Source organism: Halichoeres trimaculatus, unplaced genomic scaffold, assembly GCF_033239565.1.
Source record: "Halichoeres trimaculatus isolate MK-OKI-2021-1 unplaced genomic scaffold, fHalTri1.1 fHalTri1_scaffold_15, whole genome shotgun sequence".
Classification (NCBI taxonomy): Eukaryota; Metazoa; Chordata; class Actinopteri; order Labriformes; family Labridae; genus Halichoeres; species Halichoeres trimaculatus.
In genome coordinates, this window is record NW_027437193.1 from 32,832,963 (window position 1) to 32,905,051 (window position 72,089).

The 72,089-nt window shown below is 42.4% G+C and overlaps 1 long non-coding RNA gene across 1 annotated transcript; it reads right to left on the reverse strand.

Moving 5' to 3' along the window:
- Positions 1-27,977: 27,977 nt before the first annotated feature.
- Positions 27,978-53,696, reverse strand: LOC141803928 (uncharacterized). The gene is made up of 3 exons (XR_012599620.1): positions 53,443-53,696; positions 28,600-28,668; positions 27,978-28,102 (listed from the first exon to the last, which is right to left on the reverse strand). It is a non-coding gene; the product is annotated as an uncharacterized LOC141803928 (long non-coding RNA).
- Between the last annotated feature and the right edge of the window lie 18,393 nt (positions 53,697-72,089).

The following is a 72,089-nucleotide window of genomic DNA, read 5'->3' on the forward strand; positions in this document are numbered from 1 at the left end:
TAGAGTGGACAGTTTTGGGAGAGAAATGAGGTGATCCATGGCTTTGTGCTGACCCATCCAGGTTATTCCAGCAAAAGCACCAAGAGTTGAGAACATCTGGTTTGTTTCAAGAAAGGAGCCAAAGCAATTTAGAAGGATCTTTACATTTTGGTGGCACTGAATGTTTATATGAGAAAGAAATTTAGTTTTGAAGCATGAATGAACAGTTCGAGGAGAGATATGAGCTTTAACAGTTGAGCTAAGGTGTTGTGCTGATCTCAGAGCTTTGAGAATGTGTTTTCTGTTTCAAGAAATGAGCCAAACCAATGGAGAAAACTAGAAGAAGAAACACAAATGTGACCCTGTAGAGGAGATCACTGCCTGAAGTACAAATAGTATATGTTAAAGAATTGGAGAAAAACAAAGACTAAGAGTCCATAAGTCGTGATTTCCTCCTTGGAATGAGATGAGGACAAAGTAATATTTTCAGCTTCATCAGGAGGGCCAAGGACTATAGGAGGAGGTTAGAGCACCATCTGGACAGTAACAACAGCAGGCAGGTGTGGCAGGGAGTCCAGCATCTCACCAACTACAGGACTACCATCAGAGCTGTTGAGGGTGACCCCTCATTGGTAGAGGAACTAAACATCTTCTTTGCCCGTTTCGAGGCGGAGCCACCCAAAGCAGCTGTGTCACACCCTGTGGTCCAGAGCAGCTTCACCCTCACAGTCTCGGAGCATGAGGTGAGCCGCACGCTGCGGGCCATCGACCCGAGGAAGGCTGTGGGCCCCGACGGCGTCACAGGACATGTACTGAAGGACTGCGCAGACCAGCTGGCTGGGGTCTTTACCAGGATTTTCAAACAGTCCCTCATCCAGTCCACTGTCCCACTCTGTCTAAAATCCTCCATCACAGCCCCTCTGCTCAAAAAACGCCACATCCCCAGTCTAAATGATTACCAGCCAGTCGCCCTCACCACAGTGGTGATAAAGTGTTATGAAAAGCTGGTCCGGGGTCATATTACATCACCCCTGCCCAGTGGCTTTGACCCCCACCAGTTTGCTTACAGGGCAAACAGATCCACAGAGGACGCCGAAGCTACAGCTCTCCACGCAGCTCTGTCCCACCTTGAGAAGACAGGGAGATATGTGAGGACGCTCTTTGTGGACTTTAGCTCTGCATTTAATACCATCTTTCCTCACAGACTGGTGGACATACTGGGGCACCTTGGGTTTCCACACAACACCTGCATGTGGATTAAGAACTTTTTGTCCTGTCGCAGCCAGAGGGTGAGAGTGGGCTGTCACACATCCACCTCCCTCAGTCTCAGCACCGGCTCTCCACAGGGCTGTGTACTGAGCCCGCTGCTGTTCACTCTCTACACACACAACTGCACCCCCGCCCACCACAGCAACACCATGGTGAAGTCTGCAGACGTCACCACAGTAGTAGGGCTCATCTCTGATGGGGACGAGTCCGCCTACAGGAATGAGGTGGTGCAGCTGACTGAGTGGTGCAGAGAGAACAACCTGCTTCTTAACACAGCGAAAACCAAGGGACTAGTCATCAACTACAGGAAGAAAGTAACAGACATTCCACCTCTGTTCATAGATGGGGACTGTGTGGAGAGGGTGGGCTCTTTTCGTTTTCTGGGAGTCCACATTGCTGAGGGCTTGACCTGAAGCGAAAACACCTCTGAGCTGCTAAAAAAGGCCTAGCAGAGGCTCTACTTCCTGAGGGTACTCAGGGGGAATAACATCACACAGAGGCTGCTGGTGTCCTTTTATCGGTGCTCCATAGAGAGCGTACTAACGTACTGCATATGTGTGTGGCACACCAGCTGTACAGTAGAAGAGAGATAAAAACTTCAGAGTCATAAATACAGAACAGAAGATCGTCTGCCCTCTCCCCTCACTGGAAGAGTTGTACAGAGCCCGCTCTTTCAACAAAACACAGAACATTCTAAAAGACACTTCCCACCCCGGCACTCCCTGTTCAAACTGTTACCGTCAGACAGACGATATGAATCTCTGAGGTCAGGGACCAAGAGATTCAGCAACAGCTTTTATCCTAATGCGGTGGTTACACTAAACGCTACTATGAGATCTATGAGATGAAATGCTGCTATGAGATCTATGAGATGAACAATGCTATGAGATCTATGAGATGAAATGCTGCTATGAGATCTATGAGATGAAATGCTGCTATGAGATCTATGAGATGAAATGCTGCTATGAGATCTATGAGATGAAATGCTGCTATGAGATCTATGAGATGAATGTTGCTATGAGATCTATGAGATGAACAATGCTATGAGATCTATGAGATGAAATGCTGCTATGAGATCTATGAGATGAACAATGCTATGAGATCTATGAGATGAAATGCTGCTATGAGATCTATGAGATGAAACGCTGCTATGAGATCTATGAGATGAACAATGCTATGAGATCTATGAGATGAAATGTTGCTATGAGATCTATGAGATGAAATGCTGCTATGAGATCTATGAGATGAAACGCTGCTATAAGATCTATGAGATGAAATGCTGCTATGAGATCTATGAGATGAAATGCTGCTATGAGATCTATGAGATGAAATGCTGCTATGCGATCTATGAGATGAAACGCTGCTATGAGATCTATGAGATGAAATGCTGCTTTCATTACCTCTGTCTTTCCAAGTATAACAACTGGAAGTACCTGATTAATTTGTGCAATATATGTAATTGCAATAGGGTCATGTGCAATGCATATTAAGTGAATTAGGGGTCTGTGCAATTAGCAAGTCTGTTTTTACATATGTATTGATTTTAGATTTTAGCTTTGACTGTCTTTTCTTCTTCTTCTTCTTCTTCTTCTTCTTCTTTTTAGCTTCATGGTTTTTTTTTTGTTTTTTTTTGAGTGACTGATGCACTGATTGGTTGGCACTTTTAATCTCGTTGTACATGTGACAATGACAAATAAAGATCTAGCTATCTAGCTCCAGCTCTGAATTTTGTGTTGTGAGTAGTTAACTGTAAGCTGACACAGAAAGTCTCTGCATATACCCAACACATTATCAGTAGTGCATACAGCTGCTGGCTACTGATTGTTATTTTGTAGACTTTCTCATCCTCAGTAATATTGTCTGTCTCTCTGATCAGATATTTCAGACTTTCCTCCAAAATAAAATGTTTAAAAAATGCTGATAAGTCAGCCCTGTGCTAGGGGAAGTATAAATGCCGTCTTGGATGCTCTGTATCAACACTTCAACTTGAAATTCTGACAGTCACCATCTGGGAGCAGGACAGAAAGGCAGACACAGAGGCAATCAGCCAGAGACACAGAAGAAGAATATCAGCTCCACATTTGATTAGTACAGAGCGGGGCTGAGCTGAGCAGCAGAATGAATGTTTCACTTGCACGGTTTTTGGGATTGAACAGGGAAGCAGCAGCTTGTAGCACAATATTTCTGCTCCCATCAGTCAGCCACTGTGTCAGGGTTTAAAATTTGACAGGGAGAGGAAGAAGTCCTCCAGCACCAAGTGCCTGTGGGCAGGTCCCTCCCTGTTATCAAGTCTATGAGAACATGAAGTCTGATACAAATATTTCTCCTGCTGTTCAGTGCCATCACTACCTCCATTACCTGACTATTTATTACAGCGTTCATTCTGGTAAATACTTGATCATCCTGTTGGCTCGCTTTCAAAAAAAATATTAAACACCAACTGCATTACAGTCACATCAAAAAGGAGGCCCTGGCCTTACTGTTGCTGCTGCGACACTTGGGGCTCTAATTTGGTAGATCAGGCGCAAGCGCAGGCGCACCTGCCCTGCGCCGGCCTTCGCCGTGCGGACAGGGCATGACTGGCGCACTTTGCAAGTTTCCTGCAGTGCCAAGAGAGGCGCAGTCAAGGCGCAGAAGAGGGCAGAGGTGCGCGTCCACGCCTCCCTCCGCGCAAATGGCAGAGAGGGAGGAGAAAAGCCTTGAGTGGGTTTAACACAGCTGAGCGCTGTTTTCACCAATCAAATGAGCGCCTCTCTTCGCCTTTAAATTCCCTGCGGCCGAGGCGCAGTGTCTGATTGGTCTGACTGATCCACAGCACTGTGGAAAAAGTGTGCTGGAAAGACCCGGTAGTGGAGACGGTCAGAGCTGCTGTCCCTGCAGCAGGAGAATGGACAGCGGGGCGCATCGGAGGACATGAAGTGCGTCACCGTGTGGGCCAGCTCCCGGGACCGATTTAATCTGTTCCTTTGTCATTAATAGGAGTACAAAATGAAGAGACAGTTACACAGCTGGTTTATTCATTCAGAATACTTTTGATCCACCTGCACTCCTGGTTTGTCATCACCAAATAGCAGAACCTTTGGTGATATACTGTATACTCCCCCGGTGTCTCCACCTCATCCTCCTTACAATAATGTACTCCATCTTTTTAGATCAGGTTAAAAATAAAGACTAAAACAGAGAAATATGGGAAATCATGGGTAAATCCTGAGTGACACACATTTATTTTGTCTCTTTTTTCTTCATCTTTTCTCTCCGTCTTTTCTTTGAATTAAATGAAATGAGAGAACCAGATATATACTCAGTATCAGATGTTAAGGCTGTTTATTGTTTAATTGTAAGATGTGCATCAAACTTCCAGCTGCCGTCAGGTTAACTTTCCATTATGACAAACGGCTTTAATCTGACATCAGATGTGACGGGACAGTTAATATAGATATAAATGTATATGCTGGTTCAGACAGTTACATTAAATAGTGATTGCTGTGATTGGTTATTGCATTAAAATGTACCTGACACTCTGGAAACCTGCCTCTGAGGCTTTGATGACATGTGCGCCTGTCACCAAATTACAGCTGTGGAGGGTGCGCTCCGCTTAGCGCCGAGGACAGACCAGGTTGGAGCTGGCGAGCTTTCAGCGCACATTTTTGGCACGAAATTGTCACTGTGCCAACATGAATCTGCTGACACCTCCCCCTGGTGCGCCGTCAACTCCCCCTGGCGCGCAGTCACACCCATCTCTGCACAGATGGTCTACCAAATTGGCAGCGCACGGGGGTGCGCAGCACGAAATTAACACTGTGCAGGGTGCGCCAGGCTTGCACCCCCTGCGCTGCGCCACGAAATTAGAGCTCTTAGTCAGCTCAGGACTGGAACTCTGATAGACTGTCTTCTTTTCTGAACACAGTCCTCTTTCATTTGTCTCAGATGCAGAGCAGAAACCAGCGCCTCATGCGTTGGTTATGTTGCAGGATTTCAAAAAAGGTTAGATGCTTTCATGGCTGATGCTCTTTCAAAATCTTTGGATAATCACGTATTTCTGAGGGAGAATTTTTCTTTTTTATTACTATCTTTTTATATGCAAAGGTGTCATGCCACTTGTGTATGTGTGTGTGCGTGTGTGTGTGTGTGTGTGTGTGTGTGTGTGTGTGTGTGTGTGTGTGTGTGCGTGTGTGTGTGTGTGTGTGTGTGTGTGTGTGTGTGTATGGCACCAGGATGAAGCCCCGCCCCCTCTGTTTCCTCTTCAGCTCAAAGAGCCACTGGTGTTGAGTTTAGGGTGACCATATTTTGATTTCCAAAAACGAGGACAACGGCACTGGCCTCAAGGCACAAATTCAGACAGGCTTCTTATATTCTTAATATTTTCACTGCCCCGTGGTTACTCCCGTCTGTGGAAACACCACAGTACTGGATTTTTTTGAGTGCTTCATGAGTGACTTCAACAGAATGGGGGGCTATTACACCTAGAGATGGGTACCGAATCAGGTACTTCAAAAGGTACCGACCGAATTCTGTCAAAAGTACCGAGTACCGATTCATGTAAAATCAAAAGGTACCACGTTTGGGTACCTGAACACATCCTTGTGACTGTGAGGAAGTGAAAGAATAGTCGATTTTCCATGATGGACATGAACACAGCATTGCAAGGGTATATACTGAAGGATATATATGTTAAATTGAAAAATATATATATTTAATATTGTTAAAGAAATTGATATTTTTTCCACATAACTACAAAAAAGTACCGAAAATTTGTACCGTTGAGTACCGTTACCGATTGCCAGCTACCGGGCATTGGTGCCAGCACTACTAAACTTTTTAGCAACGTCAGAGTCAGGAAATGTCTTTTTTTAGCAAGGCACTGGTGCAATCCATGGACCTGTAGCTGTTGTGGTGTTTTACAGTATGAAATGCCATTGTCATGTCATGTTTTTCGGTGTCCATGTGAGCTTTGAGATCTCCAGCACCTTTATTGGACACTGAGACATATGCGCCAGCTTTGCACACGGTTCACTCCGCCTCCCACTTGTCCCGATCGAGACGGTATGTCGGAAATTTTTTTTTTTGCAGTTCATCTGTGAAGCTGCACTTACGCTTAGGCATCTTCTGTGCAATACAGCTCCGCTGTTTTAACAGCCCCGTCTTCTCCGCTCTCCGTCAATGTCTCTCTCTCTCGCCTTCTCTCTGATCTTCTCACTCTCTATGCGTGTGTGTGCACGTGCAGAGCAGACCTGCTCACAAGGCAGCCTCTCGGTAAGTGATGCGCATGATAGTATTGTTTGCAAGCCCCGGTCAATTTACGGACGCGCGTAATGGTCCTTTGAAAATTAGTGAACACCGGACATTTTCGTAAATGTATTAAACCCGCCTGGACACCCCGGACAGGACGTAAAAAGTGGACATGTCCGGGCAAAAGAGGACGCTTGGTCACCCTAGTTGAGTTGGTACAATCAGGGATACAGGATTTATGTTAACTATTTCAGGCCTTGCTCTCATTTGATTAAAACAAACTGCTTGGTTTTTGGGTAAACTCTGTTTCGCTGGCCTTTGTTGGGAGTGAGAGAGTGGAGAGGGCCCAGCATGTCCTCCGACACACACGTTCAAAATAGTGCAGTGAACAATAGGAGCAAGTGTCTGACTGAACTCATCTGCCACTGAGGAATGAAAAAAGGGTATTTTTCAATTTGACAATTGTTCCCGTGGTGACAGACATATCTGATCATTTAGAGTTGATGAAATCTGTCAGTAATCTTACTAAATATACTCCAATATCCCCAGACCAGAAAAACACGAGCAGAGAGCAGACAACAGCGAGCAGAGAGGAGCAGCAGAGCATAGTGAAAAACAAATATCAATGTGACATCACCTCCAGATGTGGTTGTGTCTTTTTCACAGATGTCCAGGTATTTCATCAACACAGTCAAGTGCTCACCAATGAGGAGAACTTAATGGACTAGCTAGGACTACATAAAGCTTGTGTTCCCCCAGAATAAAGACTCTTTTTCCCATGAGTGCCATCGTCCACTGTCATGAGTACATGACGTGTGTTAGTGAAGTGTTACTGATTACTGGTCTCTTTAACTGGATCATTTAAAGTTTGGAGAGCTCATCAGGTCTACCAACACTCTGCTCCCTGAGTGGCTGGAGTTTCTTCTGGACCTGACACTTTCTGAGTCAGGGTGTTGCAGAGCTGCAGTAATACCAAACTAACTCTGGCATCATGGCTTTCCATACTGCTCTAAATGAGGTGTCGTGTTTGTTTCCTCCGTCAGGGAGTTCAGACTTTCTGTCCCAACTCTGGCCTCTTGTGGCAGTGACGTTTCCCAAGGTGACAACCCATCAATCCAAACCCTGTCAACACTGAAGTGATGCAACTTTCACATTATGTGTGTGTGTGTGTGTGTGTGTGTGTGTGTGTGTGTGTGTGTGTGTGTGTGTGTGTGAGAGAGAGAGAGGTGGAAGGAGCAGGAGAAAGGAGGAGTCTCCACTGAGGCCATGGGGCCACTTCTTCAAAAGCTTCTGGGAAGTCCATGAGACAAAGACTCCTCACACCATCCCCTCTCTTTCTTTTCTCTCTCTCTCTTTCTCTCTCACTCTCCCTCTCTCTCACACACACAGACACAACATGCTGTGTATGAAAAAAAAAAGCACATTACTAAGAAGGGAGGTTTAAAGTCTTGGGTTGTTCCTGAACATAAAATCCCTGTCTGAGCCTCAGGGGTTCACTCCTGAACACAAAGACCCGTTCCTACATCCTCCTCTCCTCTTTAACTTCCTGTGGGTTTGAACTCCTGTCCTGGCTTAAGAGATCACTCCTTGTGTCTTGGTCAACTTTGATCCTGAGTCTCTGTTTAACCTCACTAAAGAGGGGGATTAGATCTAGCTCTGGGATGAATGTCTTCAGTCTTGCTGCTTCCTGACCTCTGCTTGCATCATTGGACCTGGAGGCGTGAGTAAAACTACCCTGAGTCACAGAGAATATCAGCACACAGGGGCCATGCTGTATAACAGTAAAGTTTTAGACCCAGACCACACTGCTGGAGTGTGGATAACTGTCATGACCGTTTCTAAACTAACCCAGCAAGCTTGTTCTCTTTCTGCATTGTTCCAATAAACAATGCTGAGTTTCTTTTTCTTTGATAACTTCTGGAATCCCTGAAAGTGTTGCTTTGACTTTAAATCATTTCTTTGAGCACTGTCCATGTGCTGCTTTACTCATCTTTATTCAAACTTCTTCTCTTGTCCTCATGTTGGATCTCTGTTGACAAAATAACACTTCATTATAGTAAACCTGATAATCAATCAATCAATCAATCAGTCAATCAATCACGTGTATTTATATAGCACATTTAAAAACAACCAAGGTTGACCAAAGTGCTGCACAGTCTTAGAACACAATCAAATAAAAGCAATTCAAAAAAATAAATAAATAAAAATAAGAATAAAAATAAAATGTGTTAAAAGAGAATAAAAACAGTAAAAACAACAAATAGACAATACACAACAAAAGAGGACCCCGTAATAAATAGAAAAAAAGGTTTAAAAAAATCATGGATGTCTTGATCAACTTGTAATTAAAGCCAGTGCAAAGAGTTGTGTTTTTAACAAGGACTTGAAGCTCTCAAGGGTCTGAGCTGTCCTGATATATAGAAGCAGACTGTTCCAGAGAGTAGGGGCAGCCACCGCAAAAGCTCTGTCCCCTCTTGTTTTACGCCTCACTCTTGGTACCTGGAGAAGGACCTGGTGTGTGGAGCTGAGTGCTCTGGCTGGAGCAGGTTTAGACAGTCACTTAGGTATGGGGGTGCCAACCCATAAAGACTAAAGAAAACCAATAGTGCAACTTTATACTGGATCCTAAAGCTGACAGGGAGCCAGTGAAGGGAGGCCAGAACAGGTGTTATGTGGTCACGTGGTCTCCCCTCGGTCAGCAAGTGTGCAGCTGCATTTTGAACCTGCTGGAGGGGCCGGAGGGATGACTGGTCAACACCAACATACAAAGAGTTACTGTAGTCCAGCCTAGACTGTTATGAGCATATGTATAACTCTTTCGACATCGTGAGGAGGTAGGTATGCCTTTACCTTACTCAGGAGTCTAAGCTAAAAGAAGCTTGTCTTTACAACAGAACTAATCTGTTTGTCAAATTTGAAAGAGGTGTCAAAGATAACACCAAGGTTCCTAACTGAGGAACAGCAGTGAGAGCCCAGATTACTGAAAACACTGTCGACACCCTCCAGCAGATCATGTGAACCAAAAACAATAATCTCCGTTTTCTTGTCATTCACACTTAAGAAGTTGAACGCCATCCATAATTTGACTTCTAGACAGGACAATAATGCATCCAAAGAATCATTGGTTTTAAATGACAGATAGATTTTCAAGTCATCTGCATAGCAATGAAAAGAGACACCATGTTTTCTAAAGATGGATCCCAATGGGAGCATATATAAAGAAAAAAAGTAAAGGGCCAAGAATAGAGCCTTTGGGGACCCCACAGACTGGGGGGCCTCTGATGAAGCATGTTGACCGAGGTGAACAGAGAAGGTCCTCTCCGGCAATTAGGATTTGAACCATTTCAGGACATCACCTTTAATGCCCACACATAGCTCGAGGCAAAATAAAAGAAACTGGTGGCCAACCGTGTCGAACGCAGCAGTCAGGTCTAAAAGCAGCAGCACAGCAGGGTTCCCTGCATCAACAGTTAAGAAAAGATCATTAAGAACTCTTAAAAGTGCTGTTTCAGTGCTGTGGAGGTGTTTAAATCCGGACTTAAATTTCTCAGAAATGCCATTTAAGTCTAGGTATGACTGTAGCTGGTTAAGGACCACTCTCTCTAAAACATTACACAGAAAGGGAAGCTTTGAGACTGGCCTGAAGTTCAAGAGAACAGAAGGATCTAGGCTAGACTTTTTGATAAGGGGTTGCACAGCAGCATGTTTAAAATCAGTAGGGACACAACCGAATGAAAGTGAGGTATTTACCAGACTGAGAATGTAAGGCCCTACAGTATTAAAAACGTCCTTAAGTAGTCTGGAAGGAATACTGATAATGATTTTATAAAGGCTTTTAAGATCATGTTTGTTAAGATTTGGTGCTATTTAAATAAAGACTGATTGAAAAGGCAGCCATTGTTTAAAAATGCCTGCCATCATCATTGGAGATCCTACGTGCAACTATAGTCATATTGTTAACACATACGTTTTCACCTGTTAGCAGCCTGTAGCATGTCCATGCCAACCCATGCTAGGCCTGATATTCTCAATGAGCTGAGAAGGAGGTGAGAAAGACGTGCTGGTGCTGCAGTGTGAGCTAGGAAGAGACAACATTGACCTGGCCTTCCATCCATCGTTAACGTAAGATCTATCTCCAATAAGATTGTCAAGTTAGCCGTGCTAACCCAGCAACAGAGGGAATACCAGAGGGCAGAGTAGCATCATGCTACTCACAGACATGGCTAACAGAGCTAACACCAGACACCAACACCTTATTTAAAGGATGGTGAGAGACTGAACAGACTGCTAAAGAAGTCCAGCTCAGTCCTGGACCCTGTGGAGCTGAAGGCTGGAGAATGATGGACAAGTTGTCATCGCTGGTGGACATTTTTTTTCTAGTTTACCCTTATTATATAATTTTGTTTATAATTTCTTGAATGTTTTGCGCGATACACTTTATTGTGTTGCTGCTGTGACCCTAATTTTCCCTTTGGAGATAAAGTACATTGTATTGTATTCTATTCTATTCTATTCTATTCTATTCTATTCTATTCTATTCTATTCTAAAGCCCTGAGTGTGTAACATCATTTTTCTTCTTTTAAAGAGTTGTCCTTAGAGAGTATTTGTGCCAAATGTTATGTTTGAATCATCATTTGAGTGATTCTCTTGCAGTTATGCAGTTATCTGCTGCACTAAACATGCTCTCTGTACAATCTGCCTGTTTACAAATTTTCAAATGACTTGCAAAGGAGTATCAAATAAAAGTGGGATGCCAGCTCAGCAAAAACCTTTAAAGGTTGGGTCTGCAGGAGTTGTTGTTACTTGTTAGTAAACACAACATTCAAACTGAGCTCCTCCTCCCTGGCTCAGTGCGAGCAGCAGCACACACTGTCAGCCTCAGACTGTGACTATGTGATCACACTCACTAGCCCAGCAACCACCTGCAGCAAAGTGCTTCTATGTGGGAGAGACTCTAGAGCAGTGCACCTGACTTGGGATGTTGGCAAATACTAATCATGGGTATCTGACACATACCTGGTTAGCAGAAAGCTAACTAGTGTCGCTCTTCATCCCGTGCTGCTCTCTAAGTTCCTGAAAGTGAGTGAAAAAGCTAAGCTTCAGACTTGTTAAGCGAAAAGCTTCATCCGTTTGTGGTTTTGTTTCAGTTTGGTTGTTTTTTTTCTTCTGCCGTGCTACATTCACTATCATATCTGCTTAGATTAGCTTCTTCCAGTCACTATCATCAACATGCAAAGTCACTTGCTTACTGGCTGCGTTGTGATTAGATGATGTAACCACGCTTACTCTCCGCCCAGAAACGTCCCGACACAACCAAAGCATCAGCATACAGGCAGAGGAAGGGGTTGAGGCAGACACTGACATGTATAAAGGCCCAGAGGAGACTGAACAGGATTATTCCTGTAAAAATTGATGTTTCAATTTTTAGGAAAAACTTGCAGACTCTACCTTTTAACTACATGAGGTTTACATTAACAGGGTGAATGTGTTTCTACAGAACAACTCAGAATAGTCTTTTGTTATGAAATAGCATCTTTGTTTAACAGCTAAGGAATGAAATGTGACTGTTTTAATTTTACAGCTCATACTACCAAAGTCATAAGGACTTGACTTCATTACCATGGGAATATCCCTTCAATCAGACCTTTGCACCCATGAATTTTAACCTATGCTTTCATAGCCAGCAGCATAAAGACCAAAAAACACTTACAGTGGGGGAAAAAAGTACTGAACTCGTCAACTCTTTTCTCATTACACTTATTTCCAAAGCTGCAATTCGAACAAAATTTCTACAAGACATTGGAATTAACTCAAATAATCCACACATGAAAAGAAATCGCAAAGTTCAGGTCCATAAATAATGATTATGCGGAATTAAGTACGATAATACAGGAAAAAAGTATTGAACACGCCATGGAAAGGCTGTATACTTTGGCAAGGAAATGCACCATATCACCTGAAATCTGTCAGTAATTATTACTTGATCTTCAAATTAGTGCAAACCAACATCAGCTGGGCTAGAGCAAATTGATGGTCCTATAAAAAAGGTTGTTTTTTCACAAAGTAGTTAAATACGACACACCTCATGATGGGTAAAGGCAAAGAGCTCTCTGAAGACATTCACAACCTGATTGTTGCTCAGCATCAGAATGGAACTGGTTACAGACTTATATCAAAGCACTTGAGTATTCCAGTAACCACCGTTGGGGCCATTATTCACAAGTGGAAGAAGCACCACCTTACCATCAACAGGCCACTCACAGGAGCTTCTTGCAAGTTTTCTGACCAGTGAGTCAGAAAGATAGTCAGAAGAGCACTCAACAAGCCAAGGACCACCCTGAAAGTGCTCCAGAAAGACTTGGAGGCAGCAGGTACAATTGTTACAGAGAAAATAATAGGCAATGCACTCCACCGCCATGGCCTCTATGGACGCTCAGTCCGCAAGACTCCATTCCTCAAGAAAAGGCATGTTGAAGCTGGTTTAAATTTTGCTAAACAGTATCTTGACAAGCCTGTAGAATACTGGCAGAATGTTGTCTGGTCAGATGAGACCAAAATGGAACTTTTGGGCTGTCATACTACAGACCATGTCTAGAGGAGAAATCGCTCTGCACTTCACCCCCAAAAAACACGATACAAACAGTGAAGTTTGAAGGTGGAAGCATCATGGCATCGGGTTGTTTCTCATCTCATGGTATTGGTAAACAAAACAAAGATTCAAAGACAATCTGTGCAGAGGAATGGGCCAAAATCACACCTGAGCAGTGTGGGCCATTAGTTAAAACATACAAGAAGCTTCTGGAAGCTGTCATTGCAAACAAAGGCTGTTCCACTAAGTATTAAAGTCTCAGTTAGCGTGTTCAATACTTTTTTCCTGTGTCATCGTACTTAATTCCATATAATCATTATTTATGGACCTGAACGGTGTGATTTCTTTTCATGTGCTGATTATCTGAGTTAATACCAATGTCTAGTAGAAATTTTGTTTGAATTGCAGCTTTGGAAATAAATGTGATGAGAAAAAAGTTGACGTGTTCAACACTTGTTTCCCCTACTGTATGCTCATTCAGAGTCTGAGTGTGACAAGAGTTTAAAGAGCTTAAAAGAAAACCAATCACATCACCCTGCTTCTGTAAACTGCTCTGGCTCCTTTTTTCTCTTTTGGAATATGTTTTAAAGTGTTTTATTTATTTTAGAAAGCTCTACATGACCTTGCTGCTCCATACATTGCAGAACTTCTTTCATTTTACATTTCAGTCAGATCCTTGAGGTCCTCCACTGCTTTTCCCTTTTTAATGTTCTACATGTGAACCACAAAAGCACCTGAGAGAGAGAGAGTGCTCTGTTTTTACAGCCCTGAACCCTTTTGAAGGTCAAAACAGCCCAAAGCTACCTCTGTGTTTGTAAAAGTAAACTTAAAATCCACCTCTTCAATCTGGCTTTTGAGCTGTCAAAATACATTGACCACCAAAAGCACCATGGAGGATAAGTGAAAGTGTAAAGATGGCAAAGGGAATCTGAGAGCTGAGTGAAAGTGGAGGAAAAACAAGCTAACTTTAAGGTCTATAAAACTACATTTTACTGTTATAAAAAAAAATAAATGGAATCTGTGAGACAGTCCTACAACTCTTGTTTTTATTAACAGTGATCAAAGTCATCAGCCATTTGTTCTCTTCAGTTGACAAATTGATCAAATCTGTCCCTTCTGAGCTCTTTTCTCAGGCCAAATGTGAGGAATTTGCTGTGTTCTTTCAAGAAAAATTGTCCAACCTTGGGGATTATTTTTTTCATTCCCCTCAGAAACTAGTCTGATCTAAATCTAAAGAGAAAAAGGTCCACCCTGAGGTTCCACAAGGATCCATCCTTGGACCTTTGCTTTTTAATCTATACATGCTCCTGATTAGTTTAACCATTATTGGAATATATAGCTTATGTATGCATGTTTTCCTAACAATTTCCTGCACCTATCTATGCATGCTTTACTAACAATTTCCTGCACCAATAGTCGCTGTAGCATTAAAGAACAGTTGAAGGGAAATTGGAGATAAGAAGTGATTACGGCCTTGAATAATTATTAACTAAAGTTACCATTGTAGCCCCAAGAACTCAATAACTATTAACTAACGCAAGGTTCACACAGGACGTGCCAGGCGCGGAACGGAAGTGCCGCGCACAGCAGTTTTGGATCAGCACCGGGGTTAACAGATGTAATTGTTCACACAGCATCCCGCGCGGAACGGCTCGCGCTTTGGAGCGCCTCCGCTCCCCTTCTCTCTATTTTTTCCGCGAGCCGCGCACGCCCCAAGCGCCAGTTCTGAAGTTTGAACGGAGCAGATGGAAACATCCGATCACTGCCAAGCTGAGTTGATGTCTGATCACACACACACACAGCGCAGCAGAAAACGCTGCATGTGTGAACAGCCAAGCGCCATGTACGCAGCACTGCGCTCGCGGCGCCTCCGTTCTGTGCGCAGCGCTTCCTGTGCGAACTTAGCGTAAGGTTACGTGTGTAGCCTCAAGAACAAATGAATAATTACTTTTTAGAGTCAGAGTGAAGGAGGTAAATGGTCAGAGGAGGAAGAGAGAAGTGTGTCCCCCAACAGTTCCTCCTACAGATAAGGAAGAGCCATCTCGCTCAGGAATGGGGCTTTCGGTTTGCAGAAGACCAAGGATGGCTGCCAGCCAATGAGAGGAGAGGCAACACCCGAAGATGACTCAACCTACATTTCCTTAGTACTGTTTGTTAGGTATATAAGGGTTCAAGGGACAGGAGAGAGGGTTCAGTTTTTGGAACTGACCCCGCTCTAGTTTGTAGTAGTGAGGGCTGTGTAAATCTGAACCCAGAGATCTCTGTGAATCTATATTTTTGACGTATTGTTAATAAATCAGTGTTCAATTGAGAACCTGGACGTCTCCTGATCCTTCCCCATTAACGAACTGCGTGGAAAGAGGTGAGAGGAGATTGGAATCAGATTAATAATTTTAGGTATAATGGTCAGAGGTAGCTTCGTATTTCCAACAAGAAGTAATTGAAGCATTTGGGAAATTCAATACTTAGACAGTATGTTGGGTGACAAACTATATCTGTGAAGTACCCTGTCTCTGGTCAGCAGTGTGGGAAACTGACTGAACGCACAGTTAAAGGTACCCTGCAAGGCAGTGTGGGAAAACAGTAGAATTGACACTCAGATGTATGTCATACACCTCGCCTCATTTCAACACCATAAAGAAACAAAACACGTCAAATCATTCAAATGCTGATAACACACAGTATATATTCCTCTGTCACATGATGACCTGAGCCCCCTTCATGAGCTCATGGACTGTATAAAAGGCATCATTTCCAGAATGTTTAAAAACTTTCTAAAACTCAACACAGACAGACTGAATCACTCTTTTTTTGGTCCAGTTACTGAGACAACACATCCATTCTCACCTCACATCAAAGTCCATAAATACAGTGAGCAGATATCTGTTCTCTCAAGCCTAAAAATAATAATACACTGTGTGTTTGTGGGTATGAGTAAGTGTCTTTGGTTTTCTTACTTTTTTATTCTTTGTTTGTGGTTGTTTTTCTTACATTTACAATTGAATCATACTTGAATACTTGAAATGGACAGAGTGATACAATGGGACAAAAATCTCCTTTTCCCATGTTCAGAGTCTTCACATCTCTATTTTAAAATACATTTGTTTTTAAGACAGGGAAATGAAAAAGAATCCAGACTGGTTTTAGTTTCTCGACAGTTCATTTTGATTGATTGGACTAAAAAGTCGATTTGTAGAGTTATCTTTACCAGAGTCTTCATTTAAGAATCAATACAAGAGTAAAACATCAAACGCTGATTCCTCCAGAGAGAAAACTCTGTGATAAAACGTACTTTTATAACTCATCAGTGCAAAGACAACTAAACAAAAGGTTGAAACTGAACATTTTAATTGCTTTGTGTAAAAGTGTGTTTATTTAAAGTATGTGTTCTCATCAGAGGACTGTCTTTTTTGCCAAATTAGAGAATAAAAAGGTTTGTGTTTAAAAAATAAAAATGGATGCTTAAATCCAGACGTTTAACAAAAGTCCAGAGTTGTTTAGTCTGTTTGTGTTAATGAGGACAGAGTTCAGGTTAAGAAATGAAAAACACAATAATGATGAATGTTTTCTCTTAATGCAGCTCTGTTTGGGGAAGTAATATATATATATATATATATATATATATATATATATATATATATATATATATATATATATATATATATATATATATATACATACATATTAGTGCTGGCCAAGTTAACGCATTAATTTTGCGTTAACTCATCAATCTATTAACGCCGTTAAATATTTTATTGCACATTAGTGCATGTTGCTCACATGCTTTTATTTTGTAAATGTCTGTCGCTGACCGGAAGTGAAATTGGCGGAAAAACACGATGAGTAACCAAAACCAGCATGGAGAAGAGGGGCATTTTGGCTATATTTTTTCATCCATTGCCAGTGTTATCATAAAGTCAGCTCGTCTACCGTCTTCAGACTACAACTTCGAGTTTGACAGTTGTCCTTACCGGTTTGAGCCTGAGTACACGGACGAGGAGCTCCATGAAAGAAGGATGCAGAGGGAGAGAGACGAAGAGCTGGCTCGAGAACAACAAACAGGAGCATGTCCACGACTCAATGCAAACTGGTGGTGCGTTTGTGGACAGTGTTCGCCTATGGCAACAGAAGAAGAGTGTGTTTGTGATAACGATGGATAGCGATGGATGAAAAAATACAGCAGAAATGAGCGATTTTGCGGAGATTATGTCCCACGCTGAAGCACCCTTGCATTGGGCCCCGCTAAGTGCGGCTAAAATCAGCTGGATCTAAATAACCTCTGAAGGACTCCAAGCTGCACGATGTTTGTCTGAGTGAGTATATGAGCATGCACACACCTACAAATAAGGTCCAGGTGTCAAAAAACCGGAGTTGCCTTTTAAAAGCGCCCGCCGCTTAGTGTATCAGTCCATGTGCACGGCGTGCCAGATATAAACAAACGCCGGTAGTCTGCCAGGACAAAGAGACACGATGAGAACTAGAGCCTTATTTAGCGGTGTTTTTGTGTGAAAGTAACGCGCTGAAAATTCTCTAAATAAAGCGTGAATGCAGACAGGTATCAGAGTTTTTCGGTGGGACTCCGTTTATTTCTGTTTTTGGTCAAGTTAAATATGGCCCCGTTTGAGTGCATAGGAAAGCGGCAGAGGAGCAGGGAGGGGGTGTTTGGTGTGAGTGCTCTGGGCTTCTGCTGCACAAAAACACTGCTGTAGGGGTAATGTCTGCCCTAAACCTTGTGATAGGACCCAACTTGTTCCATCCTGGAGTATCACTTTAAAGCCCTGACAGGGGCAATAAGCTTTAATTTTGTATTTACATTTTGTAAATTTGATTTGCACTAAATATGTGATTTAACTATTACTGTATAACAAGTACTGATTTAGTGTTTGCATGACAGATGTTATGGCACTTTCACAATGCGATTAATTATGATTAATCAGGGAAATCATGCGATAATTACAATTAAAAATATTAATCGTTGCCCAGCTCTAATATATATATATATATATATATATATATATATATATATATATATATATATATATATATATATATATATATATTCATACACACACACACACACACACACACACGTATTTATATATATATATATATATATATATATATATATATATATATATATATATATATATATATATATATATATATACCTACCTACCTAATTCGGAACCCATCCCTACTGGAGAGTGTATAGTGTAAAGTGCTTTAGCCAAAAGAGAGTCCTGTCCTGATGAAACCCAGTCTGTTTCACTGAATCCAGATTCATGTCTGAATGAATAAGGGAGATTCAGCCTCTTCTCCTGGAGTGACCCAAACACGTCCTGATAAAAGCAAACGTTTGAATCTGCCTCCTTTCAACACAGAGGGAAGAAAGCTGCTGCCTGATCCTTTCAACACCACTGATGCTACACAAAGATGGAGCAAACCTTGTTTTGCTGCTCTCTGTTCATGTCATTCACAGGATGTCAGTCAATGAAAGGATGCTGTCAACACCGACATCAAGGGAGAGCACATTGATTGACATTTGCCTTCTTTCTCTGCAGAGTGTACACGCCTTTTTACTGACAGTCCACAGATTTCTGTGGATCCAGCTCTGCTTTTGGTGGAGTTTGGAGGATTTGTCAGTGATAACACACAGACAACATCACATCAGATGAAAGCTGCTTTAAAAACACAGTAACTACATTCATACAGGCAGTGACAGAAAGGAAAGCAAGCATTTCATGTGTTTTCTGGGAGATGAGGAGTGACAGGCAGCACAGCAAAGGCTGCAGGAGATGTCAGCAACCAGAGAAAGTTCAACAGAGTTCAACTTCATGCAAATACAGCGACACAGTGAGTGATGAGCTCAAGGCTACATGTGTTCGTCTGACACAGCTCCTCTGCTGCCTTAGATTTTCACTTATTATGTCCATGTGAAAAACCCTGATCCACGCACTGTCCTTGCCTTCCTAAAATCTGTGGGTTGAAGATGAACTCCATACAGGAAAAACAGTTTGGAAAGTCAGTGTCATCTTGTATTTTCTCTCACAAAGAAGCTTTCAGGTAACCTGAGTGCTTTTACAACTGTTCTGTCCTGTTCTGATTCAGATGATAGAATACAGTGGCTTGCAAAATATTCATACCCCTTGAACTTTTTCACATTTTGTCACATTATAAGCACAAACATGAATAGAAATTAATGGAGTTTTATTTGAAAGATCAGTACAAAGTGGCACACAGTTGTGATGTGGAAAAAATATGCATGATTTATTTTATTATATATATATATATATATATATATATATATATATATATATATATATATATATATATATATATATATATATATATATTTACAAATAAAAAACTGAAAAGTTTGGTGTGCAAAAGTATTCAGCCCCCCTGAGTCAATACTTTGTGGAACTACCTTTTGCTGCAATTACAGCTACAAGTCTTTTGGGGTAAATCTCGGCTAGAGACTAGAGACTGAAATTTTTGCCAATTCTTCTTTGCAAAACTACTCAAGTTCAGCCAGATTACATCGACAGTGTTAGTGAGCAACAGTTTTTAGATGTTGCCACAGATACTCAATTTGATTTAGGTCTGGATTTTGACATGGTCTTTTTAACACGTTCCATCACGTTGATTTGCATTTAAGAAAACAAGGGCATCCACATTAGCAGGGTATAAACTCGCTCTCTGATGGGTTATAGTGTTCCTAGCCAGGGAGAAAACTCTCTCACTTGGGGTGCTGGTAGCGGGAATAGCCAGGTAGATGTTGGCCGGCTTTGACAGATGGGGAAACTGCTTCTCCTTGCATGCCCACCACTCCAGGGGGTTGCTTGTGGTGGAGAAGCAGGGCAGAAGGAAATATTTCTCTACCTCTACTGGACAGAAGCTGAACACCTTTGTTTTTTTTTTTTTTACGCTATTATGGTCGGTTATTATGCGTTTTGCCTATAACATTATCAATAAGGGCAAATGTATTACACTCTTGGCTGGTTATTACATTATCGGCTCAGTTATTACATTTTCAAAGTTTTATTTGCATCAGGCCCATAACGTAAAAACCAGCCAATAACATAATAAGTTATTGCGTTACTGGTCAAAAGTTATTACGTTTTAGGTTCAGGACTTTTATTATATTATGGGTCATTATTACATTATGGGCTTCTACACACATCTATCACAGCACTAAATCAGAGTAGAATCTGCTTACACTGTTGGCAACATTTTTTTCATTTTTGCCAATTCCTCTTCTTTGCCGAGTTTGGTGACAATTTCATGCCAGGAGTTCTTCATCACACGGTCGTCATGGTAATCTTTGTGCAATAAATCACATAAATGCCATTATACCATGGTCAGTGAGAATTCCAATGTCAACTGGCGTCCCTTAGATTGGTCTAATGCACGCCAGTTGAAAGTTAGTTCGGCAAGTTAAATCACCATTGTATCACTCCGCTGTGCGCGTTACCATAGCAACATGTCACACACATTTCAATGCATGCGAGAGCAGCTTGCGCTCCTACTGGGCCCCGTCTCTATAAAGCCTGGCTCACACAACAGAATTCTCGCCCAATTTAACCAAGATTCGGTCCTCCCGACAATCTGGTTAGAAATTTGGTCGGGGACTAAAATCGGCCCCGACGTTCTGGCAAGATTGTCTTCTAGTGTGAGCGGTTGAGGGATGAATCTTTAGCCCCAAGATCGTCTCACAGACTCGTCGGAGCCGCCCGGATAATTTTCAAACATGTTTGATATTAATCTGGATGATTACAACATTCATTCTCACTGAGGATGACAACAGACAACAACAACAATTAGAAAGAGCCACAGAGACCTAACAAGTGAAACTGAAAGGCTCCGGTTCAGCTGACTGCGCGCTCCACTGGCCCACTCGAGCCAGTTCAATAATGCCTTTAAAAATAACACATAACCACGCCATTTTCATACAGTAGCAAACTGTTGTTTAATCAGTGATGGGTGTGAGATCATGCCATTATTGGCTGATACAGCAACAGTTTCACCTCTGTCCCTCTGCGTGCGCGTAATGGATGAAAGGCACCACTGCAGACAGCTCCGCTTCTCTCTCCTCCTGTCCCACCAGTGCGCTAAAAACCTCAGATCAAACAACTGAGCACATGTGGTCCATCACGCATTATTTATTCATTATTTCTTTTGAAGTTTACAGTTTGTGGGACCATGGTATAAGCGGATTAAACAACGAGGGAGCGTGCATTAGACCGTTCTAAGGCACTCCGCTGCGCGTCGTGGTGTTCCCACTCCACGTCGTGCCTTACAACGGTCTAATGCATGCTCCCTCGTTGTTTAATCCTTACTTACTTTTGTACCTTTGACACCAGGAGCCCCTGTTAGTCTGCACATCTCCGTGTAGAAGTTTGACATTTTTGGAGGTGTGCAATGCAGAAATTTTCTACTTGACAACAATTGTGCGAGGGGACAAGGCTGCTGGAATGACATCATTTGTCTGCACAAACCTGCACCAACATTGTGGACACGTCAAGCATAAATAGTAAAGGGTATTGACAATAGTTTTATCAAGATCAATGCCCTTGTTTTGCTTATTGATCCGATCCCCTATCAACTCCTCCTGTGAATTTTGTCTGTACAAATAAGTCGCTTTACAGGTTCCCTGTGTCAGCAACATTTTATTGAGTTAATAATTTAACAAATATGAAAGTGGTCACTGGATCTGGATATCTCTGGATGTAAATAAAAAAAGAGTGAACATTTGCAGATCATGTGACATGATGTTCTGTTTTGTGAAAATTTTCTTTGGTGAAAGTTGACATTTTATGTTTAAACCAAAGTGATACCTAGGTATGCTACCCACTAGCATATCAATGCAATTGTTCTGTATATGTTAGCATAAAACTAGTGATACTGTTTCTGGAATTGTTTTTGGTACATTAGATGTGCACCACGTTGAATGTATTGAATAGGAATCTGATGGTAGAAAGTAAAGGACATTTCTGTGTGAATTCAGTTCTTCAGTAAAACTTTAAGCTGAAAATCCTGAATCAGAGTTTTATTGAAAAACTATTATCATCTGCTAAGCTTAGCTAGCTTGGCTGGGTAGCTGACGGAGGTCCAGCAGCTCTGGTGTAATGTAAAGAATTGATAAGGAAAGTGTTATGCACAGAGGCTAATGATACCTATGGACTGAACTCATTCTGATTAATTCTGAACAAGAACTGGTTTTTGATACCCACCCATAAGGATAAACAAAGCGTAAACTACAGCTCAACAGGTAGATAACATCACAGAATTGTTTTTTTTTTTTTTTTTTTTCTTTTTTTATGCCAAGGACAGACACTTCAGTGTGAGAAATCAGGGGTGTGGTGTAAGGGCTATGGTTATAACTGTGACTGGAGCTCACCACACCTGTGAAACAGTGGTCAGTTGTTGTTTTTTAAAGGTCACATTATTCCGTTTTCAGAACAAACCATCAACAGCCTCTGTAATTAAGTATTTGCTTGGAAACCATGAGTGAAACACACACACAGAGCCCAGTGCATGGGACATCGGTGCCAAGTAAAGCCTTGAAATGTCTTCATCACAAAAGTTCATAATGGAAATGTTGTTTATTGCTGCTCACAGGGATAATATGTGGAGGAGCAGAGGGGCAGCACAGAGAGGCCTGCTGGTAGCAGCTGTGAACAGGGCAGGGGGTCAGGAAACAAAATTACTATTGGAGTGATGGATGATGGATGGGCTTGACCAATGGGCATGCCCACAGCTAAGTGTTGGTATGGCTTGCTGTGCTGCCTGACAGGAAAAAGCATTTAATGTCAGCAGTCTGTCAGCCCAAGCTTTTATGATCTGAGGAAATGTGACAGAGGAAAGTTAACAGAAGAAACGTAACTTAAGGGTGAGGTAGTGTGTTAGCAGACCTGAACCGTGTGTTGTTACGGGCACATTCAAGAACAAAGACGGATGAAGTAAAGCGCCTCATAGTTCTCCAAACCCAATTGATTTTATTGTTCCTGGAATGGATTGGTCCAACACTGAACAACAGCAATACACAAACACACAGACTTTATTCTGTGGGCCAATCCATTTCAGCTGCACACATCACAAATCGCTCCCATGGATGAAAAAAAAGGCTTGTTGAAGTAGAGGCTCATAAAAGGCTGCTGTATGTTTTGTTCTGAGTGCTCTCGACCAGAGGGCCCACGGTGTTCGAGAGCTGGGACGCCAACACAAAGGCAGGGAGAGACGGATGAAAGAAGGAAGAGAAAGAATGGAGGAGAAGATTAGTGTGTGAGGAACAGGTTGATAAAAGGTTTCCGCTGGACTGGCAGCACTTGAATGCTCACAAAGCGGGCTATTGCCTACACAGCCTTAAAGCAGAGAATTCTGCTGTTTATTTTGAAACATCTTTTTGTGGCTGACTTTGACGCTGGCTGCTCTTTATCTACTAGAGAGAACAAAGACCCACTGGAGTGGGGCTTGTTCCACTGTTCCCACTTCCCTTTGCCAGCATCAGCAAATGACTCAAGTGGTGAAACACATTTTTGATGGTTCCACATACCACATCAAGGACCACAAATACCTGATGAGCACCTTTTTAAGTTGGTGGTTAGTTGGAGGACACTTTTTCCAGCTGTTTGCACTTTTTTTCAGCTGTTGTTCTCTATTCTGTCTGCTTCTGCCTTTTTCTGTAAACAGTCGATAACAGAGTGGGACAGGGAGAGGCTGGAGGATGATGGATGACGGGAATAAGGATGATGAGCAAACTGGCGTGAGATGTTTACTTGACTCTGCCTAATATCATTAACACATCAGCTGTCCATCATCTCAGGACATCAGCTTTAGGACTAAACCCTCTAAAGAAACATGTTTTTCGGGTTGTCTGCTGATTTAATGATCACTAAGGATGTGCAAACACTTCAGCCCATCAAGTGATCCGGTATGGATCAGTACAGTTTGGTACAGGTTGGTAATACTTAAAAGAACAACGACGAGTTATCATTTCCTGATGATCTTTCGGTAAGACTATGTAAAAGCACATGTCAGTGTAGCTTATTTATTTATTGTTAATAACGCTGACAGGTCTGGACACCTTCATGTTTTTGGAGAGTGTCCTGAGATAACATTTGTTATGATTTGATGCCATAAAAGCCACTTTGTATCACCCAGAATCCTCCCCACCCTGAGCAGAACATCCTGACCTGCTTTTCAGAACCAGCTCTTGAGATTCTCCCAGTTAACTGTCAGCATATTTAATTACACAGTTCTGCCATAAAGTGTTGTTGGTCATAAATTTATCTCAGCTTGGTTGTTTTTTTCCAAATTGTGAGATAAAACTGCCCCCTCCTGCTCCGGGTCAGCTCCGCTCAGTAAATATGTGTGGTGTATGCAGCCGAGTGGTGTGGGGTTTCAGTATTGATCCAATATATTCTCTTCAGGTCAGAGAGACGAGCAGGGAGTGTAACCAGAGGAGGAGGCAGAGCAGAGAGGGTGCACACATACCAGCTACAGGGAGGACTTCAAACACTAAGGAGAGATGCACAAACAAGAGTCAGAGGAGCATGGGCAGCAGAGGATTCTGGGAGATGATGTCAGAGGTGCCAGCAGGTCCCTGACATCGAATGTGTTGGAAGATGTAGGTTTTTCACACTTATTTATTTATGGATCAAATCAGTGGACTTGTTGTTTTTAACTGACAGATATGTTGGTGTTATCCCAGCAGTGGCTGATGCCTGAGTTACTGTCAGTTTACACATTGACGCAGAGAATTGAGCCTTTTTAAGAGATCTGTTGGAAATAACTGGTGAAAACTGCTTCAAATGTTTTGGTATTGATCCATTACGTTAAAGGTAGGGTAGGTCAGATTGAGCGAGCAGCAGCACTTAAGTGGATTTTCAAACATTACAACCAAAGCAACCCCACACCCTCCCTCCAGGCTTCCCCCGAAACCACGCCTCCTGAACCACATGAACGCGCAGAGGCAGACAACAGCTGGAGGATAAGTACAGGTGCGAGATTTTTTCCCTAGGATGAAATCGGGAAATCCACGCCCCCAACCCATGTGATTGGTTCCTGCAGCATCTCTTCTTCTTCTGTGTCATCCTGCTGATTTGACATTGAGTGCATTACATGCTCCACCATCGGTCTCCGAGGGAAATGAGGCGCCTCGCAGGTAGTTTACATTTACCTATCAGAATGATATATAAAATCAGAACAAGAAGAAATGCGCTAAAACTGAGCAGATTTTGAATATTTTCCTGTTGCAATGGCTAGCTTTTGTCAGCATTGCAAGCGGCCAGGAGGCGAAGACCCGAAAAGTCCGCTTTTGGAGCTTAGAAATTATGTTAAAGTAAAATATTCTGCACTCAAATTACGTTTGGTAACAGCATCATCTGTATGCTATTTTGCATCTAGTGGAAATGCGCGCCTACCTTCCAAAGCTAATGCGGTTTTTCTCTAAAACATTTCGGCTACATATGGTTCTGACTGATAGAGTGTTGGTGGTCCAATTTCAAGGAAGCCATGTAGTATCCTGAACTTAAGATCTATGCATTATTATCTAGTTATGCAATTTAGGTTAGTAGCTATGGTGGTGATAATCGTGATGATTATTTATAATAAATCTAGGCCTGTTTGTAGAACACTGTTAATGAGATGAAATGCAGCTCAAAGTGCTTCAGAGTTTAACAGAAAAAAATAAATGATTAACCAAGCTGATTTTTTTTTTTTAAATGAAAAGTAAAAGCATCAAACTAAAAAAGCGTCAAAGATTAATAACATTTTAAATTTCACACTACTGTAGAATTACCACATGTTAAATTTCAATTCAAGAACTAAACACTTTCAACACAGCGTGGTGGGAGCGGTGATGTAATTGCAGTAAAAAATTTTAAAACTATTCGAGCATTTGAGGTAGAAGCATGTGGAAGTGAGAGACTTTGCAGAAACCAATCACATGGGTTGGGGGTGTGGATTTCCCACTTTCATCCTAGGGAAAAAAACTTGTGAGTAGCAGGTACAGGTACAGGTAGCAGTGGAGAGCTAACTTGCTACATTGTTTGCGGTATTTTTTCATCAAAGAAAAAGGAAGAATGTTTAATTCTCATGTGAGTAAATTCACCTTACCACATCAGGAGTAGATGAAAATGAAGACTTTTAGTGCATGAGCGGTTATGCTAGAACGTAGGTTTGTGTTTATCTTATTGGTAGATAAGAAATGACAGATTTATTATTGCCTGGCTAACAACTCCTGCTAGCCGGAGAGCTGGAAACAGCAGTCAAAAGTAAAAAGTAATGATTAATTCGAGTGTTTCTCTGCGTTTAGCATTGTATCTCATTCTGCAAATCTCTCCTGTTTCCCTCTTTTTCTGTCAGTCTAACTTCTAGTCTTACTGTCCTGTTATAGTTACTGACCATACACCTCTCTGGGAGGATCTGAGTTTGTCTTGTAGGTTCCTGGGGATCGGTGAAGAAGACGGCCTGCTGCTGTGCTCCTGTCCGACACCAGCTACTACAGCTTTGGATTTGGCCTGCTGGTTTCACCTTAACTGTCGCCACAGCGCCAAACTTCAGACTGCGTCTGTTTCTCTCTCTCTCCCTTTCTGTGTGTGTGTGTGTGTGTGTGTCTGTGTGTGTGTGTGTGTGTGTGTGTGTGTGTGTGTGTGTGTCTGTGTGTGTGTGTGTGTGTGTGTGTGTGTGTGTGTGTGTGTCTGTGTGCGTGTGTGTGTATCCCTATCCCCCCCCCCCCCCCCCCCCTCCTCCCCCCCCCCCCCCCCCCCCATTCTCTCTCCCACTCTCTCTCCTCTATCTGTCTCTCTCTAACCCCAACACAGTCGAGACAGATGTCTGTCTAACATGAGTCTGGTTCTGTCCGAGGTTTCTGCCCGTTAAAGGGAAGTTTTTCCTTGCCATTGTAACTTGCTAAATGCTGCAAAGTCCTGTACTCATGGTGGATTAAGATAAGATAAGACTCCTTATCTTGTCTTGATGTTGGGTTTCTGCTAATAAAATTTTATTAACATTTACGGGTCTAGACCTGTAAATGTTTTTGTAAAGTGTCTTGAAATAACATTTGTTATGATTTGGCGCTATATAAATAAAGATTGATTGATTGATTGAAATCGACTAAATGACTACGGAGCATACATACGTATTTTGGTACACCGCTGTTTACAGTCGGATTTTCGCTTTGGGTTTATAACGTTTTTATTTTTTTCTTGTTAGAGCTCTTTTGATGAGAGTGCAGTTGGTTCTGGGGTTGACTGTAATTCAGGGTCAGAGAAGACAAGGCCGCGGTCGAGGGCATGCCAGAGGTAGACGTCCAAAGGGGAGAGCAGTGGCTACGGACGGAGGCAGAGACAGAAGCCGGGGACGTACCGCTGTCGGCAAAGCAGAGCAAGACTTTCAGCAAGTCCAGAATCTGCAAGCCCAAACAATTTCTGATGAATGAGTATAGCCTCAAATTACTTCTGACGATATATTTCGTCTGTTACAAATTACATTACAAACAAATTTACCTCCATTGGTAATATTTAAAGTAATGTCATATAACTAATAAACCAGTGTATACTAGTGTTTTAATTTTTGATCAAGCAAAATAAATACACTGTAAAGATGATGGTTGGTGATTCCTCTATAAATGCTGATAGTGCATGTAACATACAACAACAAAGATTTTTCATTTGTGTGTATTTTGTCATTTTAGCTGACTGTGTTATTTATATTCTTTCAATAAATATTCAAAACTTACAATGTTTTTTCTTTTTATTTCAAAAGGATCTAATCAGTTTGAAGTAGTAAATAACATTGAACATAAAGGACAACATCATTAAACTATTGTATGACATATTTTTATTAGAACAAACTTTGTTACAAAACAAAATATTCATGAAGTTCCACAATAAATTGTATTCGAACAAAAGGAGGGTAGACAGGTCTGTGAGTGGTGTCTTGTTCATTGATTAACAATCTGAGGATGGCTGACATGACTGGAGAGCAGCAGTAAGTTCCCAGAATCCTCTAGTCCTTAGGCAGGGGTTGTCCTGTAATAAGAACCACAAGAACATTTTTAACTACATGCCACATTTTGAAGACATCAAACTGACTCCAAGAGTGCCAACTGTGTTTACTTTCAGAGCAAAGCATTATTTTGCATTACCTGGACAGTGTACAACCTCTGCCTCGGATACTTATTGGCATTTACTCAATTTATCATAAGTCTTTATTTCACAGCATGTTTCTTTTGTCATTAACATTTTCTCTTTAAAAAAGAATGTCAACATCATCACTTGTTTGGAGTGTCAAAAATTGCTCCACCAGATAAATGAAAGCCAATAAAAAAAGACTATTGAAGCTGTATATTTTTCTGTCAATGCAACTATAACTCAGTCATTAGTGTCATGTGCTGACTCACCTAGCCCTCTGCTGAGTTGTGTCTGTAAAGTGTTAGTGAGTACAACTGACTAGAAAGGTTTTTTTGACAGACAAAAACAGAAAGTTATAGAAAATTATGATCTTCGCAGTTCACACATAAACTCACACTGAATTACGGATATCATTGAAGTCATCTGCATTCATGTCCTCTTCATCCAGCCCCAGTGAAGACATACTGCAAAGAAAAAAACAAACAAAAGAGTAACAAAATTAACTCAGGCATTATTTCTACTAAACTTCATCAGCTGGCATGGTGTCGTCATACAGACCCAGACCTGCTTTTACTCAATCCAGTCCTGCTCAACCCAATCAGAAGGCTGAGAAGTAGGATTTAGGAATAACCTGTAATATTGGTGCTGATAATCTTGTTTTAAAGTGTGGCTTAGGATCAGGCTAGAAGGGAGACTTTTTCAAGATTACTTTCAAACTCCTCACAGAGACTTTAAAACACTGTCTGTTTGTTAAATTCAATACATGTTATTTCATTGTAGTGGCACAAGCACTCACCAGAATTCAAAGACATAAGAATAAATCAAAATTAAAAAAGAAAATCTCCTCAGCTTCAATTAAAATGTAAAAGCCCAGCAACACACAGAAAGAAGAAAAAAAAAATCAACAAAAAAGTTGAAATGCTTGAAATTCTGACTCTTGTTTGATGTCTCTTATCAATCAGTGTTCAATGAAATAAATAAATTATTTTTTTTTGTTCCTAAATAATGAAAAGTCAGACCCCTCCACAAATTGTTTTAATTCCACAATTAGTTTTTTCTCAGTCTGAGAGAAAACAAAACAAAACCAACAAACGAACAAACAAAAAAACTTCTAGCAAAGGAAATAAAATGCATGGAGGAGGATTAGGGCCACTGGAAAAAAGTCAATTTTTTACTATTGTGATTATTGTTATTATTGTTATTACTTTTCTTTCTGAGAAATAAAGTCAAAATTCTGAAATTTAAGTCAGAATTCTGACTTTTTTCTCAGAATTCTGACTTTTTTTCAGATTACTTCCCCATTGGAGCAAAGTGGCTTGGGCATATCCTTTTGTGGAAAGAAAAGTGACAAAAAGCTGTGTTATGATGACAGAGATCATTATAAGATTATAAAGGCACAGCAGTTTCCTCTGTGGCTCTAATTAGAGGTCATCTTCAGGATGCAGCCTGTGGTCTCACCTCCTGTCACTCTGCTGAATGTGAACAACGTGCTACAGCAGATATTTAACACACTCTGTGAGGAATACTTACATTAACACCAACACAGCCTCTTTCCCAGTGCGTCAAACACTGGCACTTGGTCAGGGTGTTGATTACTAAAGCACAAAGGTCTCTGTGTGCATCTGTTTCAGAAGCACAAGACTTTCAGTTGATTCCACTGTAATCCTAGTCACAGGGATTGGAGATGCTCAGGGCGAGTGCTCCGGCTGCCCATTCTGTTCAGTATTCTACCATGGCCATGGTGGTAGCCTTGGACGCTCTCAACCAGAAGTGGACCCTTAAAATGTATCAGACCTTAGACATCAAACTATGCTCCAGTGCAATAAATAATGATCCATGTTACATGCTTATGGATGTCCTAAATTACAACCTCATTTTATAAAATGAATGGGATAGACCGTATTTTCCGCACTATAAGGCGCTTCGGAGTATAGGGCGCACCTTCAATGAATGGCCTATTTGAAAACTGTTTTCATATATAGGGCGCACCGCATTATAAGGCGCATAGAGTAGAAGCTACAGTAGTGGCTGGGATTGCGTTATGCATCCACTAGATGGAGCTGGGCTGAAGGGAATGTCAACAAAACAGTCAGATAAGTCAGTCAAACTCAGGCTACATCCACACGGAGCCGCACATTTTCCTATCCGACTATTTTCTGTGCCGTTTACAAAAAAAGTGCGCAGTAAAGACAAAGCCATTTCTGCCGTCCACAAAAGCCGTTTCCAGAGATCAGTTCACATGCCAGACCTTTGGGGGGCGCTGTATTGCTCTGACAATAAACAAGAGAAGAAGCCCGGGCCAGCCTGTGAGCTAACGTTAGCACTTAGCAGAATTCCTCTTTACCAGTTCTTACCACTGTTACTTCGGCGATGCCCCCTGACTATAGTAGCCATGATTAATTAATATTATACCATGGTCAGTGAGAATTCCAAAGTCAACTGGAGTGATTTAGATTGGTCTAATGCAAGCCAGTTGACAGTTAGTTCGGCAAGTTAAATCACCACTGTATCACTCCGCTGTGCGTGTTACCATAGCAAACCGTCACACACATTTCAACAGGTGAGGATAACACAAGAGCACTGAAATATGGATTTTAAAGTCAAATTCAACATTTTTGGACCAAACAAAACATTTGATGAATGGGAAGAAGAGGAAACAAAAATAGAACAAGCTAGGCAACGTTTCAAGCAGGTAACATCAGAAGAGCTCAACAAGATTGAAAACGAAAAAGATGAAGAGAACACAAAAAAAGTTACAATTTTAAGAGAATATTTAACGTCCAAAGGAAGAGATGCTGAGTTGAATTTGTCAGCTGCTGAACTAAATACTATTCTAAGAGAGTTTTATGCATCAGTGGAGACTCAAACTGGGAATGGTTCCTATATTTGAGCACATTTAGCAAGTTTACAGCAATTATTCATTATTTCTTTTAAAGTTTACAGTTTGTGGGGCCAAGGTATAAGCGGATTAAACTACTCGGAAGTGTGCGTTAGACCGTTCTAAGGCACGACGTGGAGTGGGAACACCACGACACGCAGCGGAGTGGTGTTACTCTGCGGAGTGCCTTACAGCGGTCTAACGCACACTTCCGAGTAGTTTAATCCTTACTTAATCCATATAAAAGGCGCATCAGATTATAAGGCGCACTGTTGGCTTTTGAGAAAACTGAAGGCTTTTAGGTGCACCTTATAGTGCGGAAAATACGGTATTGATGCATATTAACATTACAATCTGTAAATATAACAATACATAAAAACATAATAACAATACTTTATAATAATGTCAGCAGTGAATGCATAAAGAAATTAAAACTAAAAAGTATCCAGTTGTTTTTTTTTATTATTGATATTTTACTGTTTGCTTGGTTTAATGGGTTCCCCCATTAAATCAAGAATCAAGATATTTCTGATGAAAATACGTGAATGAACACAGAACATGGCACACATCCCTTCTGTTTTCAGTGGACCTATCAAAAATTAAGATAGTTTGAGACTGAAGTTTGGTTTTAATAACTTTCTCTTGTGACAAAAGTTCATTGTGTCTTCATAATCTTTGTTCGGTTTGTGTTTATGACCTTAAGTTTGTTTGTTTCTTGAAGATTCTTTCAGCTCTGTTTTCTGCTCTGCAAACTTTGGCAAAAACAAATCTTTGGTGAATTTCAACAGCCCAGCTGACCTTGCTGTCTTTACATATTAAAATGTAAAAACATCTTTACATTACAACATGCAGTGCTCAACAGATTTATTAGATCACCTGTCATGGAAACCATCAAAATCCAAAACTCCAAGGGGAAAATTTAATTTCAGGTTCATCCCGTCCAAGACATAAAAAGACAGTGATATGGAACAGGGGGAGGACAGGAGGGACAGGAGAACTATATTGAATGTAAATAGGTTCTTTTGAGATCCCTGAGTCACAGGTGAGTTTCTTTGAGTGTGTCTCAGTTTGAATCCATACCTGAGCGATGATGACTGATGTTTCCCTCCAGCATCACTGAAACTAAAACCACAGTTTGTCAGACACTGAGATCATAGGTTGTCTTGTCTTGTACCATGTAACTTTGCCACTGTACAGGTTCCAGACTACATTTTTGTTAAACATGTTACTTTGAAGCAGTGCCCTTTAAGATTTCAGTCTTTTTCAGAGCTGGGAAATTCTCTGGTCACATGGTGGTGACAAAGAGTCTCCTAAAGCGATGCAGTAGCATGCCCGTGGCAGACACTCGGTCCAACCAGCTTAAAGTACCGTCTATCGCAGACTGGAGGTTGGAGAGCGCTGCAGGCAAGCGATGATCTCCGACCATGGGGGTCAATGCTGTTTTGCCAATCCGGAGCTGCAGCACAACCTCTGTGTGACCTGCTGCTGCCTGGATATGGAGAGAAGGAGACAGCAGTATCTTTGCTCTGTGATTGTATTCTTAAGTATTAAAAGTAGTTTATAATTGATGATTTGGTGAACTCTTACTTTCATGAGCAGCTTCTGCTGTGAAGGAATGAAGTCTAACTATAATGAAACGGAGACGTGTCTGTGATAAAGTTTCGTTAAACATGAGAGAAACGGGAAGAGACTATAAAATCAGACAACGTTTTGGAAGAAGGGAGATTTTACTCAAAGATATCAAGGGTATGTTTTATTATTAGCAAGCCTTCTGTGTGTGATACCCATCAGTCTCTCTCAATCAGTAACTACAAACTTAGGTGGACTTTGTTACGTGTGCATTTGAAGAGATATCAAGATTGACATGAAACTAAAAATTGTAAAATTACTTAAGTGAGAAAGTTACTCTCTCTGGCTGCCAAAGCCCTGGGCTCAGGTTTTGGCAGATCCTGGGGGGGGGTTTACATCTTCTCTGCATCTCAACCCTGCCTTGTTGAAAATCATCACTGAGGGACAAAGCGTGATGGACAACATTCAAGATCAGCTGAAAGCACCGTGCATTCTGTTTGGGCTCACTATGAAGACTATGGTTATTGGTGGCTTTGGCAGCAACAGTGGTGGAGGGCTTTTTGCTGAGTCCACTCTTAGCAAAGTCCTCCAGGCAGGTAGCTGGATGTCCCAACACCAACCCTCTGCCCTCTGCACCAGAGCTGGGGCCACTGCCATTTGTAGTTGTGGCTGATGTTGTCTTCCCTATGAAGCCTAACCTCCTCAGGCCCAGCCAGGGCGTTACCTTCAGATAGAGGCATCGTTAATTACCGCCTCTACAGAGCCCATCGAATCGTGGAGAACTGTTTTGAGATCCTCCAACAGCGCTGAAGAGTCCACTGTCAACTGCTGCAAGTCTGTCCTGATGCAGCAGACAGAATTAGAGTGCAGCGGATAAGTGAAAAAATGGCTCACATGATGATACAAGCATGGAATTTGGCGCAGATGCTTACTGAGAGCTACTCTTTTGAAAGAAAATGTTAGACACATGAAAATTTGAGATGGTGGCCATTTTTCAAAATGGCCACCATTTCCACGTTTGTGATGCAAACATGAAATTTGGCACAAATATTCTCAAAGGGAAACTCTTTTGAAAAAAATACATTCAACACGTGAAAATTCAAGATGGCAGACATTTTTTCAAGATGGTGGCCTTCTTTTAAAATGGCTCCATTTCCATTGAACGCTCATTATTCCAAAAGTTCAAATGGTGATACAAGCATGACATTTGGTACAAATAATCTCTAGTGGACACTCTTTTGAATAATGATGCTAGACGGTGCAGTGCTATTGGACTTATGAAGGCCACAGGCATACCGTTCTTTCACACCTGCACATGTTGTGTTACTGTATCAGCCATTTGCAAAAAAGACAAAAAAGATACCCTGGCAAACCTGGGGCATCTGACCTGAGGCCTCTCCCATCTTTAGCAAATTAAGTCAATACCCTCCTGTAGTGACTGATGGTGACCTTGAGATCCTGGAGAAGTTTGTGGTCCTGATGTAGGATAGATCAAGTACAGCTGTCAGTGTGGATGAGGCTAGACTTGACATGTTTGCCTGAAAGTAGAGACCATGTGAAGCCATTTCTCCAACATAAGCAGCTCTGCTTCAAGACACTGCAGCTGCAAGTGTGAACAGAAAAGTGAACAGCCAGCTTGAATCTTTGGTATGGCTCAGTCTTCGTGTTTTCAGGTCGACCTCTGGCCCAGCTCTTCATCAGAGTGTATCTAATTTTAAAAGTGAACCCCACTTTTTAGTTTATTTTTAGTGTATTTTTTCCACTGACTTACTTTCAATAAAAGATATTTAAAGTTGAGTGAGCAAAGCCAGCACCTCTATCTTTCATTTGTTAGTCAGAGCTGCTGTTGCCCCAGCAGCTGGCCATATTGCCATTTAACATTAGTTGCTAAATCATACATGTGGTGCTCTGTCAATTCAGCACCACAGCTGTGCTACTTTACTCATCTTTCTATTTGTTTCCCCTTCTCTGAATTAAACTGACAAGTTACTGTTTCCTTCTCCATACAAGAAAAAGCAAAAAAAAAAAAAAAAAAAAGAAGAAGGAAAAGAAAAAACTCTATTAATATGAAACCAAACCAAAAAAAACAAAAAAAAGGAAAAAAAAATAACACACACAAAACAAACAAACAACAAAAACAGCCTCCCTTGTGGCTGTTACCTTGTCGTGGTAAGGGAGCTTGTGTACTTCGATGAACCCTGTGAGCTATGCCATCAGGAGGCACTCCTGGCAGGTTTGACACACAGAGACAGACAACCATTCATTCACACACTCACGCCTAGGGACAATTTAGAGTGTTCAATTAACCTGATTGGACTGTGGGAGGAAACCGGAGGAACTGCAGGGGACCCACGCATGCATGGGGTGAACATGCAAACTCCACACAGAAAGGCCTACTGGTCGAGGTGTGGATTTGTGACGATGACCTTCTTGCTGTGAGGCTGCAGCACTAACTGTTGCGCCACTGTGCAACCCTCAGAAAAACCTCCAGTAAAAAAACCTCTACAGACCCTAAGAAAAAACCTTCTCCTCCATGGCAAAAGCAGCTTTTTTTATAGCCTCGTGATGGGCATTCTCTCTGTACCATAGGATCTGCAAGACATTCCTTTCCTCAGTACAACACAGTGATTGGCTGTTCTTTTCTGAGCAACAGAAGCTGTCCTTCTTGGGTCCACATTTGGAAGGTGTGCATCGGTAGTCAGTTTTGAGTTCATAATAGAAAATCCTGTTGCATACTGAATTGGAATAGGCTCAGGTTCAGTGTCCTCAGATGTTTCCATGTTATTTCTGCCATAGCTGGCCTTGGACCTGCATGTCAGCTGACACTTCAGGAGGGAGACTGGCTCTGTCGCTCGCCTTTATAATCATTGTCTTTATAACTTTTGTGTCTTTTGAAGGACTGGGTGCTGGGACATAAACACAATCAAGTGTCTGCCATGTTGAATGTTTTGGTGTGTGACATATCAACAACAAGCGTTTTGATTGGTTGGATGTGTACTCGTTGCAAGCAAAACTTTGGAAAAATAAAAGCAGCAATTTGCTCAGTCAAAGAATGTTGCTGGTGTGAAAGCTTGCATTTAAAAACAGTAAATTTCAAAAAATAAATAAAGTGTGAAATATAAGCGTGAGAAATATGCATCTGGGGTGAAAAGGGCTCAAGCCAGTAGTTTATTCCAATATGATGGTAATCATAACTAATGGTTTTAGCCACAGAAGCTAGCTTTAAGCCACATTGTTTCAAAATATGATGCTAATGGTAACTTACATTTTAGCCACTATGTTTTCCGATATGAGGCTAACTGCTGCTATTTTTTAGCCAAATTGTTAACCAATATAATGCTAACAGTAGCCAACATTGTTTTCCAATATGATGCTTATTGTAAGTAATAATTTTAGCTATACTGTTTATGGATTTATGAAACTAACTGAAGGTAACCCTTGGTCACATTGTTTACCAATATGATGCTTATAGAAACTTATGGTTTTAGCCCAATGGTTAGGGATATATGAATCTAGCAGAAACTAACATTTCAGCCACATTGTTTACCGATGTAATTCAAACAGAAGTTAAAATTATATCCAAATATGGAGTTATCAGTAGCTGATGCTGTATTCTTCTTCTTCTTTTTTCCCCAAAACAATGCAAAGCTCACAGTTTTGCTACAACTACAGTTCTACAGTTTCATTTAGCAGACACTTTTGTCCAAAGCAACGTACAACACTAGCAAGACGTTAGACAACAGTGCTACAAGTTTTTCAGCTGCAGGTGCTGCCATTAAGTGCAATATTGGTAGGTACAATAATCAACAAGTCAACAAACCACAATAAATTGCTGCAACAGTATACTTCAAACTTCAATAACATTCAATAGTAGTGCTAAAAAATCATAAGAGCTGAGTCTTAGACCTACTGACACATTCTACCCCTGAGGACAAAGAGGAGAAGGGTCAGATTACGTCAGGGCCGGCCCTAGCTCAGCAGGCGCCCTAGGCAAAGACAAAAACGTGCCACCCCCCGCCCTCTGCGGCAAACACGCAAACATACATCAATAAAATAAATACATAATACATTGTGAAGATAAACATATTTACATTCTTTATTACTTCAATGCGCACTAAAACTTTACAAACTGAACTTTTGTGAAAATAAAAACAATGCAGCAAATATTTAGAACCATAATAAGAAAAAATAAAAATAAATAACACTTCCAAGTTTAGTGCAAAAGTCCCTGGGGGGAAAAAGTGCAAAACCAAAAACCTCTCTCTCTATTACAACCTGGTAACATCCCACTTCTTCTTATTAAAATGATCAACAAAACAATACAACTACGGAAGATCCCCGCTTGACAAGAAAGAGAACTCAACTACCCATGAGCGCTAGCACGTGCGTACTGCCGTAAAGGTACAGATCTGCTGGTCGCGTGCATTTGTTTTGTAGGCGAATCACAGAAGCTAGGGCTTCACTCAAAAGTATTCTTCTGTCTTCAGCGGCTGTTTGCAGGATGGATAGAGACGAGGTAATTTATTAAATTTTGACTACATGACGATGTTTAAAATCGGTACGTTCAACTGATTTTATTACCGTGAAGTCGCCCCTGCGCTCGTCCTGTTGAAGCGATGAAGTGAATAAAAGTAGAGACAACCGATATCACACACTTGAAAAAGGTCTAAACAAAACGACATACTGGTACGTTTTCAAGAATACTGTGAACGGATGGTAAACAATCAACAAGTGCTTACAAGTCCAGCAATAAAAGGGCCAAGTCGGCATCGGTCAGACATCCCTCCTCATCTTTTATTTCGCACCAGCAAATGAACACTGTACCAATGTTTATTCGCGCCCACACCAGCAGATGGCGCCCTAGGCGGCGGCCTAGGTCGCCTATGCCCTGGATTACGTGCACAAGTGTTCCCTGAACAGTTGAGTTTTCAGACTTCTCTTAAAAGTAGAAAGGGACTCTGCTGATCGTATAGAGTTACTCCTCTAGAAAGAGCTCTTTTCTGCAGACAGAGTTGTCACGATGTGATCACTCTGCCTCTTGTGTAAGTGAGGGTTAATAGCCGTGGTGAAGGGGTTCAAACAATCAGGATTGAGCATCTTACACATCAGTAAGAAAGCTGAGTCGAGAGACAATAATAAACAGAGAAGAAAAATCTACAGAGAACTGTTTTAACCCATTTGGACCAGCTGCAGCATTCACACACATCCAGTCAATGACGAGTTCCTCGAAATATAAGCTCACGATGTTTCAAAAGCAGGTGCTGGAGGCTGTTTAAAGACATGAGAGATAACCTGTTATGTTGTTATCAAGGCTATCTCCAAATAGACTCTGCTGTATACCTTAACACAGATTCTTAGAATGAAAGAGATGTGAGGTGGAAAGGAGCAAACAGCAGCTCCAAAGGATCTTTAGAGACTCTGGTAATCCGAAAGATGTTACTAAAAATTAAAAGAGTCTGAGCAGAGTCAGAGAAGATAGGTTTGAGACAAGCTCTCACTCTGCCAGGTTTTCAGAGGAAGAGAGGACAAGTCAGTTTTAGCTCCTGTCTGTGTTTCAGTAACATCATGTTTAAGGATGTTACCACAAAAAAAGACAAGATGAGAGAGAAAAATACGTAAAGGAGGGTATTAAAGCACAGAGACTCTGCTCAACATGAACCACATAATTGCCTCGCCCACTGGCTCGCTGTAAATGTTCCAGACCTGCTCACATATCTACCTGGAGTCTGCATGGAGCCTGCAGAGAGCAAAGACCTTTTCATCTACTCATTTTCAGAGTCCCACGTCAGCCTGGCACTGAGAGGAGGCTGTTGGATGAACGTGTGTCTGTGTGAGGGGTGTTTATGTGACTTAGTTAACAAAGTGCCTGCGGCGTCACACGTTTGTGAAAGACAAAGTGGAGAGGAGAGGAGTGGGAGTGATGGGGTGAGGTCTTATTGCTGCAGTGTGTTCTCTGTTGTCTCGCTAACTGCCTCCACCTTCATGTTTATCTGATGCTTGTGAGAGATGTGCTGTCACCTTTGTTCTGCTTCCGTCTGAGCCGTCCTCATGGAGACGGTGTCACTTTCAAAGATCAGGTCTGATGCTGCCTTGTTAGACAAGAGAGAGCTTTTCTTATTTTCATCTGTTAAACAAAGAGCTCTTTTGTTTTCACTCAACCGCTGCACACATATGAAGGGGAAGAGTCAGGAGGTGAAAAACAATGAGACAAATGTGAGTTTTTCAGTCCCACAGGAGGATCAGAGTACAGATTACAAAGAACATGAGAGAAAACATGACAAATGACAAAACAAGGAGCTAGGAGGATCAGGTATGGGCTGAGATAGGTGCAATTAAACTGGATTTGAATAATTATTATGAATTTGAGGTTAATAACATGCATTATGAGGCTGAATTTGAATAGAATGATTTGAATTTAATATTTGAAACTGATTTCTAGGGCCCGCTCCCGCCAACCACAGGTTGGGCGAGAGCCCGATTGAAACCCTTGTGATTATTATTCTGCGCCTTTCTTTATCATTTGTTTCTGCCAAAAGAACCCCAAATTGTGCGCCTTTCCCTTGGAAAAAACGTGAACGGGCCTAGCCCCTAAATTCGCATGTTTTTTTGGTGTGACTACGACATGGGCCAAAAGTTCGGAAATTTTAAACTTTGTCTGATCTGCACAAAAACAGACACAAATGGTCAGTCTTGCGCCCCGGGCGCAGCCATGTCATTAGTTTTACCTGAAAGTATAGCACCCCTGATGGCAATGGCCTGAAATTGGCAAAAAATTGTGTTCGTAGGGTACGTATTTGAACAAACTAGTCCAAGGTTTTTTTTCAGATCAACTCCAAACTTGGCCTGTGTATACTAGAGACATTGAAGATTAATAATTATACTATAATTGTTATAATTTTTGGGGGCGTGACCACAAATGACCGCCAAAGTTGACCATTTTGCCGTTTTAGGAAAATCTTAATAGCTCTCCTGTACCATGTTGGATCTGGACCAAAATGCACACACAAGTTCACTGTCACAGCCTGAGTGCATTTCTACCACTGGTTGCATTAACATTAATGCTCCATAGCGCCACCAAGGGGCTCAAAAATTCAGCCCCCCCAGCTACTTTGAGCTACAGGCCTGAAATTTTTTGGGGCATAACAAGCATGCCTAGACCTACAAAAAACTCTATTATGACCATAGTGAATTCTGAACAGGAAGTACGCTATTTGGACGTAAACATCGGATTTTGACCATTTTTAGCCTACATATTACATTAAATAAATCCTTGTTTTTTTATCTGATCAACTCCAAACTTGCCTTGTGTATACTACACACATCGACAATCAAATGCTACAAATGGATTTTTGCTAGCTCAATGTGCCTGGCCACAACAGACCGCCAAAGTTGACCATTTAGGCTGCTTCATGAAAACCTTAATAGCTCTTTAGTACAGGGTTGGATCAGGGCCAAAATGCACACAGAGGTTCAGTGTCACAGCCTCAGTGCAATTCTATCACTGGTTGCACTAACATAACTGCTCCAGAGCGCCACCTAGGTGCTATTTCATTGGTAATTTTATTTCATCGTGCCTGAGGGTTCAATTTTTTTTAAGTGTGTCACAGGAAACTGAAATTGAACTTGGCAAACTGAATTTTAACTGTGAGGATTGAAAAAAGCTTTAAAATTCTTTGAATTCAAGGAGGATAGAGTGGTTGTTGTTGTTGTTGTTCACTTTACCCATTTTAAACTCAGAAAACATATCATTCAAACTCAGTTCTTTAGTGGTATAAATCTTGGCCCATGGTAGAGCTGCATCTCAAAATTAAACCAATGGAAGGATTTCATTTTGTTTGCCAGCACATAAGATACACAGTCAGCACGAGACTTTTGTACTTTTTAAAACTCCGCCCAGCGTCCGTTCGCAAACTGCAGGGGGGCGGTGTATCGCACACACATGTCTACCACATCACTAAACTAGAGTAGAGGAAGCTGTTTACACTCTTTACAACATTTCCTTTGTTATTTTTTTCTTCCCAGTCAAGTATGGTCATAATTTCACATCAGGAATTATTCATAACACGGTTATCACAGTGATCTCTGTGTGATGAATCATTTAAATGCCAGGAGTTTGTATACATTTTGAACAGTAGAAGCTCTCCTTTGTCTGCACGTCTCCATATGGCAGAAAGAAACTGTTGGAGGTGGGCAACATGGAAATTTTCTGCTTGAAACAGGACCATGAGAGGAGGCGAAGCTGCCAAAATGACGCCATTTGTCAGCATGTAGCCACGCAGACGTGTTAAAGGTCCCATACCCTGCTCCTTTTCTGTAGTTTAATATGGATCATTGATGTCTTCATGAAATGGTAGTAACATGTTTTGGTCCAAAAAGCCAATAAATCAAGCACAGCAGCATTGTTTTCAGGCTCTCATAGCCCCTCTGTTCAGTGCGCTCTGATTTAGTGGGCGTGGCCTTCATATGCAAATGAGTCACCGCTGATATCGCCCCGTTCTTCAGCGGTGACTGAGAGCAGCGCCACGAGCTCCGAGTGCACAACGTTTAGAAAACAGAGAAGCCCATAACATTACAGGCTAAAACAACAGGCTAACCACAGCTAAAGTTAGCATCCTGAAGCTAACACAGAGACAGGAGGACACTGAGGAAAAGCTTTCACATCTGCTCCACAGCTCACAGCATTTAAAATACTCACATTTCCAGGGTTTGAGGTTTGTTGGCGGATGGTTGGTAATGAGCCTGGATTCAGGACTCGCTAGCCCTCTGTTGTAATGTCCAAAGTTGGAAAAGCAGTCGGCAGTGAAGTGACAAGCACACACATGCACAGTTTTACTGAGTGTAGCTGGAACATTTCCCTCATAAATGAACTCATGCCTCTTTGCCTTGTCTTCTTCTGAGATGGGAAGTTTGTGCATGGAACTATGTGGTTGTTTACAGCCAAAAACAGCCACACTCCTCTCCTTGTTGCTGGAGAGATTTCTCTGCAGATGCGGGGAGAGGAGTGGGTGAGGAGGGGGTTCAGGGTATATGCTCTGGTGGACTAATCAGGTCAGACTTGCTCCTGATTATTCAAAAAAGGGACTCGCTGACGTCGGCAAACCCCAGAAATTCCAAACAGCTCATTTTAGGTCAGGATTTTATATTCACAAGCTCTGCTAAGTGCAGGTTTTGTCATTAAATATCACATTTTGTGGGCTGGGAGGAAAGCCAAAGACCAACAAATTTCACTAAAGGACTTAATAAAGTGATTTTTGCATAATATAGGAGCGTATACCATAAACTACGCTTTAGGCTCTCTCAGAAGCATTAAAGCTTTAAAGAAACAACTCACACATCAGCTGTCTGTTTCATGCATTAATATGCTTCAAAAATATAGAAAAATTGAAAAAAACAAAAGTAGCTAAAGTGAAGGTTTAGCAAAGAGATTTAAAAAAAAAAAAAAAAAAAAAAAAAAAGGCCTCACAGCGGGCAGTCACCAGCAACAATCAACCCATTGGCTGCCACCCCTTTTAGTGTCCTATTACAATTGGTTTTAGCATAAAACACAAAAGTTTTGTTGCGTTTCGGCCTCTCTTTTACACAGAAACTGTGTTTTAGCCGACCTAAAACACAAACTTTTAAAAAAAGCTTCTAGAGTGGATTTTTTCCTAAACACTGCAGCCACTGTTGCTGTGTAAACAGTAAGGCCGGCGTTCTCAGTAGAAACGCTGACCTCACGCTCCATGGACCACCAGCACAGGCCTGGCATGTTTCCTACAGTGTTTTCAGTTCCTCAGTGTTTCTGTGTAAAAGCAGATTTTGTTCTCTGCGTTTTTGGGGTGAAACCTTGTCGTGTAAACGGGGCCTTAGAGCACACGTTGTGCCCGCCTTTGATGGAAAACACAGCTGGGTGAAAAGGAAACCAGAGGAACACATCCCACTGAAACCTGACACAAAACAAAGTCATCAAACATTTCAAAATTGGAACCCAAAATATTCACATACAAATGCTTGATCAGAATTAACATAAAGACACACCAAGCCAAAAAAAAAGATACAAAAAACAGACTTTATAAAACGTATTTACAGTCTGGTTGAAAAAAAAAATGTCCTGTGTGAATAAATGTGCACACACGACATTTATTCAAAAGTTATGAATGAAAAATATGATGAAACGTAGTAAGGCAGCATCTACTTGACTTTGGATGCACACAGCTTGATATGCACATTTGGGCATATGTCATCGTTACTCCCAGTGAAACTCTGGTTCATTTTCCTCTTAATGATCACACTCCTTTCTCTGAGAAGGATCTGAGCATCAGAAAGTTGTAATCCCCCGCTATTGCTAGTGCTTACTGTGCCTGTTCTGTGAATAGATAGATGTAGAAAGACTTACCTGTGCTTTTTCTGGCACAGATATTGATCAGGTTTTTCCTTTTTAAATGAAGGAGAATAATTTCAGACTTGTTGATGGAGTGTGGGCTGCAGCATGCTGGAGTTCACCTTTATCCAACATTCTCTTTGTTCGTCTCTCTTGCCTTGAGCTGCAGATACAGAAGGTTGATCTTTGCTGCTTCATCAAAGACACAAACCGGGCACCATGACTCAGCTTTTCCTGACAACAAAAGCTTCATTTCTCCCATGAATGGCATTTGATAAGTGAAAGCACGGCTGTCTCTGTGTTGAAACATTTGTGACCTTTTCCAGTTGTCACTCATGTGCTGTGGAGGTTGAGTCATGGACGTGTGGATCAGAGCGGTGCCAGGCATGAGTAACACGCAGACATGTAAGCACAAAGTCCATCTCAGAGACAGCACAAGAGTGAGTCTGACAGAGAGGCTCAGACTAAGATGTCAAACACACTGCACACACTGCAGTCAGGGAGCAACACATACCCTCTGACAGCCTGATCTCAGCTCATGTTTGACAAGCTGAGCTTCAGACTTTCTTCACCCAAACCTGAAGCTTTCAAAACTGGATCAGTTTCACACAGATGGATGTCAGAACTAAAACCAAATCTGTGCCAGCCTCACTTTTATAGATTTGTCTGTTTGTATTCCATTATTAAAATGAGATTACCAGCACCAAACATGGTTATTAGTAAGTTATTCCCATTATCTGTGGTCAGGTCAGATTTTCCCAGGAGAACACAAATCCATTTTTGGCATATCGTCAGAAAAGTTTCAAGCAGAATAGAGAGATTTGTGTTTTTCTCTCTACTGAAAGGATTTCTGTGATTATTTTGCTGTAATGATGAACACTGGCAGAAAATAGACAAACTGGGGAGTGATAGAGCATGAGCTAAAGGCTAATACACAAGTTAATCTGTGTGTGCTAACATTCATTCCAACCCACATGCAGCAGGTTTTTTTACCCAGTGGTCTGTTCAAACTGGAGAGTCTGTCAATAAAATGAAGAGTGAGGTTACGTTAGCTCTGCTTGGTGAGGTTGGAGATGGTAGATGAGCACTAGTAGAACATAGCCAGGATTCAGTAATGTTACACGTTACATGCACGTCTCAGAGCAGCATTAGCCCTAGCCACAGGTGTCACTGCAAATAACAGATAATCCTCATAGAGACTTTAAGGGCCAATCCCAATTGTTATTCTTACTCCTTCCTCTTCCTCCACCCCTTCCCCTTGGTCCTCTGTTATAAGGGCCAAGAGGAAGCAGTAAATAAAAAAATCTCCTAGAAATGAGACACCACTTGATACTCACTATATCATCACCTCTTGTCAGTTGCTGGCTGTTGTAGTCAGAGTGACCATTTCTTCTCTTTCAAAGACACATTTTTACTAAGTAATGATAAACTAATGTCAGATTAGGGCGACGCACTCACAGCAAACAGACTTCACTACCATGCACCGCATCACATAAGTAACAAGACCGCTAAGCAATGAAAGCTAACAATGAGTGAATGTCACAGTATTCAGAAGATATATTATGTAGCTTATCTGTCCAATCGCTCATAAAACACAGCCTACCATTTTGAAGTCTGTTTAGAATAGAATAGAATAGAATAGAATAGAATAGAATAGAATAGAATAGAATAGAATAGAATAGAAAATACTTTATTTATCCCTGAGGGGAAATTCAGGAGTCACAGCAGCAATCAAGAAAACAAAAGTAAGAAAGTGTATAGAAAGTGCAAAAAGGTCCACAAGAAAATAGACTGCTGAAGAAGCTCAGTCCTGGACCCTGTGGAGGTGGAGACTGGCTGGGCTGGAGAGTGGTGGACGGGATGTAGTCATCTATTTTCTTGTGGACCTTTTTGCACTTTCTATTCACTTTCTTACTTTTGTTTTCTTAAATGCTGCTGTGACTCCTGAATTTCCCCTCAGGAATAAATAAAGTATTTTCTATTCTATTTCTATTCTATTCTTAAAAGAAAGAAATAAAGGTGAGCCCACTCCACGTAGCGCACAGATGGACATAAGTAATGTCAAATTATTCTCTGCCTGGTTGTAAGCACTCCCAGCACTGACTTTATGCCGTCTCCTGCCCCATGTGTCCGCAGACGCAGTTGCCCCCGCCGCTTCCCCCTGCCTGGAGTTACGTATAGAGTGACATACTGACATTTTACGCTGACGCAATGACATGGCACCGACTTGGTTCTTTGCCGATGGAAAACCAAACCAGTTCTTAGAAAGAATTTGATTTGAACCAACTAAGCAATAGCACTAGCACCAGTACCAAACAAGCACTGGTGGAAAAGAGGTAAAAGTGATCCAGATCCGATTGGTTAGGGTTAGGGTTGGGGTTTTATCCAGATTGAAACTAGGACTGGATTACGTGGTGTAATCCGATTTTGAAATTCGTCTTTCCCTGTGGAACAGCCCATTTTTTCAGAATTTAATCCAAAATCTCCGAAATCTGATTGGATTACCTTTGAACAACTGGCCCCTGGAGTCTCCTGCAGCTTGGCCCAGCCTCAGCCACGCTGCCCAAGTTTCTCATTTGCTTCGACCTCAGCCTCACGCTCACTCCAGCCTGCACGGATACCACTCTGAATCCGGTATCTGCATGTTAAACTGCACTTGTGACATTCAAAACTCCCCCCTCATCAGTCTGCTTTTGGGTCCAATCTTATCTACTGGTCCTCAGACTGTAACCCTTAACTTGTTGTGTAGAGTTTATTCCACAGCTTCTGTTTTTGCTCTTTTCTGTGACGTTGTTATCCTTTCCCCAGGAGCACCACACTTCAATCTCAACAGGAATCCATCTCCAGTTCATTAAGGCTGACCCTGTCAGATGCTCAGTCCTGCTGAGTCTGTGATCAAACTGTGTGTGATGAGAGAGGACCTTGGGTTTTACTGTAAAAGCATTCCACAGTCTTCAAATGTTCGTTAGACGCAAACTAAGTGATCAGCCAGTCTTCAATGGATCAGAAACCGACCAGCTATGTGGGGACATAATGTACCTTTTCTTTCTTTGAAACCTTGAATGGTCAGACTTTTTCTTTCCTGTGGCCTGAAATTCTCTTCTGAAATTGAAAAAGTTCTGATTTGTGTCCTGTCCTTCCTCTTTTCATTATTTCTGTGGCTGTATGTCTTCATTCTGCTCAGCCTTGATTTTTCTAACCTTAAATAAACCTGGAAAACACAAAAAGTCTTCACAAACACAGAAAGACCATTGGATGAACTTAAAGCAGATGGTCGTGTTTCCTATACAACCATGAAGAACACACTCACATTGTCTGCACTAGAACAGGCCATATTTATGTCACAGTCATGGAGATTCAACAATAGAGCCACTCAGAGGGCTGAAAAACACGGATCCCTCCACAGTAAAGCTCCCTGAACCCTGGAGATGAGGACTGACACTGACTTCCTTCAGTGCTCCACCATCTGCCTGCTGCGTTTAGCATGTTCCCTGTCATCCATCTACAGGTCTGAGGACATTAGTGATGTGTAGTTACCTTTGTATCCACCTGCAATGTATGAGAGTTCTTTACTGATATGATGCTAACAGAAGCTAACAGTTAACCTCATCCAATACAGTCCACAGGACGGATGTGGCCCACGGACTGTATTTGCCCATGTCTGGTCTGTGGGGTCCAGAAGTCAAAGCTTAATGTTCCTGTGCATTTTTCCAAGAATTGAGTTGATATGACTTGAGAGGTATTGTGTTTTTAAGTTTTAATTATGTCCCTCTGGTGCCCCCTAGTAACTTTACCATAGACTGCAAAAAAAAAAGGATTTTATCTTGCTCGGCTCGAAGTGAGCTGTCCACAAAAACTGCTCCCCCTGGTGGCTGGCTGCAGTACAGGTTAAAAACTCTGTCTCCCCAGCCATTCCAGATAGAATAGAATTGAATAGAAATGTATTGTCATTGTAACAAGTACAACAAGACTGAAGTCACAACAGCAATCAAGAAAACAAAATGAGAAAGTGTATAGAAAGCGCAAAAAGGTCCACAAGAAAATAGATGCTGACAGCTTGTCCATCATTGCCCAGTTCAGCCAGTCTCCACCTCCACAGGGTCCAGGACTGAGCTTCTTCAGTCATGTTCCATCTCTGTCTCCTGGATCCTGTCTGCTCACATCAGGTGAAGCTCTTCCAGCATGGCGTTGGTGTCTGATGTTAGCTCTGTTAACACGTCTGTGAATGGTATGATGTTACTCTGTCCTCTGGTATTCACTCTGTTGTTGGATAAGCACAGCTAGCTCGTCCATCTTATTGGCGATAGATCTTATGTTCCCAATAACGATGGATGGAAGGACAGGTCCTTGTCGTCACTTCTTAACTCACACCTCAGAACCAGCACGTGGTCCTCACCTACTTCTCCTCACCTTGTGGGAAGACATCAGGCCTTACACCAGTTAGCATTGACATGCTACAGGCTGCTAACAGCTGAGTTCACATGTAGACAATGCAGCCATTTTTACATGTAGGATCTCCAGACAAACACAGGAGAAAAGTAGTAAAAATATCACTGAAGCCACACAAAAAGTTTGGTGTCCATGACCAACAATGAACCATACAAAGTGATGATCCACTCCGAATACAAAGATGACGAAAAAGAGACGAAAAAATAACAAGAAACAAACAAAGAAGAGAGAGCTGCTGCAAAGGCAGCCATAGGCAACAGGGCGGCGCCTAGCAGTTGAGCAGCAGATGAGCTGTGGTCAAACTTAAAAAAAATAAAAATAGCCATGCTCTCCATTATACACACTCTATAATCTAAACATGGTTTAAAGCTCAAAACTTTACCTGGATATGAAGAGCAATTACGTCACAGCTGTCTATGAAGGCTGCCGCATTTTAAAGGCCCCTCCAAAATATGTCCGATGAGGTTGACAAATCCAGCCTTCCTTTCGCACGCTGTGACCGACAGATCCGGTGAGTCTTTCTTAGCCTCACATATCCCAAGATTCATTGCACTGGATTGCCAATGATGATGGACACGGCAGAACTCCAGGGGGACTCCTGTTTTACTCAGCTGTGAAAGATTTCTGGCCAGTACTATGATTTTACTTCTAAAAAGATTGAAGATTTTGTTTTACAGAGGGGAAATGTGTTGTTTTTGCTCTTTGTAAATAATATATAGAGGAAAGAGAGATATTCTTTAAAAGTGTTCTTATCATGGAAAAGTTCTGTGTTCATGGATGTAAATTCTCAGGGAAAAAAATAATAAAAATAAATAAATAAAAAATAATAATTAAAAAAAAACCTTCCTTGATTGTTTTTCAGGCAATTTGAAAAATACATTTGATCAATCCAGTGCTCTGAAAAAAAAAAAAAAAAAACTAAAGGAATTACAATTGTAACAGCCTGAACTTCTATTCTTAACCCTTTAAGCTCTGGCCTCTTTTTTATGTCTCTGCCAGAAAAATGACAAACCCACATTGATTAGTATACCTCTGCATCGACAAGGCCTGTCTGAATCATTCTGCTGTCAGAATAAAGGGAAACATGAGAAATGTGTTCATAGGTGTCAGTGATGGTATTTATGTTACTGGTTCAGAGGAATAACTTAAACAAGATGAAAGTTTTATTGAAGCATGACTTGACGGTGCTTGTTTTTGAGTCCTGTGTTTATTGGATGATTCTTCTGTTAAAAATGGTTCAAGGATTTAAATTAGTCTCATACAGCTTCAACAGGATCAGTTTTGCTTATATTACGGGTTTAGTTTGTCCTTGTGCAGACTGAATTCAGACCAGCACCCTAAGGAGCCAGAGGGAGCTCAGTGTGTGTAGTCATGTACACATTTTGAACACATGGCTGCTCACGGCAGTAAAAGCAGAGAGTGAATCCAAACATTAGTTTTGAAGTCACATACAGGCTGTCTTGGGGATGATCTCTGGTATTTTTGCTACATGCAGTGTGCTGTGATGTTGTGTATTTGTGCACCTGGAGATAAGAACAGTTTCTCCTCTCAGAACCTGACCCACTCTGCCCTCACGGCTCATCACACTGCCTCTGCTTTCAGAGCGGCACAGACCAGCTGAACAGAGATTGCTTTTTATTGAAGCTTGCCGGGCTCTTGATGCTGATACTAAATTCCTACAGCTGATTATACATTCGTACATTCTATACTTTCAGGAAGAATGAAAAAAAAAGGCACATACGGCACATTCTCGCCACTGAAGAGGGCGCTAAGTTCTGTACGTTTCAGTTGTTTTTGCCCACCAGGAGGACACTTAAACCAACATTCTGCCAACCCTCTAGCATGAGTTTTGGCACCCAAGAGGGCACCTTAGCACACATTTTGGCACTCAAAGACTACTTTAATGCATTTGGCCGCCAAATAGGTGGCATCACGTCTGTGGTGGTTATCATTTCTTAAGCACCCAAGTGGGGACTTAAGCCCACATTTTGCCTCCTAATGGTGCGGCCACACCAAATGCGAATTTACGGCGCGATTACATACAAAGTCAATGCAAAGACATGTTTAGACGCCGATTCGCCTTGGGTTGCGCGTTTGGGGCGTTTGGCGCGGCGGGTTTGTGCGTTCCAAGCGTTCGCACGTTTGGGTGGTAGACGCAAATTTGCTCCAGTTCAAAATATTGGACTTTTGACGCGAATTTGCGTGAAGGCTTGCAGTGGCCGCCAATCAGCGATGACATTCCCCCACAACATCGATTAGATGACGTTGGGAGGAAGCGCAGCCTGCTCCGGCACCAACTCCGCCGGAGGATGGAAGAGAAAACAATCTGTGCGGTGTGTCATCATCCAGAGTTATACGATACGACGCATGTACTCTACAGAGACCAGAAAAAAAGGAGCAGGCTGAGTGAAAGTCTCTGAGGAGACAGGTTCTGAAGGTAAGTTCTGAAAACATTTGTTCCCTGCTGGATTTGCCTGCACAGGTCATCACTGAGTCCGACTGTGTTTTCCTCAGCGGAGTTTTGAGCCTGATAGAGAGGAGGAAAGAGAGGGGCAGGGGCAGAGCCAGGGAAAAGATGGAAGTTCTCGGCGGTCCTCTCTTTCCTTAAACCTCTTCATCATCCCCAGGGGGACCTCTGGGAACAAGGGTCAGGGGTTTGAGGGTTCAGGGGATCGAGGATAAGATCGTAGGGAACAGCCATGCAGGACCAGTGGAGGAGAATCACCAGGGAGAGGCAGCAGGCATCGATTGTGATCTCCAAAGCTTTCACACACTCTCCTGTCATGCTTTGGAAACCACAGCTCATTTTTTTTCAGATGCTCTTTTGGGCTTTTGGTCTTTAAATGAACAAGCTCTCTACTCCGCATGCGCAGGAACGCGCTAACGCGCGTTCGCCCCTGAGCTTGTCAAAATAGTCCAGCGCTGAGACTTGGGCGTGACAGGCCATTTGCGCGAATAAATTTTGCGAGTTCATGTTTGGTGTGGCCGCAACATAAGAGGGCAGTTGTATATTCATAAATCCAGAGGACACTTTAGTGCATATTTTGGTGCCCAAAGGGGCACTTTATTGTGTTACGCGACAAAAGTGAGCAGAGTGCATTTGAGTACACATTTGGTACCCAAATGGGCACTTTAGCCAAATTTTGGCTTCCGAGGGGGGCACTTCAACACACATTTTGGCTTCCAAAAGGGCACTTAAGCACTTTTTGCCACCAGGGTGGGCAGTTTATCATGAGGGCAAGGGGGCAGTTAAGGGGGGGGGGTCTTTAGCCTGAGTTTTCATTCTCAAGAAGGTGGTTCGATTTTCAAAACAAGAAGGGCACGTTAGTGTTGCACCCATGAGCAGACCAGGGCCCTGTTCTACGAAGCAAGTTCAGTCTAGCGAGATAGCCTTGGAGCTACCTCGCTAGACTGAACGCGGTAGCCGGAAATCTCGCTACACAGTTTTACGACGCTGGTTATCAACCTCATAAGTGGATCCAGCTTGGCAATGAGCGCGTGCACAGATATAAGGCGGAGCCCGCTGCATCTGACCAATCGCGAACATGGAGCAGTCTGGAGCGTCAGAGCAGGCCGGAGAGAGAAGGACCACATACTTCACATAGGAGGAGCAGGAGGTGATCATGTAATGTCATCAGTATGACGAGGTGAAACATGTAATTAACGTTAAAAGCAACACCGTCCCCGCTGCTAAAGCACGGAAGGAGTGCTGGCAGAAAATTGCTGACAGTCTAAATGTGTAAGTGTAGTGCAAATAAAATCTTTTGTGCCAATATCATCCTGAAATAGCACTGTTCACCATGCACTTTTACTGTAACATGCAACAAACCTAATTTATTTCATAGATTAATTTATTCATTTGCTCATTCCTATGGTGTTTATATTTTTTGTGTGATATGTAGCCCACATGAGCCCTACATGAATTCCTGTCACAATTTTAATACGGGCGGTAAAATATTGTCATGGAACAGAAGTGTTGGCATTGAAGATCTTATTACGGCAATGAGAGTTCTTCATTCCCTTTAACTACCGTTAGGAAGTGTCATGTACTACCAACCCCTCCCTGGAAAACCGGTACCTTTCATAAAGGTGGTCATCCCAAAAAGAGAGTGGGTCGGGCTCCGATGTCCACGGGATCCTCTAAGAACGGACAAGCCTTTTTTTCGTGAGGGCTCATTGGTCAGTGGGCGGGGTTTTAATAGTCCGCGAGTTCAATCTGGAACCTAACCTGCCCCGGAGCAGGTTAGCCGTTCAGCATACGTTACCATGGAGACTCGCCTCGCTGAGGAGTGATCCCGTGTCGTAGAACAGGGAATCCGAAACCTATCCTCAAAGCTACCTCCCAAGGCAGTAATCCTGCTTCGTAGAACAGGGCCCAGGACTTTGTCTTCCATTTGGCAACTTTATCTACCTGGTGCTGTATTTTTTAAAGATTATTTTCCCTCTGAAGCAACGGGTCCTTCACAACAAAACGCACCATACAAGCACTGTCACCTCTTAACGCAGGTCAATGGCGTCACATATTAAAAAACAAAATAAAAGGATCAATAAGGACTTTCCAATTTCTAAATAAACTAACATGAAATGATAGTACTCCAATCATTTTTCCCAAAATTAACAAATGAAACAAGTGTAAAATAATACCATGTACTGTAACCCTACTTATAGTATAGCAAGCTTTCTTCTGTTTAACTGAACTGTATACAAATACTTCTAGGCATTAGCACCAATTTGGCTCGCACAAAGGCACTTCAGGGCATTTTGCCGCCATGGAGAGCAGTTTACCATGCACTTAAGCTTGCATTGAGGTTCCTAGCTCATGTTTGTGCCCCCAAAGGGACACTTTAGGGCAACCAGGAGCATGAACATGCATTTTGGCATCCAAAAGAGCACTTTAGCAACAGCGTCGGGAGCGTTTCAGAAAAATTCCACTTTGGAGGCCATTTTCAAAAGTTTGCGTTTTAGATCGACTGAAACGCCATTTCTGTGTAAACGAGAGGCTGAAACACAACAAAACTTCTTCGTTTCACCATGAAACTATTGTCTTGTAAACGTCTCCTCAGTTGTTAGCTGCCCAGATTAGCTTCCTTGCAGTGCATGGCTTCACTGAGTCAAACAGATTATTCTGCAGCCATGTCAGCCTGAAAGTACCCAGTCAGGGTTCATTTTCTGTCCTTTCTGTGTAACTCCACAAAGACAAATTAAAAAACAGGATTGGCTCTAAGCTGCAGAGCTCTGCAGATTACAATGAAGAGGACAAAGTAGGACTGTGGAGTTGGTAAAGTCCTTTGACATGGCAACACAGGCAGAAAACATTCATAGAACAAGGCGCTCCCTAATTTAATCCCACCTGGAGAGACTTTAATCTGCAGGCTGGCTGATCTTCCTGCCGCCCCACTTGTTCTCTGCGTTCAGATTCATCATTTAAGGGTTTAAAGCTTTTTCCTTTATCGTAATCTGTTTATCCACTTGTTTCATTTTTGTCTTTTTGTGTCATTTTAATACCCAGGGGAGCTGTACTGGCTTTTCTTTTATAATAACACTGAGGCATTATGTGGATGATTTCTTTTACCCTCTCTTCCCCTCCCTCCCTCTTTTCTCTCTCTTTCTCTCACTCTCTCTCTCTATCTCTCTCTCACACACACACACACTCACAAACACACTCTCACACACCCAGGCTTTATCGCCTTCCCTTGCTGTCGTTCTTCCTCTCTCGTTCTCTGTGTCTAAATCCAGCTTCCTAAGTTACAATAGAGCCGTTAAAGCCTCTGAAACGCTGAGCAGGCCTTGAAACTGTCCAATTGAAAAGTGGGCAACAGATGGACATTGAGAAAAAAGTGAGAGAGAGGGAGAGGGAGAGGTTGGTCTCAAAGTGCCGTTAGCGTTGTTGGATTAAGGTCACAGCAGAGTTTCATAATGACAACACGCAGCACAATGTCAGTTATTATCACAATCACTCTCTTACACACTCTCTCTCTCTACCTTCCTGTGGTCCGGCTGGACTGGGCAGCTCCGGGTCATCATCCTGGATCTCCATGGTCTGGATTGGGGAGGGGGCTGGGCTCCAAACATTTCAGTTTTCCACTCACAATGCTCCCAAAAGAGTGAAAAGAAATCCCCGCTAATCCCTGAATCCCTATAAGTTTCTACTGAATGATTCAATTTCCCCTCTCATTGTGTCACACTTCGCCTGCCTCGGCAGGAAATGTGTGTCTGTGTGTGTGTGTGTGTGCCTCTGTGTGTGGCTCTGTGTGTTTGTGTCTCCGTGTGTGTGTTTGTAGTCGGTCCCAGGTCACCAGTCTTGAGCGCTTTGCAATGAAGCTTTCTGCCACGGGTGTCGAAGCATGGACAATAACAGCAATGGAGCATGCTCAGTGGCCTTTTGACTGACAGCCAGGAGCACTGGGCTGTGTGTTGTGTGTGTGTTGTTGTGTGTTGTGTGTGTGTTATGTGTGTGTTGTGTGTGTGTGTGTAGGGGGAAGGATGGACAATGAGTGAAAATGCAATGATGACTTGTAGAAGTCCAGTGTTCACAGCTCTCTGAGGTGATTACCAGAGCTGGTTTCAGACCTGTTTGTTATTCTGCTGCAGACTGAGGCCTGTTTGCTCCTGCTGTGCAGAAACATACAGTGATTATGGAGCCAAAGCAGCTCTGTTACTCCACTTTAAACCATTGTCTTATGTTGGAGGGATATCTGACACATGTTCAGATTTAAGTTACAGTTGTCAAAAGGAAAAGTGGGTGGCAGAGACACGAGATGTCTGGCTAAGAAGCCTTTAAGGTGCTCTAACCCTCGGAGTATTCCTCATGTAGCTTAACCACCATTTTTCTTGAACACACGTTCTTGAAACAAGTTGTGAAAAAAATCACTGTTGTTAGATTGAACCATGAGCTTCTGTTAGCATTATATAGGTTTACACTGTTAGACTCCGCTTGCATCATATAGAATAGAATAGAATAGAATAGAATAGAATAGAATAGAATAGAACTATATTTTCATTGTAACAAGTACAACAAAATTGAAGTCACAGCAGCAATCAAGAAAAACAGAAGTAAGAAAGTGTATAGAAAGTGTAAAAAGGTCCATAAGAAAATAGATGCCTTCAGCTTGTCCATCATTGTCCAGTTAGGCCAGTCTCCACCTCCACAGGGTCCAGGACTGAGCTTCTTCAGTCACGCTCCATCTCTGTCTCATAGATCCTGTCTGCTCACAGCAGGTGAAGCTCTTCCAACATGGCGTTGATGTTGAATGTTAGTCATGTGTGTTAACAGTATGATGCTACGCTGCCTTTTGGTATTCCCTCTGTTGCTGGGTTTGCACAGCTAGCTCATCCATCTTGTTGGAGATAGATCTTACGTTCCCACTAACGATGGATGGACAGACAGGCCCATGTTGTCACTTCTTAGCTCACACCTGAGAACCAGCAGGTCGTCCTTACTTTCTACTCCTTACCTTGTAGGAAGACATCAGGCCTTACACCAGTTAGCATTGACATGCTACAGGCTGCTAACAGCTGAGTTCACATGTAAACAATGCAGCCATGGTTACATGTAGGATCTCCAAACAAATTAGGGCTGCACGATCATCGCAATCGCAATCGCAATCGCAATGTCAGCACATGCAATTACGTAATCGCAAAAGAGGTTATCGCAATCGCACTCACAATGTCAGCACATGCAATTCAGATTTTTCTCCATGATAACCAAGCAAGTCTGTAGACTCATCATGACACAACTTTTTTTATTAAATCGCAAGCACAATCGCAATATTGTCCACCTAATCGCAAATCTCACCTTTTCCCCAAATCGTTCAGCACTAAAACAAACAGGAGAAAAGTAGTTAAAATATGAAGCCACAAAAAGTTTGGTGTCCATGACCAATAAATGAGACATACAAAGTAATGCTCCACTCCAAATACAAAGATTACAAAAAAGACGGAAAGAGAAGAGAGAGCTGCTGCAAAAGGCAGCCATAGCCAACAGGGTGGTGCCTAGCAATCAATATTGGTTAACAAAGAGGCTAAAATGTTAGGCTCTTGTAGAATCAGCCTGATAAACAATATGGCTCATACATTAGCATGCAGTTGCATCATACTGGTCAACAGTTTGACTGAAAAATTGGCCTCTGATAGCAACAGTGTGATTGGCAAAGTGGCTAAAATTTTGGCTTCTGTTAACGTCACAGTAGAAAACAATGAAACGAACAAACCAGTTACCACAAGGAATCCAAAAGTTGTTTAAAAAATAAAAAATAAATAAACACAATCTCAGATGATTATGCTTTTGTTTATGCTTTTGTGCAACTTTATGCTTTTAAAAAAAAGAAGAACCAAAAAAAAAAAAAAAAAAAACAGCAGTACGTACTGACACCAAAACACACTGTGTATTAGTTAAAGGAGTTAATTTGTGGAACAACTGCAGTGGAAAAATAAAAAACCTGCAGATCACTTAATCACTTCAAACAGATGTATATAAACCTCATCCTAAGTGGACACAAGAGAGAGATGGAAGTAAACTTAAACCAATGAACAATGTTCTGTTTGTTTGTTTTTGTTTTATTGAAATGTACTTTATTTCCTTCTGTTTTGTTTCCCACACATGTTCTGATAGATTAGACTATAAATATACAACAATGAAGAGGTAGGACTAGAAAAGTTTACTAACTTCATCCTATCTACCTTTTCAAACAAAATATGATTATGTTATTAGTGTTGTCTCTTCAATTGTTTTGTTTTTTCTGCTTAAACACACTGTACAGCTTATTTATCCCTGTTCTATTTTTTTTTCTTTTAACCTGTTTGAATAAACGAATGGATGAAATGAATTAATGAAAGGATTAAATGAATGAATGAATGAATGAATGAATGAATGAATGAATGAATGAATGAATGAATGAAATATTTCAAAACCCAGCAGTTGAATTAATTTAGTAACCTGGACGTTTTGAGATTGTTTAACTGAGCAGACCAAGCTTCACACAGAAGCTCCATGTCTGAATCAAAATCTGTTTTCATTTAAACATCCGTTTATGAACTGTAGTGTAAACAACATACTGAGATAAATAAATAAAACAACTTGGTCTCAAAGTAAGCTCAGGAAAGCTTTGCAGGTGTTTTCAGATCATCGGCTAAACTTTTTCATTAGATTCTGAGATCATGACACACTGAATTTTATATTTGCATTTACTGTAGGCTGTAAATGGCATTACTCTTAAGCAGAAACAGAAGAGCTGGTTTGGTTAAAGTACCGTCTCACAATGTTCACAGGCAGTGGCGGACTGGGACTGAAAAACAGCCCTGGACTTTAACTTGGCCCAGCCCATAACAACGGGACCCCCCCCCCCCCCCCCCCCCGGCCTTTGCTCGTTGGACCAGACCCTGACTCTGCTGATGGGTCAGTTTTTTACAAATAGTGGAAATTTCCTCACAGACTGGAGGGATGTTTAAAAACCAGCAGGATCCCCTTGGTTCTGAGGACCATCAGCTCAGCTAACTGCATGTAAAAAAGGGTAATTGAGGCCACTTAAAGCGAGTCAGGGTAATACATCAGGGACGTAACTAAAGCTTTGTCTGTTTAAAGTGACTGCAGGGATCAATAACAGGCATCTGTCTGCACAGGGGGCTCTGATCTGCAGGACTGAAACCAGAGAGCCAGGGACAGATGTACCCTTCAGGGACAGACTGTCTACTGGTGAGACAGATGCTGCTCCATCACAGGATGGAGCGATGGGATAGAGATATCTCATGCAGACTCTTGTCCTCTTGTATCAGCCTGTGTGCTCTCGTTGTCTAGTTTATTTTCCATAGAGCTGTCCAGGAGACGAGGAGGGGAGATGAGGGGAGGGGAGAGGGCTTTCTCCTTCAGCTTTGTGCCACTTTGGACTCAACGTTCACAGGTGGTAACTCATTTCTCATCAACAACAAACGCAGACATCCTTGGTCTCGTTGAGGGGAGCCATCTGGCAGGGCTCTGAAGGTGACTTTCTTGCTCAAAGAACTCTCTTCTTTCTCCTTTGCTGCTCAAGGAGGTTTGTTTTTGCCTCACACACACAAAGATCCAGTGGCGCTGCTTCCTGGTGGCGCTGCTTCCTGGTGTCCCGCAGGACAGGATCACAGTTATAGGGTTTGCATGCATCAGACATGTGTTAAATACATGAATGCAGTTAGAAGGAACCTGAATTCGCTCACTATTACTGAATGATCAGAAAGTCTGGACTCTGAGCTCTTAAAGATAAACAGTCTGTTCATTAGCTGATCAAAGTTTCAGAGCTCAGCCTTCAAAAAGAGACAATCTGCTCTAGGAGGTAGATTTAGTGTGATTTTCTGTCAGGTTTTCCCTCTGTCATGACCTCCTGATGGTAAAGGCCAAAAAGCTTTCTCTCTGTGAACATGACTGGACTGTGGAGCTGCATCAGCGAGGCCTCTCACAACGCGTCATCGCTGCTGAGAATGGACCCGGTCAGACAGCCATTTTGAGTTGCTTCAAAGATCCTGAGGGTTATGGAAGACCCAAAGGTAGACCCAAACACATTTTACCAGCACCAAGCTGGAGGATCTGATTTGCTGTGTGTTGAGACACAGGAAGGCCATTACCAGAGCTGCCTGCAGCCCAATAACCATCAGACACCATCTGAGAAAGAAAAGCTTTAAGAACAAAACAATTCTTCAAAGGTCTTGTCTCCTTAGACGCCACACACTCGTCTGTTTTGATTTTCTTAGAGAGCACCAAACATGGGACATTGAAAAGCGAAGGAAGTTTGATTCTCTGAGGAGATAAAACAGAACCTTGATGATTATTCTGATGGCTTCAACGTTGCCGGCTTGACATTATTTTAGATGGGGAAGTTAAAAAAAAAAAAAAAAAAGATGTTCTTTGTCAGAGTCTAATGTTGGCAGGCTGCAGTCAGCGAGTTGTCCGTGTACTGAACATAGGAAACAGAAGGGTCAGGGGGAGCATATGTGATTGTTTCAGCAACTTTAAGCTTTCAAACTGTATCTTTGTCCCACTAAACTCTCAGCTCATTTCCTCAATATTCACCTCTGGCTGTTTTCTGTCTGATTGTGAGCAGAACCAAACATTCGGCCATGTTTACAAAATGTGCACGTAGCATACCCCGTCCCCTTTGCGCTGTCCGGGATAAACGGGAATCCTCTTTACCACTCATTCTGGAATTTACACGAGTACTTTCTCTTCTTACTAATTTCTTCTTCTGCTCCTTCTTCCTCTTCTTCTTCTGCTTCTTCTTCTTCTTCTTCTTCTGTTCTGTATGCCGCCCTTGACTTCAAGCTGAGGTGTAACCGTTATTTATGTCTGGCCGGAAACGGTGCCCAGTCAGAAGAGAAGGATGGTGCAGCAATATTGTTATCCAGGTGGAAATCGGGAGAAATTCGTGAGAATTGTGGGCCCGGAAGATTTTCGGGAGGGGCACTGAAATTCGGGACTCTCCTTGGAAAATCGGGAGGGTTGGCAACCTTGCCCATGAGCGATTCTGTGAATGAATATTTTGAATGAATCACTTTACTGAACCCACTCTAATGACTTAGCACACTGAAAAGAACTGCTTTTCCATCAGTACAGAGAGGCCTCACAGCAGGTCTGAAATACTGGTGATGATTGCTGTAATCTGGTGCAGGAGGACTCAGAGCAGGAGGGAGCTGCCCATTCTCTGTAAACAGAGGAAGAGACAAACATGTTGCAATCAGCCCACTTTGTGCATGATTGTGATGTCTTTTTTTATTGTCCATGGTTTTCAGACTTTCATCTGCATCAGTAATCCTGTGGATGAGAGGACTTCAGAGTCAGTGTCAGGAAATGTTGAGCTGTCTGTGACACATTTGATGAGGAGTGAAGAAAGAGAACGGGGCTTGGGAAGGAAGTGAAGGTGAGCAGAGTGACTGTGGGGTTGTTGAAACATGCTGTGTGTTTGTCCTACAGTACACACTCCTGCTAACACACTCCTCTGCCTGTGTTTCAGCGAGCTCGACAAAGCACAAAACCTGCACCGACACGAGGAGGGAATGAGAATTAAAGAGGAGGCAGCAGAATTCATCATTCAGATCCTGTGTGTGTTCCCTGTGTGTGTTCCATGTGTGTTTTCCCTGTGTGCTCCCTAAGTGTGTTACCTGTGTGCTGGAGGTACAGCTTCTCCCTTTGCATCATCTCCTCCTACAGATGTTGAACCTGGCAACTGGAGCACACAGGCACACACACAGGAGTGTGGACCATTCTGTCATTTAAAAGCTCCCATTGAAATTAAAAAGCCACCCCCCTTATTAAAGGGGACATATCATGCTGATCCGTGATTTAATACTTACATATAATATAATAAATTTGAAAACAAGACCTTGCACCCCCCTGAATTTTCAAAAAATGAGATATTGTATTTTTTTCTGATATCCTAGAACGAGATTTGATGCCTCTGAAAATAGGTCATTGACATTTGGCCACGAGATTTCGACCTTCGTGACGACACGAGGATCCTTTCTTTTTATTGGAGTAATCTGATAAAGCAGCTCCTCCTCTGTGGTGTCAGTTAGTCACACAACCGCCACCGAGGGATACACCCACCAAGAGCCGACTATAAACGTATAAGCGTCCCGAGATGATCTGTGTCCAGGTGGATTTTCTTCCTCCTGAGCTGCAGAACCGTCCGGGTCTGACTCGGGGTCCATTTTATTACTGCTATCAATGCCTTACGGTGAAGTTTTAGCAAACAGCAAACTTGCTCGGTCTTCTCCATCCAATATGGTGATTTTGTAAATACTGCCATGCTGCAAAAACCGCCCCTGGCTCTACCCCCTCCGCCCCTCTGATAGAACTGACCAATCAGAGCACAAAGGGCTGTGACGTTGCGAGGTTACTGGAGGTCATTCTGGAAACGGAGCATTTCAACAAGATCTTCAGAATGGCCTAAACTGAGGATATTGAGAACGCTATTGTGGAGCAATGAAGGAACTGAATGACTTGTACTGAGGGCAGAAATGCTTTACAGGCATCCTAGTCTGGCATAGTGAAAAGGAGAAACAAGCATGATATGTCCCCTTTAAAGGTAACTAAAATTTAAGAGATATTTGAGATTAGAAGAGTCGACCGATGTACCACTGGAGCAGCAGGGTACTGAGTCCTTACTCTACAGACCTTGAATAGAGTCTCCAGATGAAGGTGATAGGAAATAGGTGTGCTGTGCAGGAGCCATCAGTGGAGGGGAGAGATAGAGTGACAGAGCAATGCCCAAGCTTGGCAGGGTAGACTTCACAAGAGCTCACAGCACATATGAGCCCATACCTTGAACCCTTAGACTCTAAAACTAAGTACATCTTATAAAAAGCCCTGTTTCCACCAAGCAGTTCAGTTCCATTCCTCTGAGTACGGCACACACTTTATGACGTTTCTACTGATGAATCCTGGGACAGATTCCCAAGGCAGCCCATCAGAGACGAGCCGTCTCACTTTTTGGGACCCTTCCATTTGGGCGCCAAACTAAACCAATCTAATCACAGAAGGTGGAGCTAGAAACACTGCAGTCTGATGATTGGTCCAAAGAATCATTATTTCCTGTGCGACAGCAGCTGCTGTATTTCTCCTGGCTGCACACAGCCTTCTCAGAAACAAAGCTTGTTCTTTATAACAGAGAGCCACATCCCAGTCACAAAGAAGACGAACTGCTGGATATCTTCCATCGTTGCTCTTTGTTTACTGTGTTGTCTTTTCTTCTTCGTTGGATTTGTTTGTGGGGTACGCTGTGTCCCACTGCTATAGTTTTATGCTACTACGTAGCTGATCAGGGCAGAGTCTTGCACTGGGTCAGGTTCCCGCAAAAACAGCTGATTTGCGGGTGGTTTTAAAAAACTTTTTTTTTCCGGGATTTGGATCTGTGTGGAAAAAATAACATGCAGGTCGCGGGTTTTAGTTTGACACATCAAAATGAATATAAGATAATGATAAATACAATAAAATAAAAACACAAGTTGTAAGCTGGTTGTACCTGCTGAGCGTCGCTTAAGTCTGAAAGTAAGTTTACTATTACACATGTAAAGGTCCTTTTAAGAGATTAAAAGTTTTAAAGCATTAAACATAAAAAACGAGTGATTTTACAGTTGTTTGTGAGAAGATCACAGAGGTTTGATGATGGAGCTGAAGTCAGGCTTTTACTGGAAGAGTTGCTTCATTCAGGTGTGTTGTTTACTCACTGGCATCTGAACTATGGCGATATACCGTTCAATTTTCAGACAATATGACCCAAAATGATTACTTTAAATAAGCCTGCGGGTCGGGCTGCGGGTCGGGCTGCGGGTCGGGCTGCGGGTCGGGCTGCGGGTCGGGCTGCGGGTCGGGCTGCGGGTCGTGTTTTAACGGGTCGGACTGGGTTGCGGTACTAATCGGCTGATGCGTGGGTTTGCGGTTCAGGTGCGGGTTTGTATGTCCTCGGGTCGGGACGGGGCGGATCTTGAAAATTGGACCCGTACAGGACTCTGGATCAGGGTATCAGCATCCAGCTCACATGCCGCCAACCAAGAAGGGCACAGTTGGCTGTGGAAACACAAACAGGATCAGGCGTTATTATCCAACCCGTACCAAACAATACTGATCTACACTGGACTGCTTAGTGGAAACAGGGCTAAAGTTGAGGTTGACCAATCCAGACATCTGTTCACTGTAACTAGAGATGTTTTACTGTCATCATTTCATGAAGGCTTGTGTACTATCACAAAAATAAAGAAAACAGCACAACTACAGAGCAACAAAAGGTGTCTGTCAGTGAAAACTGAGAAGATGTCACTCAGAGCTGTTTACATGGTGGATTGCAGCACTCATTAAACCCTGGTTTATTTAAAAAAGAAAAGGCTTTAACAGTTATTATCATGTTTGCAGGTTTGGGACTATGATTCTGGCATATGTAGGACATGTGTGATAAGACTGTAAGATGATGTGAGCGTGGTGAAGGTTTGACTAGTGTGGATGTTTCTGTGCAGCTCAAAGCTGAGTTACAGTCAGTTTACACTGAGACTAAAGGAAACTTTGAAAATGCTGTAAAACACAGAAGGTCCTGTTTCTTTACAACTTGAGGATGAAACCTGAGCATCAGTGTGAGAATGTGTGAGTTGGAAGTATGCAGAGCCTCCATCATCCATATGGCAGAATAAATATGGAAGACCAGGAGGAACAACAGCACTTATCTCTCCTCTATGTCTGTTACTGAGCTCTTCTCGTATGAGGCTTTGAGCTCCAGCTGCTCCCCTGTAGCTCTTCAGTCACTCTGTAGTTTTTCCTCAGCGACTTCCAGTTGAGGATGAGTGAATGAGATGTGTTCAAGGGGCAACATCCGGTAAGTTAAAACGAAGTCTATGCGGAAGTGCTAAAAGTAGCTGTTCACTGAGAATCTGCTTGAGGCTGGCTGCAGGAAGACTGGAAGTCACGTACACACCCAGCCATAAAAACTGACTTTTACGGCTTTAAAAAGCATACTTACAGCCTGGTTCAAAAACCGACCTGGGTCTAAAACGCTGATTTCACTATCAGCTCACACTGTACGGTGAGTGATTTTTTTTCTATCTCTGCGGTTTGGAAGTTATTAGGATTGTTTGATTTTTGTCCGGTCATGTGACCACTGTGCGAATGTGGCTGCATCTGCGGATTGGCTCCACTTCACGGTTTCAGGAACAGATGGGTGACGTCGCGAATGCTTCTTCTATGTTTGCTACAGTCTATGGATGTGTTCAACTCACAGAGTGAAAACATACGAGCACAAATGCTTGATGAGTATTGTTGAGAAACAGCTGTGAGGACTTTTGCACTAATCGGATCATTAATAGTAATAAATGAAGTTCTCTGTTGTATTTAATGTAACTGAGAAAAGAGAGCAGAGCAGTGGGGAGTCAGTTGTACTTGCTGGTATTTACTCATATGCACACAAATATGAGACAGCAGCAGGAAACCATCAATTTTCCAGCAGCCAGCTGGTTGCTGACATTCATGAATGCTTGCTACCTGCAGGGAGAAAAAAACATTACAGCTGTGGATAGACAAACAAATCTAACTTTATTTGGTCCTTTTACATCTGGCAGAAAGAAATTCAAGGTACAACTGGGGGTGACGATGGTCTAAAGTGGTTACATACAGGTGCATCTCAGTAAATAAGAGTACAAAGGAAAAGTTCATTTACTCCAGTCGATCAAATCAAACCACAGTCTTCTTCACAGATGAAAGTCATGTTTCTTCAGAGTGGAGAGGCTCAGAATCACACATGCCCCACTTTCTCCTGAATGACCCGAAGCAGCCAACCCCTGTCCAAAGGCCATTAAAGCGGGCCCATTGCCAGTGGGGAAGCAGTTCTCCTCTACCGCCACCCTGAGGGTCCAGGATGCACCGGTGGGAACGTGTCCGTCCTGCCGACTCACACTCTTTTTTCTAAGCTGCCGCCAGCCAGGCCTGTACCCACAAGTCCTCCTGGATGGAAGTGATGAGTTTTTGAGCTGCCATCTGAAAGGAATGATGGGACATTGACCTGCTTGGAGGGCTGGCTGTGTTGTTGTGTCAGTGGCGTTGTTTGGCTTTCCTTACCAGGGCGAGGGTGCCGAGATGCCCATATCCTGTTTAAGGTCCCTCTCTACCACCTCCCTCTCTGGTTTTTGCAGCAAGATGGCAAGGTCATACTTGCCAACCTTGAGACCTCAGAATTCAGGAGATTTTTAAAGGGGGGGGGGGGGGGGGGGGGGGGGGGGGGTGTCATATACAAACAAAACAAGAACAATGACTTACTTGAATTTTCAAATCCACTTGATTTATTTAATTTTCTGAATTTCACAGAGTTCATTTATTGGACAAAGAAAATAACAGTCCACAGTAACAAAGTAAAGTCACATAGCAAATTTAATAGCTGTCCACAGTACCCATGCAAAAGATGGTAAATAAAAAAATGTCTTAATTAAATAGATAAATAAAACCAAAAAAGGCATACATTGTAAAGAATGGTGGTTAATCTATGCAATGTATGCTCAATAAATAAAAATACAAATAAAAAAGACATACATTGCATAGATTAACCACCAATCTATGCATATCCTGTCCCCTTCGCTCTGTCCTGGATAAACGGGAATTCTCTTTTCCACTCATTCTGGAATTTACACAAGTACTTGGTATGGTATGTGGGCGCGGCAGCAGTAAACATAGCTTTGTGCACGTGCAAAGCAATAATAGGGAAATTACATCACTGGTGTGTAACTCCAATGAAGTCCGAGTGGAAACAATAGGAGTCAAATGAAACGGGCAGAAGAAAATAATAATAATAAGGCAAGATGAGGTATCGGTAAAAATGGGTAGAAATCCGGGAGAAATATGACACCGGGAGAAAATCGTGAAGGGGTGATGAAAAACGGGACTCTCCTGGCCAAAACAGGAGCAATGGCAAGTGTGGGCAAGGTCATCCCTGTACCCATGAAGTTGTCTCCATAAAGTCATGAATGTACACTTTGAAGAGCACTGGGGATAGGACAGCCCCCTGTGGGACCTCATTTCTCAGCCTCTTGAGTCAGCTACACTTGTCATCACTGGTCTGAAGATGATTTCATTTCCCAGCACTCCTGCCCACAGCGCCAAAAGTACCACAGCTGGTCAACTGACCATGATGTTACTGTGCTTGGACCTAAACAAAGAGAATCTATGACCAGACCCAGTTAAAGATGAGCTGAAGGCTGCTATCAAAGCAGCCTAAGCTTCATCACACCTGAGCAGAGCCACTGGCTGATCTCCTCCATGACACACTACACTGAGGCAGGGCCTCAAACAAACACAGAGAGCAGTTATGAACAGACTTTACAGAAGACCAACATGTCAGCCCCCTGGAGCCTTAAAAGATGATGTGCTGCTCTGTAAAGGAGTTCAGGCAGTGCATGCGCAGTGTTGTGCTCCTCTTAAACCAGCTGGTTGCAGACTGGTATCTAACCTCAAAAGCAGCGCGGCAGCTGAGCTTCGGACGGCTCCGTCTCCTATAGAATGATTAAACAACAAAGCCCTCCATGCTGCCTTTTAGAGGAGTCTGGGCAGCACATGTGGAGTGTTGCTCTGATAGATTGGTTGTGCACTGTCCCTTTAAGAGCATCAGCTGCACATTATGGTATGGACTGCTCATTGTGCATAGAAGGAGAGACACAGAGAAAAGTTTGCTGCCACTCTTTATCTGTTTGCTGCTTTTTCTTTCGACAAACTGGAAAAATATCTGTGAGTAAATATTACGCTTGTTGTAGATGAATTTGATGAACTGTTTAACTATCTGCCAAGCTGGAAAACTGCCTTAATCTTCTAGTGAGGGCAGAATACATGAAGACCTGTCTGTCCTCTCACTGACAGGCTGTCACATGAAGCTGAGTTTCTCTGAATGTCTCCAGATGCTTGCACCGTTGGATTAAATGTGAATGAGGCTCGGAACGTCATTGTCAGTCAGCTCTTGTCCGAACCAGACGAAGAACTGAGCTCACCTGTTCTGATGTATAACAAATGAGTGAATGCTTTGTTTCCCTCTTTCATTGCTGTGATCTCTGTGATCTCTGTAATCTCAGCATGGCCTTTTGTGCTGCAGGGAGAACAAAACTCCACCACACACACACACACACACACACACACACACACACACACACACACACACACACACACACACACACACACACACACACACACACACACACACACACACACACACACACACACACAGCTCCCATGGCAACAAACGTGTGCTTTTTACATATGCTGTCCAACTCTCACACAGAGCAGGAGTTTTTATTCTGAATTCAACCCCTGTTGCTGCTGAGGTGGAGAAAAAAAAAATACACACCCCTAATCAACTCCTGCCAGGGTGCCCTGAAGCAAGGCACCAAGCCCCCATCTAAATCAGAATAACATCCAGGAAGTGATGCTTTTAGAAAATGACAGACAATGAGAAAGAGAAAGAACAGAACACCAGGATAAAAGAAAGAAGAATTCACTTTTAAAACTTTCTGTAACTTTTCTCTTTATGAAATGAGTCTGTAATGCCTGGACAACTCCTCTGATCAAAACAATCTTTGGATCAAATAGAGACCTGCTATCATCCTGGCTATAATATAATAAGGATTAGTTCAGTATCAGCAATGATAGAGGCAGCTGCCAGTCTGAGGACGGAGGTCCCATTAACTACTCCAGCAGCAGACCTGAAAGCACCTTTTGATCAGCTAGGAAGGGAGCGCTGAGCTGGAAGGAAAGAACCAAAGGATTGGACCGACCTGTTAAAAGGGTTATTTTTAGGAACCCCTCAAGCTGACCTCACTTCTGTTGAGCAGGCAGAGCCTGAGGACCCTGATCAGACCTCACTCATGCTCTCTGCAGAGGTGGTGGAGACAGACGCAGACGGCACATGCCACGTTTCTTTTTCAAGACCAGATCTTACTGTCAGTATCTAGCTCCATAGCTTGCACTTAATGCATAAAAAAAAAAAAAAAAAAAAAAAAAAAAAAAAACAATCAAAAACTCACATCCCCTAGCACTTGTTCAGATGTTTAAATTGTAGAATTTTGCTTTCTTCTGTATCGGTACATGTTAATGTATATTGTGGTTTCACACTCTATCTACAGCAGTACTCATGGTCTAGCTGTATTTTAACTTAGCCAGCCTTTTGTCTCACGTCTGTCTCATACCTCTGACTGATCAGACTGCCATTTCGCTATTAATGTACCCATTTGAACTCTGATTTGGTGTCCTGCATTTGTGTCCACTTATCTCTGTTTTAGTTCATGAAAAATAGACACAGAAAGTTACATAAAAAGTTTTATCTTTGAAAACAATCTCCAAACTTTCTGAGCTGCTGGTCTAAAAAATGTAATTTTGTTGGACTGTGAAACCACAGAAACGTAGGCAGGAATGTCTTGTCTTGTCTAAATGGTTTAAAAGGCTCCTGTTGTCATGAACTTCAGCTCAGAAGGTGGACACAAATGCAGGACACCCAAAATCAGAGTTCAAAGGCAAAAGGTTTAATCAAAGTCCAAACAGGGTTGGTGCACAGTGACACAATCGGAAACAGGCAGAGATACAGACAGACGTGAGGCAAACAGCGAGATTCTAAAAGGCAGACAGGATTTGGTACACGGCAAGACAATTACTATGGCTGGGACGAAGACTGAGAAGTGCGACCAACTGGCAACAAGACAGTAAGAGACATGAGGTTAAATACAAGAGGTAATGGGGTAATGGGAAACAGGTGGGAGGGAACAATCAGGGAGCAGGATGTGACCAGATGGGGCAGGGCAGACAGCACATCTAAAACAGAGACAAGGGTTAGTGATTTCAAGCTGGATTAGCTCTTAGAGAGATAACTTCCTGGATAAGTTTCGGGTTTTCCGTACTACGAATGTGGATCTGTTTTTATCCAGACACGTTGCCCCGGTAACTGATGCTGAACGCCAAACCTGGTCTGGAGCAGGTTAAGTTTCAGGATAAGAGCTCACAGGGTGTGACAGACCGCCTGCTGACCAATCGTTTCTCTCGGGGCATGAAAGACCGCACAGCCACCGATTTGCTCAGCCGGAGTGAAGTCCTCCCCTGTCTTTTTGGCCCAACATTTTTTCTTATGGGCTGTGAACAAACAATATCTTACTGATCATCATAACTGAGACATTGTCAGGGAAAAGTAGAAATGTGTGCAAATGGAATCTTTCATACTGACCACTCTGAAGGATGTTTTTATATTTATTTTTTGTTTGCTCCCTCGTCCTTTTTCCCCACTGCTATTGCATCTGCAATACAAACTGCCTATAATGAGCGTTTTCCTTGGGATTTGTAGGAGAGTGGACTCTTTCTAATTATTAGGTCAGATATGATGCTGATCACACACACACTGACTGACAACATGAATGAATAAGGTCCTAACTGCCCGTGGCGTCACATGATGAGATAGGTCTATTAATATCAGCATTTAGGAAATTTACACATTCACACAGCTGGTGATTTTGTGCAGCAATCCCTCCGGCTTCTCGCGGCCACAGTCGTGTTGCTCCTGGCCTGGATTATACTGCCGTACTCTTTGTATTTTTGCAGGATTATTTGCTGCTCCTCCACCATAAAGTAGGCTGCTCTCTTCTCCATTGTGGAAAATGCTCCGGGGCCGCTAACCACGCCCATTTTACGTGTGCGCGCACAGATTCCAGCCGGATTCACTTATCGAGTTGATAACAAGCCTCGTAGTACAGCAGATCTGGATGACAGAGATCCGGTGAAGTTTAGCAAGTTGTCTCAGAGTTATCCTGGATGCCTTAATCCAGCTTCGTAGTACAGGCCCCTGGTCCTGGAGGACCCCTGTCCTGCATGTTTTAGATGTTACCCCACTCCAGCACACCTGATTCAAATGAATGGCTCGTTATCAGGCTCGAGCAGAGCTTGATGACGAGCTGATCATTTGAATCAGGTGTGTTGGAGTCGGGAACATAAAAAACATGCAGGGCAGGGGGTCCCCAGGACCAGGATTGGTTAACACAGATCTAGAGTGATAAAATCTATAATAGTCAGGTCTCTGGTTTGGAGCCCCCAGGGGGGAGTGGTCTGACTGCATTACAACACAGTATGAAGTCTTCAGTAATATTCAGCAAAGGGCTGTTTTCATGCAGGTGTTTCGTTCTTTTTAAGTCACCTGTAAAAACTACCGTGCCAGCTGTCTTTGGAGTTAGTTCTGGTTTGAATATCACTAGTGACAGAGAAAGCAGACTGGTTTACCTCCCTGTGTATCTAGCATGTTTTGCACACTAAACCTGCTTCTTGGAGCAAATCCTCAGCGGAGAATACCCTTACATAATAGAATACGCTCTGTGTTTTTTCACACTAGTGTGTTGGTTTATCTCATTTGGAAGACACAGCTCACAGTTTAACCAACAGCAAAATATTTAAAGCAGGTCTTTTAGACATAACCATCAAGTAATTATTTCCAAATCAACCCAACAGCCCAAAGACGAGACTACACTGCCATATGTTCCTTATGTTTCCTCCACATTAAAGCCCCAACCCGTAAGCAGGATGAAAGAGAAAGAGTGTTGTGCCAATGGCAGACACAGTCCAGAGAGAAAAACTCAGCATCACCAGGCATTCAGCATAATTAAATACCACTGATTAAGTGAACTGCCTGCTGCCTGGTGCATGCTGGGATACGCTCTGGACCCCTGGGACCCTGAACAGGATAAGGTGTATTGAAAACGGATGGATGATTGAATTAATACGTTTAAACGAAACAGATTTAATTAGTCATTGGAGGAGATGCAGAATACAGAGCAGCAATCGGAGCATGGGGGGTACGCATACTAATCACCAAATCTGATCAAGTCTGTTTGGAAGCACATGTTCCATCCTATGAGCCAATTACATTCAAGATAATAGATTGCTTTTTGGGAAAAAGACTTTATTTTCCAACAACCTTGAAAAAATAATTGAGTCCTTGAGGTGATGAATCAGAAGTCCATTCAGAGATTTTAGGTGAGTGCTGTTTACCAATCTCTTCTGCGAGTGGGTGTCCTGTGATTCACATTTCAATAACAGAGAGGTTTTTCAGGCTATTCATAACATTTGGACTTTCTCTTCACTGCTTGGGTCCATCAAAAATTCAGCTGATGAAAAATAAAAGACTAAACATGTCGGAGTGGGTCTTTGTGAGCTGAACAAAACTGTTACCTTGAGAAGGTCAGTTTTTGTTTCTTTGAAAGGCATTTTGCGAAACATATTCCTCTTTTATGTTTTTCCAGCATCAATATTAAAATCCAATTATAAACAGGATAACTTATAATGTAAAAACAAACCAAGAGTGCTTTCAAAGCTCACAGAAAGAGGACCAAAGCCAAGCAGGCAGGCAGGTTGAGATTTTGACTTGAAGTCATTTGCCTCGTGTATCAGTGGATGGTGGATGTAGCAGTGTTAGCATTAGGCTAATGTGCAATGTAGACCCTGATGAGGTTGCCAGAGGAGTATCAGACAGTTACAGTTTATTTCACGTGATGAGCACAAACACAAACACACACACACACACACACACACACACACACACACACACACACACACACACACACACACACACACAGCGATGGCCTGTTTACCCAAATGTGTGCTGTAGAATTTGACGAAGACTGTATGCACATCAATCCGTGTATGGTTCATTCTTTCGTTACTCTGTTTCAAAACAAAATTTAAAAAAAAAAGAAAAAACTGACTTGTTTTTTCCGTTTTGTTTTTCTGTTTTAAAACCAAAATGGAAAAACTGAATAACAGACAAAACATAAAAACCACGATTTTCTGTCCTGGTTTTAAAAATGGAAAAATGAAAAATAATAAAAGATTGTGTCAAAATTGTTTATGTGATATTTTGATATTAAATGTGAACATCTCTTTATAAAAATTAGACAAATAACTCACATTGAAGGTTTATACAGACATGTTCCTGAGCTTTTTTTTTAATATAAGTAACAGATCGCTGACGATCCACTCCATCTTATCCGCGCGCATGCGCACTCTTGTGTGTTTCAATGAGAGTCAGTGCAGTCTGCTGCTGTCTGATCTGCTCTCAGATAAACCAAGAAACATCAGGGAAGGTGATTAAGTTTTTTCTCTCCCTCTTTTTCACCTGTTCCACGAGCTATGACTCATTTCATGCGGAACGGCTTTGCTCCTTAATTTCTCTTCCGCAGCGCTCTCTCATCAGTAAAGAGGCTGCACTTAGAAAAACAGAATTAAAGTAGACCAATAAGTAATTTTAGAATGGCTCACTTCATGCATAACGGCATTGTGCCTTTATTTCTCATCCACAGCAATCTCTTATTGGTAAAGGAGCCGCCTTTAGGATCATAAGAAATAAAAAATAGGCTTTAATGACTTCAATATTGGCTCACTTACTGTGACATCAGGTGTGAAAACACCAGATTGTGTTCTGAGAACTTCTCCAACATTGCCCAGCATGTTTTTGGTTTGTTCCTGTTATTTCGACCCTCTTCACGTCAGCCATAAGACTTTCACCACCACAGAAGCACTTTGGTTAATCAGATGTGCACTGATCAGTTTCATGACTTTGATCAGGGCTCTAAATTCGTAGAACAGGCTCAAACACAGGCACACCTGCCCTGCGCCGGCCCTCGCCCTGCGGACAGGGTGTGACCGGCGCACTTTGCAAGTATCCTGCAGTGCCAAGAGAGGCGCACTGAAGGCGCAGAGAGGCGCGGAGGTGCGCATCCACGCCTCCCTAAATGGCAGAGAGGGAGGAGAAAAGCAGAGAGTGTTTTTTAACACAGCAGACTGCTGTTTTCACCGATCAAATGAGCGCCTCTCCTCGACTTTAAATGCGCTGCAGCCGAGGCGCAGCGTCTGATTGGTCTGACTGATCCCTGCCACAGCGGAAAGTGTGCTGGAAAGACCCGGTAGCAGAGACGGTCAGAGCCGCTGTCCCTGCAGCAGGAGAATGGACGGCAGGGCGCATTGGAGGACACGAAACGCGTCACTGTGTGGGCCAGCTCCTCTCTGATGTATCTTGGTTTATCTGAGAGCAGATCAGACAGCAGCAGACTGTGCTCTGACTGTCTCATTGAAACACATGGGAGTGTGCGGATGCCGCGGATAAGATGGAGTGGATCGTCAGGAT